Genomic DNA, 71,266 nt, shown 5'->3' on the forward strand with positions numbered 1-71,266 from the left:
TTTATTGTGGAAATTAATCAGATTAACTGTGACAGGTTGTTAATCGGATTAACTTACGCAGAACTAGACTTGCAGAAGCGAGCGAGTCACGGAAGCCGACTCTGATAGACTCCCTGGTATGGCAGATTTGATGTGACAGTTAATCGGATTAACTGTGATAGTTAATCCAATTAACCTTTACTTTAAATCAAATTAATTGTGAAGAGGATCTCGATTATCTCATCTCTATCACCTCCGACGAGGATCTGCACCGCGTGCTTGATGAGTACGATCATTCTTGACCTAATCAACTATGTCTCTTCCTCTTCTCCGCCAACGAAGGATCATCTTCTTTCTCTGTGAACTGCCTCATCGGCCTCAACTACTCTATAATGTTCGAGAACACCTCTTCCGTTGGCTCGACCTCGTCTATATTGTCACCGGCGATCCGCATTGAATCTTCTACTTCGATTGAGGATCAATTCTCTCAAAATCCAGTCGTCAGTGTTCCAAATATATGGCCTCACCTGATTCCGTCTCAAGGTAATTAAAATAAAAATCAAATAAAAATCGAGTCTCCGTCGAGTCCTTCCTCTTATCTCCGACCTCGAACGCAGTAGAACAGAACGCCGATGTGGCGGCATAGTCATCGTCAAAATATTTGTCTTCTTGAGCGGCGGAGGCGTCCCCATCGATTCGGCGATCATCCACCGAGTCGCTCAACACTCTGCACTGACTTAATTCATTAAACACACTCTGCACTCTCCACCGATTCCATCTTCTTCCTGACCTGTAATTTGTGATTTTCACACTGAGCGAACTGTGTTTTTGTTAAAACGAATCAAGGTTCAAAATCTAACATTGAAGAAGTCGTTCGTCTCACGAGTAAAAGCGAGGTTGGCTTTAATTGGTTGTCACTGGGTCGATTACAAATGCGAACTAAGCTTTATTGACATTCTTTCCTTTTTTTTTTTTTTTTTATCAAATACCAGTTTAAAAGTAGTGTGTGTTGATTTTGTTTAAAAGAGTCGTGACCTACATATTGATATGTTTTCTTAACTGTGAGTTATGTGTTGTTGAACCTTGTTGGTTCAACGTTAAGGGTTCTATTGAGTCTTAAAACTGAGAGAGAGATAGAGAGTTTGTTGACTCCGTCTGAAAGAAAAAGGTGACACCATGTCGGACTTGGTAAAATCTACATCGTTTGAGGATTGTTGTGTGGCTTCCAGTTGCAAATCCAGCCCATTTAAAAAAAGGAGGCCCAATAAAATCTTAGGCTAAAAATTTTTGGGCCAAAATTTTAAGTTTTGAAGGAGTTCAGACATCTTCCCTCTACCACATGGGTCCGCCTTTGATGGCTTCCAATTCGATTTCTTTCCATGGACGAAACAGATTGGAGTGATCAGTGGAAATGAGTTTTTAGACTCAAAATTAGAGGAAGAAGATGAAAAGAAAAAAAATTAATGTTGAGTTTATAAAAGAAAGAAAAATATTTTAAACTCTTTTCTTTTTCAAACATTATTTTATGATTTTAATTGAGTTCTTTGTTTGGAAATTACTATGTTGCCCTTCAGTACCCGGTCATTGAGACAGGCATGTTTATTTAACCGACAAAATTCTTAAAACATTGATAGGAGGATTAAAACCGTAAAAAAAAATAATAATAATAATAATTCAAGCATGAAAAAAAATTATTTTCAGAGTTCGAGGACTAAGGGGCAACAATGTCAATAATTCTTATCTTAATTGTTATCTTCGTCAATATTTTACGTGATTCGTCACTATCACAAAAGAATCAACCCATCTTTTTCATTTATAGTGTGGCAGCAAATCTCGGCATCATATCCTCATTTCTATGATCTGTCTAGAAACACATATTATTATTATCCATGTTATACATATAATTTCAAGTGGCGTACAAATTTGACGCACCACTCTAGGATTTTTCTTGACTGTCAAGCATATAGTGCAACAAAATAAACATTTTTTCACGTATTAATTAAGGATTTAATTTAAGGATGAAAAGTCCAATAGGAGACAGACGAGAAACTTTCCAAGAATGTTCAAAACTGCCATTATTTCGTTATATTTAATTCGCCCAATTTGCAGATTCAAACATGTGAGTCTTATTTAGTCAAGACTCAAAACATACAAGTTAAATATGGCATATATATATATATATATATATATATATATATATATATATATATATATATATATATATATATATATTGCAAGAAGACCAAAGCGCTACACAATTGAATTTCAGATGTCAAACAAATGAAACAGTATATATGTTATGATCATATAGCTTAAAAAGATGTGCACAGCTTCATCATACTCAATCGTCAACTCCGTTTGGAGACCTGATGAATGATGATGGAATATTGTTGCTATTTTGCTTTTTAAAAAATATTCACTTTAATATGTTGTTCATTATCTAAAATATAACAAAGATCAAAGACTTGATTTAAAAGGAAACAAGATCACCAAGATTATTCTTATAATAATTAAGAAAATGGCAATATTTAAGAAAAATATTATTCTTGTACATGCACTGAACAATATTTTTTAAAAATATTGCCACATGCACTGAAAAATATTGCCATTTTTAATCGTGGCAATATTTTTTAATTATAAAAATGGCAATATTCTTAATCGTGGAAATATTGCCACGACATTCATGATATTCATATAATAATTAAGGAATAAAAAAACACGGTGACTCGTCGTGGAAATATTTTAAAAGGGGCTAAACCAACTATGAACAAGATTTCAAACATCCGTAAAACACATCCAATGAAGAATTTATATCGATAAGAAAAATGTTGGTTTTCTCAAAGAAATGTGATTAGTGGCCAAACCAGATGAACTTCATAGAGCCAAATGAAAAAGGAAGAAGTACGAGAAAACAATGATGAACAATTGGCGTGGTGGTTAGTTTGATTTGGTGTTATCATCTTTCACGTTAATGTCATTGTATTAAATCATGTAATTTTATTAGTTAGCTGTGGTAAATTAACAAAATAGAATGGGAAAAACCATTAGCTTAAATATTTTCTCCAAAAAAGGGCCACTTTGTAATTGACCTGATATACCAAAAAAATAGTTTTTCGATAATACCCCATACACTTGTGATACACCGTTTAGTAAGACATAAAGTCCCTTATTCTCATATAATTTTGTAATATCGAAATTAAATATTATCCCAGCATGGCTCTCCAACTGTAGCCCATGGGGCCGATTATTCATGACATTATTGAGCTCTCCAAGAGGTTCGGAACGCCGGGGCTGTGCAAGTGGATCCCAAGAGGCTGCAACGGGGCTGCTAACTGTGTGGCCAAGACTCGTTTAAATTGTTGTTTCGATTTTCAGTTTGCTGAATGCCCTGCGTGGCTTTATCCTTGTATCCAAAAAGACATTCGGTTCTTACTGTGATTTTCAATGAAAGCTTCTTCCCTAAAAAAAACTGTAGCCCATGCACAAGATGTAGCTGACCAAAAAGCCGCGTAGTTTATTGGAGTGAAAAAGCAAACAAGAGATATTAAGAAACTGCCAAAAAAAAAAATGTTCTGGCGGAAAAAAAATGAAAATTCTAAATATACTAATTAAATATGGTTGTAAGAAATTATTTAACGTCCTCATTTTAATAAACTTGGTTTATGTTATTACTCCATCATAGCCGGTATAATCAGAAAATTAGCTACTCATGGAAATAAATAATATGAAACAAAAAAAACTAACTACTAGCTAGCAACCCTTGAATTAATATTTTATATGAATTTAGCGCACAACATACGCAAGATTATTCCCTATAAATAATTTACTAGATTAGATTAGATTAGACTCTGTGTAAAATATAATTAAATAAGACCTATTGAGCCACGCACATAGTAGTTGTGTGCGTTAGACACCTTTTTTTTTTGTCCCATTACCACTTATATCCTATAATATGTAGTAAAGAAGAGAACAACTCTCGTCAATAAAGCATAACACTTGAATCTCAGTGCAAAATAACATGCATTTGGAAGGACAAAATAAACAAAACAAACGTCTCCATATAAACATATATGTACAAACATCTCGATATCCACATACCCATATATATCATATACAACAGCGTGTTTCAGAGTGATAAGTACAAACTCCTAATGCATACATTCACATGGCATTACTAGCTATCCTCATACTTGAGGACTATATAACCAAAAGTTGGTCTAGCCTACTCTATGGCCTAGCCAAACAAGGGATCTCAAAAAGTAGAATAGTCTAACCCTTGCCTGTAACAATAAAGTGAAACTCCCCATGTCTAACTATTTCTCTGCCTGGACCTCAAGATCGTCCAACATCTGAGAAGGTTATTGAGAATAAATGGGTGTTCAAAGTCAAGTATCTTCCATCCGGTGCTATTCAACGCTACAAAGCTCGTTTAGTTGCTAAGAGATTTGCTCAAACCTCAGGCGTAGATTTCTCAGAGACTTACAGCCCCGTTGTCAAGCCATGTACAATTCGATTAGTTCTCACGTTGGCAGTGTTCAAAAATTGAGATGTTAAGCAGTTGGATGTCAATAACGCGTTTCTTAACGGAGTTCTAACTGATGAAGTGTATATGGCACAGCCTGATGGTTTTGTCAGCAAGCAGTTTCCTAACCACGTCTGCCGACTCCACAAGGCGCCGTACGGCCTAAAGCAAGCTCCGAGAGCGTGGTTCGATCGGCTTCGCCAAGCACTGCTCAACTGGGGTTTCATTGAGTCCAAAGCCGATATCTCGCTGTTCATGTTTGCCAATGCCGGGGTCTACATTCTACTCCTCGTGTATGTGGATGACATTCTTGTCATCGGAAACAATGACAGCGTCATTGCCCAGCTGACCAGCGACCTTCACTCTCAGTTTGCTCTCAAGCAACTCGGTTCAATTCACTACTTCCTCGGAATTAAAGCCACCCGCGATGCAAGCTGTCTCTACCTGTCTTAGTCGAAGTACATTGCTGATCTCCTTCAACGTCTCAACATGACAGGTGCAAAACCCTGCCCAAGTCCTGCTGCCCTAGGAGTCTCATTGTCAAAGCTCACCGGTGAGGCCATGGACGATCCCTTTATCTATCGGAGCACCATTGGCGCTCTTCAGTACGTGACGATGACGCGCCCGGACATAGCTCACATGGTCAATTACCTTAGTCAATTCCTTCAGGCTCCGACCTCGGCTCACTGGCTTACGTGTAAGCGTGTTCTTCGCTACCTCAAAGGCACTATTACACATGGTCTAACGTTCCGGCCTGCTCCGTCGTTACAACTCACCAGTTTTGCTGATGCGGATTGGGCTAGTAACCCTGACGATAGACGTTCCACGAGTGCCTATTGTATCTTCTTTGTCGGGTGCCTCGTCTCTTGGAGCTCACGCAAGCAAGGCGTAGTTGCTCGCTCATCCACGAAGGCAGAATATCGTGCTCTGGCGCTATTGCTGATGAGATTTCTTGGCTTCGTTCCCTCCTTAGTGAACTTCAGGTCCCAGTCTCTCAGACTCCGGTTGTCTGGTGTGATAACATCGGAGCTGCCGCGATGGCTGCCAATCCTGTATTCCATGCTCGTACGAAGCACATGGAGATTGATCTCCACTTTGTCCGTGATATGGTCCTGCGCAACGAGCTAGAGATTCGCTATGTGCCTACCATTGACCAAACAGCTGATCTGCTCACGAAGAGCCTCTCCGTTACTCGCTTCTTAAAGCTACGCGACAAACTACACGTCAAGGAGTTGCCGTATAGTTTGAGGGGGGTAATAGCCAATCACCACGAGCCACGTCAGCCGTCACAATAACAGAGCTCTCAGCCACTGAAGATGAAGAACGTGTGTGACACGCTGGCCAAGCAAAGACGGTTAGATGAGCTGGCGATGAGCTGTATAGGTGGTTCAGTGAGCTGTATAGGTGGTTAGGTTGTTAGAGAGCAGTTAGAGAAAGGCCAAGTGTATATAGTCCAATATCTGTAATAGCTGATAAATTAATGAAAATATCTTGACGAGCTGAGATTTTCTCTCTCGATCACACCAAAACCCACTCTTTATCTTTGGCACATCAATGCCCGATGTCAGAGTAAATTGAGTCCTTTCCCGTGTACGTACGTATCGCTCAACACGAGCTTGAAGTACACTAAGTGAAGGGTAATCATGTTGAAGATAAGTAGCTCGACAGTCTGGACGAAGACCTCGATAGAACATCTCTTGACGAGACACGCAAGTGATGAGCACATGACACGTACATAGAACCTCATCCACAAAACGATCACCATACTGGCTGGTAGACTCGTGAGGTCGCTCTTGACAGGTTGTGGTGCTGCTCAAACTCATCCATCATTCTGCGAACTACGTAACGCTCACTCATAAACTCCTCGAATGCGTCCCAGTGACGTGGGTTCACACCATCAACATAAAGGCTTCATCGATCTAACGTCAATCCAGTGAGGAGATTGATCGCAATGTCGGTACGATAGTCCGTCGGAACATGATCATGGGCCATTCAAGTCCTAGTAAGGTATCTTCATCGCCCCCGAGTTAGTGTACCTATAATCCCGCTAAAGGTGCATGCTGCAGTCGACATATGATATATATATAATAGACCACCGGATGCTCTGGAGGAGGTGGTGCTTCAGGAGTGGCTACAGCGGGTAGTGGCGTCCACTGCTCAAAAAAGTCTAACGGTAGATCAGGAAGTGCAGAATCCTCAGCATGCAAGAAACCATTCTCCACCGGTAGTCCTGGTGCCATGTCCGAACCTGCCACATGGATAGTTCGACGGTGAGAAAGTAATACACATGGCTCGAGTAGTACCCAAAAATACAACTAATATAAAGCAATAATCACAAAGTCAAAAACTCTAACCTACACCGGAACTAGGCCTGTACATCGGGTTGGGTCATTCGGTTTTATAGTTTTGACGGACCCAACCCGATGTATTCGGTTTGTCAATTTGAAAACCTAAACCAAACCGTTTATGGTATGTGAATCAAACCAACCCGAACCAATAAAGATCGGGTTGGTTTGGATTGGTTTGTTTGGGGCGGTTCGAGTCGGTTTGTTCGGGTTCACCGTAATTTAGCAATGTAAATAAGTTTAAAACATTAAGCAAAAATCAATAGAAATATTTAAAGCAAATCTATAAAAAAATCAAAAAGAAAAAAATCATAGAAACTAGAAAATCGCCGTAATCTAAAATAAATAAATATTTTTTTTTTCTCTTGATCATGAAAAACTCAAGTCTTATGCAAAAAATAAAATAAAAAGGAACTCAAGTCTGTTGCTCTTTGCTAAAGTTCACGACGACAAAGACCTACAAAACAAATAATTAATAATAAATTAATTCGAATTCTCGTTGTAAGATCATGAATAATAAATCATATATGTTTTATTTTTACCTTGATAAATGACAATATATTTTGTTTAAAAATAAGACCCAGAGTCAAAGCCAGAAAAAGAGCACGACCCTCATGATTCGAAATTAAGAGACTCTGCTAATATCTCTGCAATTACAAAAGTACACAAGAATATTGGAATAAAATGTTATTGATAATTTTTTTGAACATTTTTTTGGGGCTTCTAATATTGGAATGAGGTTATAAATTACCTATTTTCACGATCGATTCCGAAGATTGTAGATTTTCTACTTCTTCTTTCAGTTCTTCCACAATTAGTGATACATCATCGCCAATCAACCAATCCCTCAAACAAATCAAAGCTTCTACCATTCTTGGGTGCAAAGAACTTCGGAATTTATCAAGAACTCTACCACTTGTAGAGAATGCTGATTCAGAAGCAACAGTTGAAACTTGAGCTGCTAAGATGTCTCGAGCAATGGATGATTAAGTTGGATACTTTGAGCTATTCAACTTCCACCATAAAAGTATATCAAACTTAACAGACAAAACAAGCGGCTCGCGCGATTACATCAAGTATACATCAACTTCGTTCCTAGCATCATGACTGTAATCACAAGTTTCCATAAGTCTACTCAAGACGGCCGAAGTACAACTCTTGTTTTGAGGAATTGGCTGCGATTGAGACAATTGTTTTTCTTTGGTAGATGTATGGTTCTCATTGTAAAACTTCAACAAGTCTTGCAACTTCTCTTTAATTCGAAAGCACACCATATCAGCCTCTATCGTTTCACGTGTTGCTATTTCGATACAAACCTTCACAAGTCCCATCTTGTATCGAGGGTCTAGAACAGCGGCAATAATCAGCATGTCATTGATTTTTTCCGCATCACCCCAATACTTATCAAACTTAGCCTTCATGTTGAAAGCCATGTTTCTTAAAATACTTGTTTGTGCTGACTTTAGTATTGTTAACAACTGTCGAACTTCATAGATTTCACGGAAGAACAAATTCGCCGTCATGTAGTGTGTCCCGCTGAACTTCAATGTTACCTCGTAGAATGTCTTCAAGAAAGTAACGTACTCTTTTGCTTTCTCCCAATCGATATCAGTTGGAGGCCCTTTCCGTTGTTTCCCATCTTCATTCTCTCTAAAATAGTTCTCGTAATTTCCATCAACAACCATCATATCAAATGCCTTTTGGTATTTTATTGCTATCTCTAGCATAAGATATGTCGAGTTCCATCGGGTGGGAACATTTTAAGCACAAACCAGCCTTAAAGTCGATTTTTTCTTCAACGACGCATTCATCAAACTTCTTTGCTCTTGTTGTAGAAGACCGAACAAACTTCACTGCATTTCTGATCATCTCAACAGAATCATCGATTTCCTTCAAACCTTCAGTTATAATCAAATTCACTATATGAGCGCAGCAACGAATATGCAAAGACTTACCATCCAGAAGAACACAATCGGGGATGTCTTGGAGTCTTCTTTGCAGGTAAGTCAACGTTGTATCATTTGAGGAAGCATTATCGACTGTGACTGAAACTACTTTTGTAATTCCTCATTCGCGGCTACATGTCTCAAGCTCTCTTCCAATAGTATCTCCTTTGTGGTTCGGAACAAGGAAAAAATTGATGATCCTCTTATGCAACTTCCAGTTGTCATCTATAAAGTAAACGGTAACATACATATAGTTTAGATTTTGAATAGACCTCCATGTATCTATAGTTAGAGACACTCTATACTTTTGCAAGATTGTCTTCATATTTTTTTTTCTTCCAAATATGTTTGATACACATATCTAGCCACCGTAACTCGAGAAACAAGAGCAAGTCTAGGCTGAATGGTGAAGCAAAATTGTTTGAAAAACAATTCTCAATGTGCTTGAAAGGTAACTCGGCACCAACTATGTACTCAACGCAAGCCCTCCTACCTTTTTCCTTAGTGAAGTTAGCGATCGTCAAATTACTAACCATGTCACCACTCTCGTTTTTGTGTATCAAAACTGTTTGCTTTGGATCATCTTTCTCTTGCCTTCCCAGGAATTTTTTACACCTTCCCATATGAGAATTCAAAGTGCTCGTACCATGCTTCTTTCCATGACATGCAAAGTCTTCTTGACAATAATTACAAATAAATGGTTTGACAAAATGGTTCCATACCTCAGATCTTCTTTTAGGCTTTCTCTTCCCCAAAATTGTTTGACTACTTTGAGTGTTGTTTGTAGTTTCATCATCTTCCTCGTGATCGCTTATTGGAATTGGCTCCAGAAAAGTATCCATTGTAGTCAAAGGTCTGTATTAAGAAATTAAAAAAAAAAGCAATGATTACTCGGTTCATCGATTTCGGGTCACAACCCTAGTAATATATGTTTACAATTAGTAATTGATTTATTAGAAAAATAAAATATCAAGCTGTGTTCATTACTCTATTATTAATCAAAGATTGTTTATACCGAGCAACAACATCATATTATTAAATGGTATAGCATGTCATATATTAAAACATATTATAACGAGCAGAACATCAAAGTGCTCATCTATTTTTCATAATTTAAGCATGATCAGGCCTTAAAAGATAGCAGCACTAAAAAGTTCACTCTAATAAATTTTTGCCAAAGATACTGTAATGAATGGCAGAATATACTTCAATTTTAAATTATGGATTCAGAAACATGTCGGGGGTAAAAAAACACAGTACAAGGAGAAGCATCATTTAATGCCAAGTAATTTTTTCCTATTACTAGTAGCGGATGGCTAAGAATAAACCAAATGGCTCGTCCAATCATTTTTCTCGGTGTAAGTAGAGAAAGTAACCTGCTGTAGAAGCACAAAACTACTTTCGTCCTTGTAGTAACACGAGTGATCGCTATCTAGCTCCACCAAAACACTGTAAAGTTTCCGAACTTCTTTGGAGTGAGCTGTTCTGCAGGGTGATTGGGATAAAATAGAATCACAGGCACTCAACAGCCGTACAAGTGTAAGCTTCCCAATCTTACTGCAAAAAATAAGAGCAGACTTTTGAATCATAAACCAAAGAATTAGCTAAGAATGTGTGTATTTTTCATTATCTTGAATAATAAAAATGATAGTCAAAACAACTTACTTACCACTCTATCTCACACAGTAACTCCCTAAAAAGGGCTATCTCATTATCTATAGTCTTTGTAGCCAAAACAATTCTAAAAGGGTATTATCCCAGGAAGTCCTCTATAGTCAGCTTAGTCTTCACCTTTCAATTGGCAAGAATTTGTCTAAACAGCAAGAACGCTATTCTAGGGGGTTTGATGTTATTGATATAGGTTTAATTTCACAAAAAACCAAGGGCTAACGAGTATGAAACTGCAACATGGGTTCCATTCAAAGTGATTGATAAGACTTTGGCTAGAGCTGATAAATAAGCTGCCGTGAGAAGGTATTTGAGTTCACTAAACAATTCGAAATAATATCACCTCAAATTTTACTACCATGTGTTATAGCTAAGAACGTGTAAACAGCCCTCAAAATATAATCCATGCCTTACTTGGTAACGTGAAGGTCCCATATATTCAGAAACCCGAGCCCGAACGAAATATCAAATTTCAAATTTCAGAATTCCCGAGGCTCAGATTTTCTACCACAAGACACTAAACAACAACAACACATTTCAGAATTCCCACCCAAAAGAACCACACGGACAAAACGTAAAACACGGCCAAAAACAAGCAAACCAAGCTCACGGCCAACTTTAGCTCACGGCCAAAAACACACAAGCAAACCAAGCTCACGGCCAAGACCCAATCCAAAACAACACTCGTCCAAAACCAAGAACAAACCCATAACCAGAAGAATCATCACCGAAAGCAATTCAAATCTTCAACTAAAATCATCAAAACACGTTCACAACCAAAACCCCCAAATCAAAATCTAACCCTAATAAACATGGATTCCAATCTGAAGAAATCTCATCACCTCTCTATGTTCCTGAAATCCGGCCTCCTCCACAAGCTCTCTCTCCCTCCCGACGTTTCTCCTAGCTCGCGGCGGCGCACACTTCACGGCGGTCGAGCGCTCGAGGAGACTCGGCAGCGGCGTTCTCCCTTCTCTCGGCCGACGCGCACGCGGTGGAGGATCGGTGGCTGTGAGTCGCGCGATGGAGGAGACTCGGTGGTGGCGCGCGGGAATAGGAAAGGAAGAAGGAAGGCGAGGAAAGGTGACAGTGATGATTTTGGGTGGCCGGCCGGGAAGAGAGCTTGGATGATGTGGTCTGAAATTTTTTTTTCCTTGCTCTGTTTGCTCTCCAATGTCGCGCGGGTGAGGAGAGAAGAAGAAGAAGATAACGTGAAGAATGAAGAAGAAGGGCAAATATGTATTTGCTCACTTAAGCAACTACTAAAAGTGTCCAAAACAAAAAACTCTATATTTTGGTCCAAATCATTAAAAAGACTACTACATCTGGCCATTTCCCTTTTTGAAGTTTTGATGCAAAAATAAATCATTTGAAAAAAAATAGGAGAGAGAAAGTGACGAATTTGTTAATAAATAAGGGCAAATCAGACCTTAATCATTGACACATAAGTCATTTGACTATATCCCTAAAAATTGTCAAACGTAGACTAGATCCAAAAAAACGTGTTTAAAGTAGGGGGAAATGGCCTCAACTAGTAGTCATTTAGAAAGTTTGGACCAAAATGTTGTGGTACATGTTTTTGGACAATTATACTACCAATATGAGGAGAGATAAATCTTTGTTACCCTCTTTGCCCTTTAATTTTTAATTTTGTTCATTTTAATCCAAAACTTGCTCATAAAGCCAAAAAAGCTCTCACCTCTCAGAGCTCTCTCTCTCTCTCCTCTGTTTTTCTCTCTCGTTCATTTTGACATACAAAAAAAAAGCTTACCTTTTTATGTTGGTCGTCCTCGCTCACCACCGACGAGCTCGAGCGCATGAGCACATGAGGATGAACCTTGTTGAGATTCAGCACATGGCTTTGTTTCTAAATCACGACGGTTGTTCATGGTCGCGATCCGGTGGTGAGGCAAAAAAAATCATGGCCGGAGATCTAGTTCAGGTATGTGTCGTTCTGGGTTTGTTGGTGCCATTACCCGTCGTCTCTGTGTTGTTTGTTGCTGGGTTTGTTTGTGTGTTGTTCTTCGTGTTTTTGAACATTTGAGTTTTTTTCGCGTTCTTGAATTGTAGATATACATGTCTACAATCTCTGAAATTGTAGACTGTCCCCGTCATACGTTGTTATTGTAATTGTAGATATACATGTCTACAATTCTTGTAATTGTAGACATATAGGTCTACACCTTAAGCTGTTGTAGATTTATTAGTCTACAACTGCTGAAAGTGTAGACCTATATGTCTACAATTGAAAGAATTGTAGACATGTATATCTACAATTGGTGTAATTGTAGATATACATATATACAAATAGTCTCATTGTAGATATTATAAATCTACAGTTACTACAACTCTAGACGTCGATATCTACAATTGTTGTTAACTGTAGACTTATAAGTCTACAATTTATGACAGTTTATTACAATTATACATACCAATCTAAAGTTATTCTGATTTTTGAATTTTCTTATTCAGGTATGAGAGTGAACATATTTGTTGTATAAATGAGAGACAAGCCTCCGACATACAGATCACGTGCCGTCGGTAGACCGAAGAAGAGACGGATACATTCTCAAGGGGAATAGCCTATTCTTAGGAAGTGTTCGCAATGTGGAGAAGTTGGTCACAACCGGACTACATGCAACAGTCCAGTTCCTTTGTCCGAGAGGAATGGATGAATTATTATAGTTGTATGTGTTTTTGGAACTAATTTCAGTTATTATAGTTTAATGACTAATTATATGTCTTTTTGAAACTTGGGAGTGTATTCCAATAATGGATGAATGACTAATTATATGTTACAATTTCAGTAATTTATGTCTTTTTGACGTCTATAATTCCTAAACATAAATGACAATAGTTGTTCAAATTGTTGAAATCTCATTAGTCAATGATTCGGGAGAAGCTGACGAGCTTAAGGTTCATTATCGGGATTCACTGCGAGTCGGTTCAGGGGTTCGAGAATTTAACGAGTCTTAAATAAATTAAATGAATAATCCGAAAAATCATACAAACCGAGAATTCTGAATTAATTAACCAGAATTTAAATTCTCGAACATTCTTAAATAAATAATTAATAATCCCTGAATACAATCTCAAATCCAAAAATTAAAACTCGAGTCTAACGCTATAAAGCGATAAACGACTCACGAGTGAGATCGAGATTTAAAATCTTTTTCTGAATTCACTACTATTCGGCTTCGACGCGCTCAGTTTACGCCGATTTTTGCTCGCTTTGACTTGATCTGCGACTGAATTGTGAAATTCAGAAATGAACATTGAGTCAATTTCTAAATTACTTAACTCGTCATAAAAACCACATTTCAATCTCAGAATTAACTAACAGAAACCCGAGCCCGAACGAATATCAAATCTCAAATTTCAGAATTCCCGAGGCTCAGATTTTCTATCACAAGACACTAAACAACAACACATTTCAGAATTCCCACCCAAAAGAACCACACGGACAAAACGTAAAACACGACCAAAAACAAGCAAACCAAGCTCACGGCCAACCTTAGCTCATGGCCAAAAACACACAAGCAAACCAAGCTCACGGCCAAGACCCAATCCAAAACAACACTCGTCCAAAACCAAGAACAAACCCATAACCAGAAGAATCATCACCGGAAGCAATTCAAATCTTCAACTAAAATCATCAAAACACGTTCACAACCAAAACCCCCAAATCAAAATCTAACCCTAATCAACATGGATTCCAATATGAAGAAATCTCCTCACCTCTCTATGTTCCTGAAATCCGGCCTCCTCCACAAGCTCTCTCTCCCTCCCGACGTTTCCTAGCTCGCGGCGGCGCACACTTCACGGCGGTCGAGCGCTCGAGGAGACTCGGCAGCGGCGTTCTCCCGTCTCTCGGCTGGCGCGCACGCGGTGGAGGATCGGTGGCTGTGAGTCGCGCGATGGAGGAGACTCGGTGATGGCGCGCGGGAATAGGAAAGGAAGAAGGAAGACGAGGAAAGGTGGCAGTGATGATTTTGGGTGGCCGGCCGAGAAGAGAGCTTGGATGATGTGGTCTGGAATTTTTTTTTTCCTTGCTCTGTTTGCTCTCCAATGTCGCACGGGTGAGGAGAGAAGAAGAAGAAGATAACGTGAAGAATGAAGAAGAAGGGCAAATATGTATTTGCTCACTTAAACAACTACTAAAAGTGTCCAAAACAAAAAACTCTATATTTTGGTCCAAATCATTAAAAAGACTACTACATCTGGCCATTTCCCTTTAAAGTAGCATAATTAAATTAGTTACAAATCTCTAAAAACTTTTGGGATTACATTTCTACCTATTTATCCGTATAGAATACCAACAAGTCCACAACACCGGCCCGCCACGTCGTCCACGATGAAATTGGCTCCTCAAGTTATTCGGCCCTAAGACTGTCTGGGCTTTAAAACAAGAAGGGCTTCTTCGTTTCACTAGCATTGAACTAAAAAAAATCATCTATAAATAAAAGCCATACCCTACTAACAATTCAGAAACAGACCTAATAAGCCGCCGGGGATTGAATCGTCAGATCTCCTCTTATGTCCTTAATTTTGTATTTCTTTTATATTTGCATTGCTTGAAATATTTCGTTCTGGTTTGGTATTGATCATCGCTTTCCATAGGCGTTGCGTTCGTCTTCAGCCTTTGTGGAAATCCAGAGGAACGTGTCAAAGGAAGCGTAAAGCATTCTATATTCCGACCAATTCCGTCTTATAAATTTATAGGTATACGCTTTCGTGTATGGTTTGTCCGTGCACGATTGATCGTAGTCCGTTGGATCGGGTTCTGACATTTTTTTCTTCTCAATTTTTCGATTAGTTTTTTTTTTTTTGTGTTGCTTCATATGGTGAACTCTTTCATAAGAGTGAAGGTTGTTCAAGTTTCCGAAGCATAAATCAACGAGTTTTTCTCTTCTCAGAATTAAACAGCACTGTGCGTTGTTTTGCTTGCACTTTGTTACCTGTCTTCTGGTACAGATCTTCATTCATTTGATTCCTCTATTCTCAATTCTAGGGTTTTATAGTTTCAATTCAATTCATCAATGTCGATTCGAAATTAACATCTAGAGTTCGCACGTGCCACCCCGGGCTTCCCTGACCTAATAATTGACGGAATAAGCCCCAGTGCGTGTGCTAAAACGACGACGTTCAGTGTTACAGTTTGGCTCCGAACTATTTCCACGGCCTAATCTGTGTCAATGTAACGCCGACATTCGAATCTCAGCATTGATATTCTATTGTCGATGTAATTTTTTTTATTTTGTTAATTTTCTCTGCCTCACTACACCTTTAGCTTGTTTTTAGTTCGAATCTTTTGGAAATTGAGCGATGAAAACAAGGCTAGTCCTCGAGGCAAATATTTGTGCGGTTTCAACACGTGGGGGTTTATCTCTAATCTAATGATTTTGCCTCTAAAGTCGTCCGCTACATACATTTTTGTAGTTAATTTTATAATTTGTTGAAGATTGGCTATGATCTAAGCTTATCCGCGCTTCTGAGACTTGTCAATGAAGCATAAAAGAGAACTAATGGTTGAATTTCTTAATATGAGCCAGTCTTTGTTATATTTTGTTATTTTTAGATATTTTTTTAATCAATAGGCTATGATGATGTAACCTCAGCTTTAATGCCAGTTCTGCTTCAGAGAATTCTTGATTGAAAGAGCTGTTTTCATACTGAGCCTCATAAGTGTTGAAAACTTTAATAATTGTATTTTTTATTATTTATTTTTCTGTGCATATATATATCTTTAATTTTTCTGTAATGTAAAAGCCTATGATGATTTAAATCAGCCTTGTTTGAGGTGTAGTGGAACCGAGACCCTGGTAAAGGGAGAACCCCTTGGGGAAGCTACGTTCCATTGAAAATCGATGTATACTGAGGCTTTTTTTTTAACTGAAAAGTATTATTATTTTTAATTTATGATAGAACAGTCCTTTTCTTAAATTAGCTTTGAGTTTTAACTATACTCTGTATCCTCAAAATGAAGTGGGTAGTAGGGTCTGAAAAACTCAGAGAGTAGTTTGTGCTTCCATCAGCTTCCTCTTTTACGAATTTCCACGAGAACGAAGTTAAATGCTGGCACTAAATTAAAATCTTAGATAATCATCCTTGTTTTCTGTCCAAACGGCCGATCTTTTGCTTGCTTTGACTAAATAACCGTTGTAACATTACTTTTGTAATGCATTTTATATAAAATTTGAATTTGTAACCAGGGAACAACGAGCGACGATGACATCTGTTAAATCTTCATGCTATTGTCGAATAAGATAACTGCCGATTTGGAACCGGATTTAACAGAGATAATACCTTCCCGGATTGAGATAATTTCAGTGGCCTGAGCTGAATAAGTAGATGGGACAGATCTATAAAAAGCAGCAACAAAGTCAAAACCTTGGCCATATCGGGTCTCAGATATTCGTGGATTACTTAAAAGGTTCTCAGTAGTGTCTGTCTGTATTGATTGGATAATGACCTTGATAAGAGTTTCTTTCCCTCGTAAAGAAAAATACATGGCACCTCAATCATGAATTCGGATAGTTTTTGGGAGGACATGTTACATATCAAGACCGGTGCTTAAAGGGACTCCAAGCATGCCCTTGAGTTGTCATCTACGAAATAGTGATGGGTAATCTCGGGTATTCGACGAGCAATCTGAACCCTGTTTTGAAATTTGCCGCATCACCAGTGATCACAAATTTAAAAAGGACATGTTTTTTCCACCAAAGTCTGTCCGTTTTAGAGAAGCTTGATTGAAGATATGCACCAAGGTAAAAAAACAAATGACAGTATTTGATTCATCAAGGTGGAATATAAGGAAAATAAAATATTTTGAGGCCTACGTTTGAGGTGCTTATAAAATCCTCAGAGAGAGAAGAGAAGAACCGAAACAAACACATTTCAATAACTGATGTATAACGGAATACGAAGAACACGTCTTTGCGAGATAAAATTCGACTTTCTTAAACAAAATCTCAATTTTATATATTCCTCAACTGAGAAATTACAAATAATGTAGCCCCTTATATAGAGGTTACAAAATAATAAAGGAAACTAAGCATACAAGGCAACAAATGCCATAAATCCCATAATCAAATAAATAGCATGATATTCTAAAATAAATATTAGAAATCACGTCACTAAATGTCGGAATCTCGGTTATTTCCTTCCACGAATACCCGCATCAATAACCCAAAGCCGTGTATATATAAACATAGCTCTGGTGTATATATATATATATATATATATATATATATATATATATATGTTGAAAGGATAAAGAAAGAGAGAATCGGAGAAGATAGAGAGTGTTCCGAGACTTTGAATATTTCTTATATTTGATATGAATTTGTATCACCTATTTATACATATGGTGGATACAAGAGAGTGTAATAAATACATGTAACAATATTATCTAGGAAATAGAAAGTAATAAATGTTACACAGAAAATAAGACATAGAAAATAGATGACAAATAAATGTAATACATTTTCCCATGTGAAATGAGTTCCAAGGAGTTAGGACTTCCGAGGTACGCTTGTCAGGAGGAAGGGCGAACTGACGAAGTGACGAGCTGCCGAACTGACGAGCTGACGAGCTGCCGAAGTGACGAGTTGACGAAGTGACGAGCTAACACGGGAGGCGAACTGACGAGCTCTATTTCAACACTCCCCCTCAAGCTTGACTGTATATGTTGAGGAGGTCAAGCTTGCTACATAGCTCGGAGAAGGTTGCTCGAGGAAGGGCTTTGGTGAGAATGTCGGCGAGCTGACGACCTGATGGAATGTATTCCATATCGATTATTTTTTCTTCAATCTTTTCACTGATGAAGTATCGGTCGATCTCGATATGTTTTGTTCTGTCATGATGGACTGGATTTTTGGCTATGCTGAGAGCAGCTTGATTATCGCAAAAGAGCTTGATTGGATCTTCGATGATGATCTTGAGGTCGTCGAGAACTCTCTTCAGCCAGATGCCTTCACATACTCCGCTTGCTAAAGACCTGAGCTCGGCTTCAGCACTACTTCTTGAGACAACGAACTGCTTCTTGCTTCGCCAGGTAACAAGATTTCCCCAGACGTATGTGCACATGCCTGATGTTGATCGTCTGTCTGGAACATATCCGGCCCAGTCCGCATCTGTGAACACTTCGACACCTCGACTTCGTCTTTTCTTGAAGGAGAGACCAGTCCCTGGGGCAGCTTTGAGGTATTGGAGAATCCTCATGACTGCGTCCATGTGAGTTTCCGAGGGATTACTCATGAATCGACTTACCATACTCACTGCGAATCCAATATCTGGTCTCGTGTGAGTTAGGTAGATGAGTTTTCCTACGAGCTGCTGAAATCTTTCTTTGTCGGTGGCGGCCTCGGTGGTGCGAGCTAGAAGTTTCACATTGGAATCCATTGGAGTGTCAACTGGTTTACATCCAAGCATGCCAGTTTCTTTGAGGAGATCCAACGTGTACTTGCGCTGGGAAACAGAGATGCCCTTTTCTGATCGAGCTACCTCCATGTCGAGGAAGTATCGTAGGCTGCCGAGGTCCTTGACTTCGAACTCAGATGACAAAGTTTGCTTCAGTCTCCTGATCTCTTCTAGGTCGTCTCCGGTGATGACTATGTCGTCCACATACACACTCAGGATGGTGTGCTTGCCTTGTGTTGAGATCTTTGAGAAGAGTGTTGGATCGGCTTGACTCTGCTCGTAGTCGCAACGCTTGAGCACATTGGTGAATTTTCCGAACCATGCTCGAGGGGACTGTTTTAGACCGTATAGAGACTTCTTGAGTTTGCAGACTTTGTTGGCTCCTTGATCATTGTCAAATCCCGGTGGGAGTTGCATGTAGACTTCCTCTTCCAGTTCGCCATTTAGAAACGCATTCTTCACATCGAGCTGAATGAGAGGCCAATCTAAGTTGGCTGCTAGTGAAATGAGGATTCTGATGGTATTGAACTTCGCAACTGGAGCGAACGTCTCTTGATAATCAATGCCATATGCTTGAGTGTACCCTTTCGCGACAAGGCGGGCTTTGTATCTCTCCACTGTCCCATCTGGATTGTGTTTGATGGTAAAGAGCCATCTACATCCAACAGTTCGCTTGCTTGGTGGTAGCTCGACTATATCCCACGTATCATTCTGTTCGAGGGCTTGGATCTCGGCATGACTCGCATCTCGCCACTCAGGACTTTGAAGGGCTTCCTCGATGGATTGTGGCACTTTACCTTCATCTAACTTCGCCACATAGGCTTGGTAGCCCGTAGATGGGTTCCCATAATACACGTAATCCTCTATTCTGTATTGACCACACGACCGAGCAGGTTTTCTCAATGCAATTGGTAAGTCTGGAGATGAGATGTTACCTTGTTCAATAGTGTCGTGGTTCAGGTTCGGAGAGACATTTTGTTCGCGAGCTTGTACCGGACTCTGTGTGATGTTCAGTTCGCTTGGAGATGGTTCAGAGGCTTGCGAGCTGGGGATCAGAGTCGGACTGGGCGAGCTGGGAATTTCTTGAACAGGTGAGGTCGGACTGTGGGGCGAGCTGGGAATTTCTTGAACAGATGAGGTCGGATTTGGGAGCGAACTAGGTGGACTAAGTGGCGAGGTGAATTTTGGGTTTATGATGAGCCAATTTGGGAAGTCATCTCCATTATTCTCCCCCTGACGAGCTGAATTGGCGAAGTAAGGACTTAACTCATGAAATGATACATCCATGGAGACTATGAATTTACGGGACCGGGGTTCATAGCATTTGTAGCCTTTCTGAGTTGCTGAATAGCCAAGGAAGATGCACTTGAGAGATTTTGGATCGAGTTTACCTTGGTCATAAGAATGGGTGAAGACTGAACAGCCGAATACTTTCGCAGGTAGAGTTGAGATGAGTCGAGAGTGAGGGTATGACTCTAGAAGGACTTGGGATGAGATTTTATAGCCAAGGACACGAGACGTCATTCTGTTTATGAGGTAGGTGGCTGTGAGGACTGCTTCTCCCCAAAAATGAGATGGGACGTTTGAGGAGAACATGATGGCTCGGGCAACCTCGAGTATATGTCGATTTTTTCCTTTCGGCTACCCCATTTTGTTGCGGGGTGTAAACGCATGAGCTGGAGTGAATTATGCCATGTGTTTTGAAGAAATCGCCGAGCTCGGAATTAAAGTAATCTCGAGCGTTGTCTGTGTGGACAATTTGGATGGAGGTGTCGAACTGTGTTTGGATCATTTTGTGAAAGATTTTGAAGAGGTTGGATGTTTCGGATTTTTGTTTCATCATGTATATCCAACTGAGTCTAGTGTGGTCGTCAACAAAGAGAAGAAACCATCGCACCCCAGTGATATTGGAAACTTTTGAGGGTCCCCATATATCACTGTGAATTGTGGCAAATGGGCGAGATGGTTTGTACGAGGTGGGGTGATACGAGCTTCGAGAATGTTTGGCGAACTCACACATGTCGCACTGAATGAAATTGATATTTTTATTGATAAACAAAGAAGGAAACATTCTTTTGAGATACATGAAATTTGGATGCCCTAGTCTAAGGTGATTAAGCATGATCTCTTTGTACTGGGGTGAATGTTGGGCGAGCTGACACATGGCGGGCTGATCTGGCTTGATGATATAGAGTCCGGTACTCAGCTCGGCATTACCAATCTGTCTCCCCGTGACCTGTTCTTGAAACACACATGAACTTTCATCAAAAATAGTTCGGCACTTAGAGTCTTGGTTGAACTTATGCACAGATAAGAGATTGCATTGTAGTTGAGGCACAAAGAACACCGAGTCTAGCCTCATGGACTTTGTCAAGACCACGGTGCCAATACCAGTGACTTGAGTTTTGGCTCCGTTGGCGATGATGACTGATATGCTTCTATTACAAGCGGAGTAAGTTGTGAATAGACTTCAATTACCAGTCATGTGATCAGTGGCACCGGAGTCGACAATCCATGCTGTGGGATTCTCTGAGCTTACATTGAGGGCTCTAGAAGAGTTACCTAGAGAACCAATGCCAGAGTGTTTTCCACTGAGTTGGACTTGTTGGACAAGCTTTTGGAGAATAGCGATCTGGTCGTTGCTGAAGGGAGAGTCCGAGGTCGAGGTCGAGGTAGCGGACAAAGTGGATACTAAGTTTCCGACTGAGTTCGGATCCTTAGTGTCTCGGGTTGACTTCGAGCTCGGTGGTTTCCCATGCAGCTTCCAGCAGTTTTCTCGGAGGTGTCCAGGTCGTCTGCAATGATCGCAGTAGGGGCGAGGTTTGCGAGGTCTCTCTGTTGAGACGCGAGCTGCAAGTACTTCGTCTCCATGCGTGGTGAGGGCGGACGAGTCTGAGGATGAGCCCGGAATTGAGCTCGATTGGATAACTCCCATCATGAGTTTCCTCTTGCTTTCCTCGTGTCTGACCGCGGAGAAGGCTTCACGGAGAGATGGTAGTGGTTTTGTACTAAGTATCCGACCTCTGACCTCATCAAGGTCTTGGTTGAGACCGGATAGTAGTTTAAACACACATTTGGTCTCCACTATCCTGCGGTAGAGTTTTGAGTCTTCGGGGAAGGTCCACTGGTGCTGTTCGTAGAGGTCGATCTTCTGCCATAGATGTGTGAGCGAGCTGAAGAACTGAGTAATAGACATCTCTCCTTGACGTAGGTCGTGGAGAGTGTTCTCAGTCTCAAACAGCTCGGACACATCTTCGGAGTTGGAGAAGATTTCTCTAGCTGCTTGTCAGATTTCTGCTGCCGTTGGGTAAAGGAGGAAGGTTTCTCCGATTTCGGGATGCATAGAATTTATGAGCCAGGACATCACCATGCTGTTTTCTGCCTTCCAACTCTTAAACGTCGGATCTTCGATCACAGGAGATGTGGCCACGCCTGTGAGGTAGTCATCTTTACCTCGTCCCGATATGAACGTGAGCACGGATTGAGACCACTGTAGGAAGTTGTGGCCATTGAGTTTGTGGCTCGTGATAGGTTGGGAGAAGGATTCAGATTGAGACTGATTGGGCGTGGTCTGAAAGGTGGTCGAAGTGGTGTTCATGGTGGTTGATTTTCCCTGCTCTGATACCATGTTGAAAGGATAAAGAAAGAGAGAATCGGAGAAGATAGAGAGTGTTCCGAGACTTTGAATATTTCTTATATTTGATATGAATTTGTATCACCTATTTATACATATGGTGGATACAAGAGAGTGTAATAGATACATGTAATAATACTATTTAGGAAATAGAAAGTAATAAATGTTACACAGAAAATAAGACATAGAAAATAGATTACAAATAAATGTAATACATTTTCCCATGTGAAATGAGTTCCAAGGAGTTAGGACTTCCGAGGTACGCTTGTCAGGAGGAAGACACGCTTGTCAGGAGGAAGGGCGAACTGACGAACTGACGAGTGCCGAAGTGACGAGCTGACGAAGCTGACGAGCTGACGAGCTGCCGAAGTGACGAGTTGACGAAGTGACGAGCTAACACGGGAGGCGAACTGACGAGCTCTATTTCAACAATATATATTTATTCATTCATTCATTTGGAGACATTCACAACATTCATTAAGATAGAGAGATTACTAGGCTAGAAAAGTTGTAAGAGCTCAAGAGAGTTTTAAGAAGAACTCGACGAGGACGGAAGAATACACTACAACATTTACAACATTTACCGACGATTTTTTTCGTCGGTAATAACCCTAAAATCGTCGCTAAATGTATTTAGCGACGATATTAGCGACGATAAAAATCGTCGCTAATTCGCCGTGCCTAAATATATTTAGCGACGATTTAATCGTCGGTAAATATTTAGCGACGATATTAGCGACGATAAAATCATCCGTAAATGTTGTAACCAGAAGTTTTTTTTCATTTTGAAACAGACAATTAGCGACGAATTTGTCGTCGCTAATTACCGCGGGAAAAAATCCCGCGTCAATTAGCGACGACGAAGTCGTCGCTAAATGTTGTGACGAGAAGTTTTTTTCGTTGTGAAACAGAGTTTTAGCGACGATTTTGTCGTCGCTAATTCACGCGGGAATTTTTCCCGCGCCAATTAGCGACGACAAAGTCGTCGCTAAAACGTTGTGTGAATGATATTTAGCGACGATTTTATCGTCGCTAATTATTATTATTATTATTTTTTTTTTCGTCGTTAATTATTTATTTTTTACGGTTTTTTTGTTGTGAAATTCTAAAATGAAAAATCATATAAAAACTAAATTATATTATCCAAATCAACAACTATATAAAATCCGGTTACGTACGTTTTCGGTTATCGAGAAATATGTAAATAATAAATACATGCACAAAACAACTAATAAACCACTAGTCGCGACGTTTGCTTTGTCGTCCCGCCACTCGTTTTCCCCCTCCTCGACGAGAAACGCTCTTCTGCTGGCGCTGAAGTTCTGCAGGCTGCGGCGTCGGAGTAGACTGACTTGGTCCGCCGGGCGTCGTCTGCTGGCTGGCGTCGGGAGTCCTTTGCTGGCCGCCCGTCGGAGTGCGGACGTCGGGCGTCGGAGTGTGGACGTCGGCCGTCGGAGTCTGCTGGCTGTGGGATGACGGAGCCTGCTGCGAACTCTGCGGAAATTGGGACATGAACGAGCTAAGGTTGAGGCCGGGCACCTGACTCTGTATTGTCTCGGCGAACGCGGCGAGGGTCGATGCCAACACCTCCTGCGAGACATATCCTGGTTGCGACGTCCCAGCCTCCGAACCGTAGACTTCGGCGACTTCAGCCGCCATCCGTGCTCCCTGTGGCACCAAACGTCCGACGCCGGTCAAGTGATCAGTCCGCGAACCCATAATATCGCGGATCGCCTGCTGCTCTAGAACGGAAATATCAACGTCCGCTCCTTGGTGCTCAGCCTCCGCTCGCAACGTGTTGAACCTAGCGACCAGTCGATCCTGATATAATTAACTAGTTAGTATATATTAATCGAAAAATAAGAAAAATAAATGTAAACTTACATAACGTGCGGAGGCTTCAGGAGTCAGCCATTCAGACTTGTCGGACTGATGTTGGCGCTTGTAGTTCGCAAACAAGCTCTCGAATGCGCCTGTCTCGACGCTCTTCTGCATGTAAACAAAACTTCAAGTGTTAGATAATTTTAACGATTTGATGTATCATATAAACATAAAACTTACGTTTTTCATGCGGTGGGTCGAGAACCCAATCGTCCCCTGTCGAGTCTTCGTCTTCTTCTTCGCGCGATTCGCCTTATTCTTCGCTTGTATAGCCTGTTGTAATATAAGTAAACGTACACGTAAATAACAAATCGTTTAATAAACATTCGAGTAACGTAAATGATTCGATATTACCTTAAATTCATCGCTCGTATATCGTTGTATCAGCGTCTCCCATTCGGTGTCGAGCTTAACGGTCTTCGGTTTCAGCGACCGCGCCACCTGTACGCTGCTCTTGCAGTCGATGTCGAACCACGACCGCAATGTATGCCTCCAATCGCGAAGACGAGTCTTCGCGTCTCGAATGATTGCCGCATCGACAATCGCCTTCTTCTTCCCGGTTGCATCACCATCGACTCGAATGTCGTACTTGTCTCGAATCGCTGCTCGGATCTCGGCCTCCTTCGCCGGCCCCACGTTCGCATTCGTCCACCTTGGGACCGTAGGCGAGATCTTGTCTCGGACGACCAACCCGAGCGTGTTCGCGAACGTCGCGAGATCCGGATCCATCTCGCGCTCTGGCTGCAAGAACGACTGAAACTCCTCGTTATAAACAACGACTTCCTTCACCCCGGGGCGCCGTGCACGCTCAGATCGAAGCCCGACCGTCGGCCCACGCACGGCCGGTTCGATATCCTCGTCTTCTTCTTCGACGCCATCACGTACGGGCGCCGACTGGCAATAATTCGGGAGGCGGGCTAAGAAGTCATCCCCGCCTCCGCTGCCTCCAGCTCCTGTAGCCGCAGCCATCTGAAATTCAAAAAAAAAAATATTTGGTTATGCATTCTTAATGATTTAAATCAATTTATTTAGTAAGTAAATGAAAAACGTTATATACTATCAATCATCGTCGTCTGACAAATCATCTTCTTCCATCAAATCTTCGTCCTCAGTTTCTTCATCATCGATAAACTCTTCTTCTTCAATATTCTCCAACAAGTTCACTGCGTCGTTGCTCACGGGCTCTGGTATCGCAGACTGATGACGCGTTGACAGTGAATCTAAATCTAACGGTTCTACTGACAACTGAACGGAAGACGAAGATTGACCAAGAATGAGGTCAATATCAGGAAGATCCCACACATTTCGATGATTACACTCTTCGACGATTCGCCAATCAGGACCATTCAAGTTATCTTCCAAGTAGAAAACTTGTTTCGCTTGAGTTGCCAAAATAAATGGCTCGTCTTTGTACCATTCTTTTGCCACATACACGCTTGTCAAGTTATTGTCGTTGCGTGTCCTTTTCCTCGGATCTTGATCACCGAACCAACAACATTGAAATAAGACGACGCGACAATTGTTCTGATACGTCAAGACAATGACGTTTTCTACTTGACCGTAGAAGTCGTGACCTCCTTCACTTGGTACACATACCCCGCTATTCTGAGTTGTTCTTCTGCTATCACGTTGACGAGAGATAAATTTAACCCCGTTCACTACACAACACGGATACGTCTGTGGTGCGAAATGTGGTCCCAATGCCAATGCATATAATTCGGAGGTAACGGATAATCCGTCTTGGCTCATGCGAAATACCTACATACAACCATTAACGAGTCGGTTAGTAATTATCTCATATTTTTTGAGTTTGGTAGTGAAATACCTTTTCCCAAAACCACTTTGGGAACTCAAGTCGATGCGCTTCTTCAACATCTGGCCGACCTTCTAATTCCATGAGATCTATGTGTTCACTGAAATAAAATTCATGTTCATTTAATACATCACTTCGTATAAATATAATTCAAGTTCATTTATTTCACTCATTTACCTCATGAAATCGTCAATTTCGGGACAATTTCGTAAAATGTACCACTCAGCGAGCAATCGTATATTCTCATCTAAGCGTATCGTGGTCATCTTCCCGTAAGGCCGACAACTTGATGACTGAAACACCGATAACTCCCGTTCGACACCTTCGAAGTTAGACGCGACGTCTGTTCGTTGGGGCATGTTGAAACGATTCTCAACGCCTTCTAGATACCTTGAGCAGAATGTCAATGCTTCATCTACAACATAGGCTTCGGCAATTGAACCCTCTGGTCTAGCTCGATTACGCACAAAGTTCTTGAGCGTTCCAAGGTATCTCTCAAATGGGTACATCCACCGCATATGAACTGGACCTCCGTTAATTGCCTCCTCCGGTAGATGCATTACCAAATGAACCATGATTGTGAAGAAATCAGGCGGGAAAATTCGTTCCAACTTACACAATATAAGCTTCACATCCTCTTGCGCCTTCTCAATGTCTGAAATTACCAGCGTTCTAGAGCAAATAAGTCTGAAGAAGTTGCAGAGCTCTATTATGGCATCTCGAATTGTTCGCTCCAGAAAATGACGAATAGCAGGAGCCAATAGGCGCTGCATAATCACGTGACAATCGTGAGACTTCAAACCCGTCAACCTCCCATCCGCGGTAACATTCTTCTTCAAATTCCCCGCAAAACCATCGGGAAATCTGACAGATCTCAAGAACTCAGTAAACCGCTTCCGTTCTGAAGGTGTCAGAGTGTATGACGAAGGCGGTTTCATCCATCTATCTCCTTCTTGGTATAAATGAAGCTCGTGCCTTATGTTCCAATCCGCCAAAGTCAACCGCGCCTTATCTGTGTCTTTCGTCTTCCCCTCGATGTTCAGCAAGGTACCCAGAAGATTGTCGCATACATTCTTTTCTATATGCATTACATCGAGGTTATGCTTCAGCGTAAGACTCGACCAATACGGCAACTCGAAGAAAATACTTTTCTTTGTCCAATTCAGCTCACTCGCATCGCGCTTTCGTTTCTTCCCGCCGAAGTCAGGGTGCTTCCCCGGGGTTGCATCTCCCACTAATCGCAATTGTCGAAGTATATCGCTCGCTGATTTTCTCACTGGTGGTGGTCGTTTCTCATTTCGTACCTTGTACAGTTTGCTCTTCCTCATCGGGTGTAACAACGGCAAGAATCGACGATGATCGCAGTAAACAATCTTGTTTCGAGCCTTGAAAGATGGTGTGTCGTTGTTACACGTCGGACAAGCAAGGTACCCTTGACCACTCCATCCCGACAAACTGCTTCTCGCTGGAAAATCATTCAACGTCCATAGAAGTACGGAAAACAACCTGAATAGCTCACCGGTCGAACCATCTCTCAACACAACACCGGTTTCCCACAATTCCTTCAGCTCATCAATCAGCGGTCGTAAGAAAACATCCATGTCTTTACCCGGCACACTACGACCTGGTATAAGCAATGTTAACATCAAGTACGATGTTTTCATGCACAACCACGGCGGTAAATTGTACGCAGTCAAGACTACCGGCCACATACTGTACGATAAACTCATGTCACCAAATGGGTTGAAACCATCGGCGGCAAGTCCAAGCCGGACGTTCCTCTGTTCTGTCGCAAACATGGGATATTTTCGGTCGATCTCCTTCCACGTTGCTCCGTCAGCAGGATGTCGCAGTACACCATCCTCTTTAATGCGTTCATTCTCGTGCCACTGCATCTCTAGAGCTGTGTGCCGACTCGCGTACAGTCGCTTAAGTCGATCTTTCAGTGGAAAGTAGCGCAACACTTTATGCGCTACTTTTTTTCCACCGTCTTTCATCAGCCACCGACTCTCATTACAAACTGGACACTCGTCTAGATTGGCGTTGTCCTTCCAAAACAACGCGCAATCGTGTTTGCAAACGTGAATCGACTCGTAACCCATACCAAATCGACGCAATTTCGCCTTTGCTTCATAATGTGACTCTGGAATCGTGTTGTCGATCGGATGAGATTTTTTCAGTACTTTCAGAAGCTCATCAAACGACTTATTCGTCCACTTGTTCATCACTTTCAAATGCATCAACGTGACAACAAATGAGAGTGACGAATACTCCGTACAACCCGGCCATAATTCTGTGTTCAGGTCGCTGAAAAGGTCATCGAACTGTCCACTCTGGTATTCTGCATTCGGGTCAATACTGTCATCGTCACCGTCTACGTCGTTGTGATCTAAGATATCGTGTACAGCATCAAACATCCCTCCTCCTCTGTACTCCGTCTGATACTGCATTACGTCATCTTCTTCCTCCCCGTGAAAGTTCCACCTCGTGTAATTCCTCTTAAATCCTCTGATAAAGAGATGATTCTCTATATCAGGAATTTTTTGCATCAACACGTTGTTACACCTCTTGCATGGACACTTAACTCGTCCTTCGACATTTACGTGTTGTCGGGCCATTGCCATGAACTCTGTCATGCCAGCCGCAAACTCAACGCTTAAACGTTGGTCCTCGATTATCCAATTCCTATTTGGATAACTCATTTTACCTATAGATTGAACATTTCAAAATTTAGTAGTTTTCGGATTTTATTTTATAATTTCACGATCGATCCTACCGAAATTTCGACAGAACCTCCCCTATAAACTTAACAACCCGGCATCAAGCCTTTAACTTTAAAACCTGCATAGAAACATCCTAAAACTAACAATAAATCCAATCTCAGTGGTTCGATTATTAAAATTCATAATCCATCACATTTTTAATCATTTATAACAACAATTAAATACAATTCTATTTAATTTACATAAACTAACTAATTGTTTTTACATCATTTTACCAAATATAAAATTTATAACAAATATATAATTCATTTATAATTTATAAAATTTATAACAAATATATAATTCTAAAAATATAAATTATAACAAATTTATAAACTAAAAATATATAATTTATTTATAACTAATTTATACTTATATAACTAAATAAATTATATTAGTTATATATAACAAACATTTATAACTAAAATTATATAATTCATTTATAACTAATTTATAACAAATATATAACTAAAGTTTATAATCCTATAACTAATTAAAATAAATTTATAACTAAAGTTTATAATCCTATATATATTAATCATATATACCTAATATATAACTAATATATACATAAATTTATAACTAATATATATTAATCCTATAACTAACTAATATATATATATATATATATATATATATATATATATATATATATATATATATATATATATATAGTTTTTTAAAAAAAAAAACTTACCGATCGGACGACAAAAAGAAGAAGAGGGCGCGGGTTCGCGGGGAAGAGGGGAAGCAGACGGAGCGGCGGAGGGGCGGCGTCGGCGGCGGAGTGGCTCGGCGGAGGATCTGCACCGGGAGAGAGAGAGAGGTAAGGAGAGAGATGCATGTGAGGAGAGACAGAAGTAAGGAGAGAGAGAGACTTACCGGGTAGCGTCGACGGCGTCGGCGGCACACGGCGGAGGACGGCACGGCGACGGCGGGAGAGAGAAAAAGAGAGAGAAAATCGATTTAGGTTAAAAAAAGAGAAATGGGGAAGCTGGGTCGCGATCTGGTATTTAAAGACATTTAGCGACAATTTTCTCGTCGCTAAATGATTTCATTTCGTCGCTAAACGAACTTACGTTAACCAGGCATTTAGCGACGATTTTTTCGTCGCTAATAGTAAATTTCACATATTTAGCGACGATTTTATCGTCGCTAAATCATTTCGTTTTAATTTAATGGGGGGATTTTTCCCTCTTTAAAATTCGTCAAAATTCGAAAACATTTAGCGACGAGGAAATCGTCGCTAATTGTATAGCGACGACAAAAAACTATTTAGCGACGATTTTATCGTCGCTAAATGTTTTTGTCTTAATCAAATTGGAGGGATTTTTCCCTCTTTAAAATTCGAAATTAATTCAACATTATTAGCGACGATATCGTCGTCGCTAAATGAATTCAGAAATCATTAGCGACGAATTTATCGTCGCTAATTATTTTCCCGCGAACTTAGCGACGACAAAATAGAATTAGCGACGATACATTCGTCGCTAATTATCTTTGCCGCCAAACTTTATTATTTTTCGCACCAAAGAATTAGCGACGATAACATCGTCGCTAAAAGGGTGATTAGCGACGATTTATTAGCGACGATTAAGTCGTCGCTAATAGTTTCGTCGCTAAATGTGGTATTTCTTGTAGTGATAAAGAAGAGATCAACATCGGAGATAGCGAGATTTTTTTTGCAGAATTGTTCTTAGTTTGTAATATGAGTTGTGCACATTGATTTGAAGATAGTGAATCCATATATAAGACTCTCTCGACCCCTGATCAGGAGATAAAACCACCTGTTCTTTCTTTAGTCTTTTCAATTTCTGTTCTTTGCGCTAAAATCAGGAGATAACTTCCTGCACAAATTTCCTCTAAAGTTCGGTATTGATCCGTGTTTTCGTTTTGAATCACTTCCAAATGTGTTTTTTCCGCTTAAGATCTCTAACAATCCACAAATTAGAATCTGAAATAATAATAAAAAAAAATCCACACATGTTAATAACCAACATGAATTATTCTCATATATAGTTAGAACATCCTCAAAAAACATAAGCACATACAATAACAACAACAACAATAAGAATAATAATAAAAAAAAAAACACACACACACAATCACCAGCCTCTCACCGGCACATTATTCTTAAATCAGGAAAACTCAAACCTCATCGAAACAACAACACCAACAATTTCACTAAAAAGTCACACACAAAACATTATACATATATATATATGAATGAATATATATAGAGAGAGAGTGTATCATCATCAGTCGAGGCAGCAGCGGAACATGGTGAAGCGCTCCATGAGGCGGCCGCACTCGGAGCAGGAGACAGTCTCGGGCATGGCTCCGGTGGAGGGCAAGATGAGGCGGGTGCAGTGGTGCGGCGCGTCCACCAAGATCTTCTTTATGTACTCGTCCAGAGCCGGGAGGAACCCTATCTCGACCTCCCTCGGCCTCCACCGCACGTGCTCCGTCAGCCCCTTGAACATCACCTCCCCGGTCCCCTTCACCATCTCCCCCGGGCCCCGCCCTATGAGGGCCCACCCCGTCTCCCCCGACCCGTAGCTCAGCATCGCTATGATCCCTTGCATTATCGCGTCGTTCGGCGTGAGCCCAGCCCCAACCCCAGGCCTGTGCTCGAGCCCGTGCCCGGTCGGCCCGGCGGGCAGCGCCTTGTGAGGCACCATGGCGGCGGCGGCCACGCCAGGCGGGTGGTGGCCGGCGGCCGCGTGAGGCTCGGCCAGGTGGTGGGGCCCGGCGGCGCCGTGGTGGAGGGCGGAGGCGGCGAGGCTGCCCTTGGAGTGCCACATGCTCTCGAGCCTCATCCAGAAGTACCACATGTGGTTCCAGTCGAGGCTGTGGCTGAGATTTTCCTTTTGGATCAAGTCGATCAGGCCCTTCATCGTCCTCTCCTTCGCCTTGCTCTTCCCGACGTACATAAGCTCCAATGATATCCCCGACTCGCGCGCCACGTCCTTCGTCACCCTCGTGAACTTCCTTATCCAGTCTATGTCCTCGCCTCCGTACAGGCACACGTATCTTCCGTCTTGGAGCTTCGCAAATATTCAAAACAAAATATATTAATAATTAGGGATTTGTATGGCTCCATGGGTGGAGCCAGGGGCAGGGGCCATAATATGCCTCCTCCTGAACATTTTGAAAATTAAATTTTTTTAGCTCACTCCTGTGAAAAAACGAATTTGTTGCAACTAGTCAATGCTTCTTTTACTTTTTTTTAAGATTATAGCTAAAGTTTTATTTTATTAAGAAAATAGCCCACCAGACCGAAGTACATTAAATTAAATTTAATTTACTTTGACATGGTGGACTATTTTCTTAATAAAATGAAATTTTTGTTATTTTTTTAAAAGAAGGTGAGCTATTTGGTTACTGGTCTAATTGTTCCATATAATAATTGTAAATCTGGCTCCACAGCCGAACTAAATAATTATTATAGAAGATCAAACTAGAGAATTTTAAATTTTGTCCGATTGAGGCGGTTTTTATATTTTATATCAAGATGTAATTGGTAGAGAAATCTGTTTTGGTTCATTTTAAACTGCGATGATGGTGATGATGATTACGTACCCATAGTCCCAAGTTGGGGTCGAGGTTGTCAGCAATGAGCTCGACGGACCACGCCATCTCCTCCCACAAGAGCTTCTCGCGGTTGGCGGTGAAAGGGTAAGCCATGCTTCCCCAAATGCACATCATGTGGATGGCGTTGTTGTGGACGATCCTCCCCTGCGTGTCCATCACAACGAGCATGGGCTTCCCCGTGAAGCCCCACTTCTCCCTCACGAACCGGGCCACCACGGGGGACACCACGGACGGGTGGTGCACCGAGTGCCACTCCATCTGGTCCCTCAGGTTCTCGAAAGCGCGGTGCTTCTCCTCCGTCCGCACCTCAGAGACCGGGACCCACACCACCTCGTAGTTGCTCTCGGCCCTCGACCCGCTGTGCCTCTTCTCCAAGTACATCTGCTGGAGGATCGCGAACTCGGGCCCGCGGGCCAGCTCGGGGTCCATGTCCGTGATGAAGAACGCCACGATCTTCCTCCTTAGGTCTTCTGTAGTAACCTGCTCCAAAATAAAACCAGCACACAAGTCACTCATATATGATTATAAAAGATTTTTTTTTTTTTTTTTAGAGTAAATAGTGCTTAAATTTATTTTAATAGTAAAGTTTTCAACAAAATAGTCAAAGTTACGATTTGTGATATTGTGATTAATTTTTTTGAAATTTATATAAGAAATTTATCACTTTAAAATATTTCTTACAAGATTAAATTTTTGTATTGAAATCTGGTACTTGCACATTTAAGTTATTTCATTAATTTTTTGTAAATCCATCAATTTGAATATACTATTTAGCTAATTTACTCAACTTATATAGCTTGTTTAAGAACCAATATATAACTCAAGTAATAGCTCAAGTTTTTTTTTCTTTCTTTGAATGGAAAACATTACCGAAACAAGACCTAGGCACTATTAGTATTACTATACAAGAGAGTGAGTGATATTAAGGTGAAAAAGAGAGAGAAACGAACCCTTCTTTTGTTGAAGCAGTCATAGAGAGGGGCTTGGCCGTCCTGGTAGCTGAAAAGAGATGACATGGGCTTGTGGTTGTCGATGTGGGTGGTGGTGAAGATGCGCACAAGGGCATCGTAAATTTCATCCTCATTCTGCTTTTCTGATATATATATTACAAGGGCAATATTGTCATGTTATGTATAGCAAGACGCGAAAGAAAGTAGTGACGAGGAACAAATCATTAAGGAAAAGGACTAGTCACCGATGAACTTGTGGCAACGTGAAATGATGTCCACCAGATGTCCCTTGATGTTGCTGAGCTTGTGCGCCAAGGACGACAATTCCCATGGCTCGGTCAGATATCTAACACAAGTAAAAAAAAACAAAAAAAGTTGATTGAGTTTAGTCTTTTCATATTTGGAAAAATTATTGAGGGACAGCTTTCTCGGTTTTATAATCTTAGCATAATTATCTTATAATTTAGAACATAGCTTAAATTAAGACAAGACGAAATGCGTCATATATACTATATAAGACTTGGCAAAAATTAGGCTATAGTTTTAATATATAAATAGTTAGACTATAATTTTATCTTAATTTCCAAGCCGTATTACTTTTAAAGATCTTTACCTACTTTTATATTAAAAAGCCCATTTAAATTGAAAAAAATAAAAAAATAGTTTTTTTGTTAGATTTATAACTCATTCTAATTCATTCAACTAGCCACAATGAATTTATTATTATTTTTATATAAAATAACAAAAAAAAGGTTATATATTCTTTCTGTTTCATCTCTATTAATAGAAAAGAGATTTGTTTATAAAAAAAGAAAAACATAAAGAGACTATAACCGATAATTTTCTAAGGGTTAAACACTATAGCGCTATATATAAGTCTTTTATACTGAAAATTATCTAGTAAAAAAAAAATGAAATATGAAGTAGAAATACATACTCGATTCCCATTCCAGTGAGGGCCAAAATCTGAGTAGAGGAGACCACAATGCTCCTGATGATCCAGTAAACGGCGGTGGGGATGTGCATGACGGCGGCCATAATCTCCGGCGACTCAGCGGTGAAGTACTCGTGCCTCGGGAGATCATAGAACTCGACGATCCTCTTGGTGACGTCGAGGATCTCAGCGATGAGGTTGAAGAGCTCGTCGAGCTTGGGCTTGAGAGCCGCGGCGTGCTCGAGCACCTCGGGAAGCTGCTTCAGGATCGCCACGGCCTTGGCCAGAGAGTTGGTCGAGTACAGCTGGACCTCGAGCCTGAACTCCCCGAAGATCACGGCGAAGGAGACGAGAGCGAGGACGGCCTTGGAGTCCCAGCTGTAGTGCTTCACTAGCTGCAGGACTTCCATTACTATGGTGTGGATGTCCACGCCCGTCGAGCACTTGCAGTTTATCTGGACGTACATCGTCAACCATGCATGCATGCATAAGTTTAATTTCTATCGTACATCGTAGGGTTTAAAATTTTGCGGTTTTTTTTTTCGTCCAGCTGAAATTTCATTTTTTTTACCGCGGTATGCAAAGAAATACAAATGTTTTGTAATTTTGACGAAGCTCCGGTTAAATTTCAAAATTATGTTGGAATATAATAAATATTATTTACGTAATATTTCTAACAATATACACACGCGTATGTGTGTGCGCGCGTGCGCAAAATTTTGTTAAGAACATAGACTCGTCAAAATTCCGGCTAAATTATGGAAATTGTAGTGAAATTTGCAAATCGGTGTTTTGGTATTAAATAAAATTTCTTCGATTTTCTCACGAGAAACCGGCGCTTTTTTTTAGAAGTTTGCGAACGTGCGATATTTTAAACATTGATATAAAGGGTTAAAAAGGTTATTTCCCATCTAAACTCCATACCTCTATTTTTTGGTAAATTCTTACAAGCCTAATAACAAAGTATAACATATTTAAAAATGACATATATCGCTTAACATTGAATTTTGTTAAAAAAAGAGAGAGTGAGATAAAACATAGTTAGGATAGTCTATATATAAAAAAAACATAAATTAGAGTGGAAAATTGAATTTCTTTTTACCTCACAGCCAATTGCACTGATGACCCTGGAAGGAAGCTCCACCATATCCTGAAGGGACTCGACAGAGTGAAGCACCTTCTCTTCAGCCCCGATCAGCTCCGATTGGGTCAGCGCACCCTGTTGCAATATTCGCATCGAAATTTGTTTTTTTAGCAAGGATGTCTAAACAAAATAGAAAGTTGAAATGAAAATTCCGGGTCACTAAAATCTCATTTTGTTTAAATAACATAACGTGAAATATCAAGAAAACATAAATTCCCATGTTTGATATATATATAATAATAATAATAATAAGTAAAATTGCAAGCCTTCCCTTCTAATAATTTAGTTTAAATTTATTAATAAACAAGTTACCTACATGCATATGTGCCTGGCTCCAGAATTTCGAGGCTCAAAGCAAATTTATTTTATAGGATTTTTTTAATAAAATATTTATTTAGACAATAATATATTTGGGCCTAAAATAAATTTATTTTTGGAAAATTGACATCAATAATACCAATTGCTTGTCACTTACCAAAAATAAAAAAAATCTAAATATTGACAAATCTAGTACCAAATCGGTCACAAACTGTGTTGATTTCGTGACACATGTTCACGAAATGGTTGCAGTTCGTGACCGATTTGGTACTAGATTTGTCAATATTTAGATTTTCTTTTGATTTTGGTAAGTAACAAGCAAATAGTATTATTGCTATCAATTTTTCTTTATTTTTACGCAAGATTTACATAATTTAGGCCTTTATTTAGTGGGGACGCAAATCAATTGCATAGGTGTGCTTTATTATACCTGCATAAAGCCGGGGATGTCAGAGCCGGGGCGGTTGAAAATGACGTCGATGATGTTGAGGACAGGCCTGACAGCGATGCCTCGCTCCTCGCCGCCGTGATGTGTGGAAATGATCTTCCTCCCGAGCTCAGTGTCATCCCCGCCAGCTCGGCTCCCCCCGTGATGGGACCGCCCCTCGCCCAGCACGTGGCTCGTGTTCGCCCCTTGGTGGGTCCCGTGGTGGGCCCCGTTTCGCCCAGCCGACGACCCGCCAAAGACTCGGGCCGCCAGGCTCTGCTGCCCCGACTTCGGCAGCAAGGCACTTCCCAGCTTCTGAGCCGGTGCCACGATTCCCGACATTTTGGTATCCATTAATTTTTTTTTTTTTTTTTTTAGAGTATATTACTACTCTAGTGTGCACAAGTCCTTTTCTTTTTGGTATGTGTTTGTTTTGTGTTCTCTTGGTTTGCCGTTCTAGATTTGGTTCAAGTCCCTTATATACTGCATTTGGGAAATGGAATAAAGGGATTCTTAAAAGAAAGTAGTGACCATTGGCTACCTTGCTTCGGCTGGGGTTTTAGACCATAGAGAAGAAAAAAAAGCAGTAGGACCACTATAGAGAGAGTTTTACAAGTTAAAGTTTTGGATATGGGCTTTGCTTAAATTCTGTCTCATTTCAATTCCCTTTTTTTTCCGTCTTTACTTGAGGGTGTTGTCCATGTGTTACACACACAATATAATTTTTAAGACCTTTTTATTTTATTTTTTATTTTATTTATGAGTGTGTAACAAGAAATTAAAAAAAAAAAATTAGGAGCTAGTGTAAGGTCGATCCTGATCATGCAACACGTGATATGCTAATACTCGTTTTGTGACTTATTTATTTATTTATTTAGTCAGTAAGTGATAATATAGTTTGATGATCATCTTCGTTTGGGGATTCTATTGTTGCGATCATCTTCGTTAAATTTAGCACTTTCAAATACTTTTATCAGTATCATATATATATATATATATATATATATATATATATATATATATTTTGAAATTGAGTGGCAAAAATATATTGAAATCTGGCTGTTGCACTTTTCTGTAATTCTAAATTATTTAACTAATTTTAGCATTTTTTTAATTACTTTAATAATGTACTAATTTCAATTGATTATGTAGCTAAGAGTATGCATTGAGTCTATCTAAAGCAGAATATTCAGTTAATTTTGGTAGGTTGATCATTAACAAAAAAAGGTCATGTTAACAAAACATAACGAGTTTTTTATAGTTCAACATTTCATATTTTTAAGTAAAATAAACTCGGTTAATTGTAACCAAAAACCTCAATTGAAAATTAACCGAAGTTGAATTTTATAACCCATTAAAAACAATTAGTAAATAATTGTTTGTTATCATTAATACTTCGACGTTATCATCAATACTTCGACCAATTTGTAAAAGCCAATGTTTTCTTTCATGTGACCGTATGTTATATGTCCTTAAAATATATGTTTTATAATTTGCACTTGGTACTGTTCACCATTTTTTTTAAAGAATAGTGCATTTGGGTACAAAAAATGAGTCTACTTAAAAAAAATTCATTACTTCCTCTTGTATTCCTACGTGCCTATATGTGATAGGGTCAGATCTTTGTTAAACCTCTCAACAAGCAAAGTAAATTGTCTCATATAATATGGCATATTCTTCCTTGTAATAGAACCCATTTTGTATGTGATGATAGTTACATAACGGTACATAATAAATCTACTCCATATCCTAATAATATGCATGCATATCTTCATTCCCTTATATATTCTTTTTGAAATAATCCATTAATTTTTTTCTCCCTCTTTTCGAGCTATCCGTTTTTTGAAGCTACTTAATATAGCATACAATATAATGTCTACAAAAAAACAAAAAACTTATGTACGTCCTATATATAAAAGGAAACCTAAGCTATGTGTTATATATGTGGGTACATCTTTAATAAAACCCCAAAGGAAATTCTCTACTCTTTATTATTCTTTTGTCTTGATTTTGTCTGGTAGGTTAGAAGCATGTAATACTTTTTTTTTTATTTTGGCCATAATTAAAGAGTAATGCGAGTGTAGCAGTAGATTCCTTTTTTTTTTTTTGGTAATATCACCAAGAGTGTGAAATTGGTTACTGGTTGTGAAGAAGCGCGATAAATTATTTAAAATTTTCTACTTACTTTTTTTCTTCCGGATATGATATGATATATTTGTGTGTTGTTTAGTTAATTTCCAAGCCCAAAGATAACCAGTACATAAACTAAACAAGAAGGGGGAAAAAAAACTGAAACTGAGCTTAAACAAAAGTGACATCAAGTTTAACATAGATTATTCCTAAACTAGGACCTCCACACTAGTTTATGATCGAAATTCAATATGTCTAAATTAATCCAAAATTATGATCACACCTTTTGTGCAATTATTTTTTTTTTATCATTTTTCATTTTTCTTTACTTTTTTCTCTTATTTTTCTTCAAAAAACTGGCCCACGTTATAAGAAACCCTAAAGCAGGGGCGGACCCAGGTGGTGGCCTCAAGAGGCCTGCCCCCCCCCCCCCCCCCCCCCCCCCCCCCCCCCCAAAATTCGATCTTAAAATTTTATTTTATTTTATTTTATTTTTCAGCCTAAATTTAGTTTTGGCCCCCCTCCTTCCGAGTTTGGATCCGCCACTGCCCTAAAGATTACCTAACCCTACGTGACGAAGAAAAAGCTCATCGGGAAGATTTTTTTTTTTTTTGAAATCTGGAAAAATGGGAAAAAGAAAAATCTGCGAATTCGTTTAAAGATTTATTGACATTTTTGCCCTTTATTGACATCGATGTCAATAAATCTTCAAAGGATTTTCCTAGAATCGTTTGAAAATTTATTGACATCGATGTCAATAAAAAGACAACGAGTCGATAAATCTTCAACGATTTCCCAGATTTTTCAAAAATATGCGAATTCGTTTGAAAATTTAATTGATATTTTTGTCTTTTATTGACATCGATGTCAATAAATCTTTGAAAGATTTTTCCAGAATCGTTTGAAGATTTATTGACATCGATGCCAATAAAAGACAATGATGTCAATAAATCTTCAATGATTTCCCAGATTTTTCAGAAATTTTTACAAACTTTTTCAGAATTCTAAGAATCGTTCTTGAGCATGAAGTCACAGAAAAATGTGAAATCCTTCTTAGCTAAGCACAAGGAGAGAGAGAGAGAGAGAGAGAGAGAGAGAGAGAGAGAGAGAGAGAGAGAGAGAGAGAGAGAGAGAGAATAAATAAAAAGAAATAATGTTTTATTGAGGGTATTTTTGTACCAAAAAATACAAGGTAGTCATATTTTTGGATTAAATTAGAGATATTAGATTTTGGTCATAAACTAGTGTGAAAATCATAGTTCAACAATAGTCCCAGTTTAATACAAGGGCATGGTACCGAGGAAAAATGATGCATGAAAGCCGAGCACACAAACAAAACACTAGTAGGAAACAAGAACTTGGTCAGGATTCAAAAGAAATGGAAATCAAACCACGAAAAAGCGATACACAACTTGCGATTTATAGAAAAAAGAGCGCAAGTCTGATCAACACATAAGCATAAGAAATGTTATCGTTTAATATATATATATATATATATATATATATGTATGAGGAGGATTGGAGTTTGAAATTACTTTAACGTGAGATTAAGAAGTGATGCGGCCTAAGCCCAGGAGGAGGCCCGATCCACCGATGGCAGGCTCTGACGTTCCTAGAGCGTTTGGACAGGTGTTCGTGCAGCTCACGTATGCCCTAACTTCGATGAGCCATAACTTTTGACTCGGGAGTCAGAATTGGGCATACCATATATCAAATCGAAGCTCTCGACGATATCTACGGTAGGACGGAAATAGCCCATCTCGATTAGACCTTTAGGCCCAAAAAACACTGTTTCAGGCACTTTCGAGCCTTTTTAAGTTTTTATGTCGCTTTTCGCATTTTTGGTCGTTTTCTTTCGTTAGAGTTTTTTCGTTCGTTATTTATACTTTCTCTTTTTCGGATGTAAGACAGTCTTAGCCAAAATTATCAAACACTTTTGTTCCCAAATTCGAGTTTCGATAAAACTTCGATTTTGATGCCCAAAGCCTGGTATTCGTGAACGTCTCAACAGGTTTCGGAGGATCTTGACTGGTATTCACGAGCGAATCAACAGTCTAGGTTTTATTCTATTGCTTCCCTGCATCATTTGGTATCAGAGCCGAATCGATCATGTCGCCGCGACGTGGACAGCAACACCAACAGCGCGTGGAAGAGGTTTACGATCGTGACAACAACAACCAGTTGGAGCAGAGGATTGGTCGGATTGTAGACCAGAGGATGGAGCACATGATGGAGCAGCTGACTCAACGGATGACGACCCTTTTAGGGAACCAGAATCGGGGACGTACTCTGGTGGATACGACTGACGATGAGTCCACGACGGAGGAGGACGAGTACTACGAGGAGATTCCCCAACCTCGGCGCAGACCTCAGTGAGGCCGCGATGGCGATGACATGCAATGGGAGTTTGGGATGCGTACCGAGATTCCGGAGTTTCACGGCAGCCTGCAAGCAGAGGAATTTCTCGATTGGCTAGCTACGGTTGAGGAGATACTGGAGTTCAAGGGAGTCCCGGAGGATAGACGAGTTGCGCTGGTGGCCACGAGACTCCGAGGTCGCGCAACCGCATGGTGGGAATAGCTGAAGCTGACTCGGAATAGGGCGGGCAAGAAGAAAATCAATTCTTGGGAGAAGATGAAGAAGCACCTCCGTTCTACGTTCCTACCCTACAACTATCAGCGGCTGATGTACCAGCGACTGTAGAATCTGAAGCAGGGTCTTCGCACCGTCGACGAGTACACGATGGAATTTTATCAACGGCTGGCGAGGAACGAGGTAATGAAGACAGATGATCAGTTGGTGGCGCGCTACATCGGTGGCATGAAGCTCCATATCTAGGAGATGGTGAACATGTTCGACTCGATTTCTGTCTCGGCAGCCCATCAGAGAGCGTTGATGGTGGAGATGAGTGGCGCGCTACATCGGTGGCCTGAAGCTCCAAATCACTGTTCGCTACTGATTCCCCATTCCCCGGCTAGATGATTTGCTCGATTAGATCAGTGGTGCTATCGTTTTCTCACACTTGGACTTGAAGAGCGACTACTATCAGATTCGGATGAGGCCCGAAGATGAGTGGAAGACAACGTTCAAGACATGTGAGGGGCTGTATGAGTGGCTGGTGATGTCATTCGGCTTGTCCAACGCTCCTAGCACATTCTTGCGAGTTATGAACCAACTTCTGCGCCCTTTCATCGGCAAGTTTGTCGTTGTTTACTTCGATGACATTCTGATCTACAGCGCCGACCATGACACTCATCTCCAACACGTGAGGGAGGTCATGACCGTGCTCCGTCGTGAACAGTTCTACGCCGCCATGAAGAAGTGCATTTTCATGACCCCGAAAGTGTTACTTCTGGGTTATGTCGTCTCCGGCGAAGGCTTACAGGTGGATGAAGCCAAGGTCGAAGCGGTGCAACAGTGGCCCAGAGCGATGACCATTACCGAGGTACGAAGTTTTCACGGTCTTGCATCCTTCTACATGCGTTTCATTCCACACTTCAGTGGCATCATGGCGCCAATCACGGATTACATGAAGGGGAGTAATTTTGAGTGGACAGAGGAAGCAGACGCGGCTTTCGAACTGATCAAGGAGCGTCTCATCACCGCCCCGATTTTAGTATTGCCGGATTTTTCACAACCATTCGAGATGCACACGGATGCTTCGAAGGTAGGAATCGGAGCTGTGTTAAGTAAAAAAGGGAGACCTGTCGCGTTCTATAGCGAGAAGATCTCGGGTGCCCGGCGCAACTACAACATCTACGACGTCGAATTTTATGCGATGGTGCAAGCTGTCAAGCATTGGCGGTATTATCTCTTTCATAGAGAGTTCGTCCTGTTCACCGACCACGACTCTCTGCGCCAGCTACACCGTCAAGATAAGGTGTCATCACGATACGCGAGGTGAGTTGCTTACCTAGAGGGATTCACCTTCGTGGTGAAACACAAGGCTGGAATCACCAACCGTGTCGCTGATGCCTTGAGTCGGAGGAGCAGTCTACTGGTCACCATGAGGGTCGAGGTACCTGGCTTTGACTCTTTTCGTGATTTAATTACTACTGATCCCTACTTCTCGGTAGTACTGCAAGACGTACAGGCAGGAAAACGTACCGACTTTCTGTTGCACAACGGGTTCCTATTCCGAGGAAATCAGCTTTGTGTTCCCGATTGTAGTTTGAGGCTGCAGATTATAAAGGAACTCCACGACGAGGGGCATGTTGAGAGAGACCGAACCCTTCAGCTTGTCCAGTCCTCTTACTTCTGGCTTGGAATGCGCAGAGAGGTAGAAAAGTTCGTGCAGAGGTGTCAGATCTGCCAGCTGTCGAATGGAGTAGCAACGAATGCCGACCTTTATATGCCCCTACCAATTCCATCACGACCATGGATGGATATCAGCATGGATTTTGTCTTGGGCTTACTTCGTACTCAGGGGGGAAACGACTCCATCTTTGTTGTGGTGGATCGCTTCTCCAAGATGGCGCACTTTATCCCATGTACGAAGACAACAAATGCTGTTAATGTGGCTCAGCTATTCTTTCGGGATGTGTACCGTCTACACGACATGCCTACCTCTATTGTTTCTAATCGCGACACCAGGTTCCTCAGTCACTTCTGGCGCAACCTGTGGAAGATGGTGAACACCCAGCTCAACTTTAGTAGTGCCTATCAACCTCAAACAGATGGGCAGACCGAAGTTGTTAACCGCTCTCTTGGCAACTTGCTTCGATGTCTTGTTGGTGATCACGTCAAGAGCTAGGATCAGAAATTGAGTCAAGCCGAATTCGCCCACAACCATGCCACCAACCGAAGTACAGGTTTTTGCCCGTTCCAGGTCGTCTACTCCGCGCAACCTCGAGGACCGCTTGATCTCATGTCACTGCCGAGCACAACCAAAGTCCATGGTAAAGCCGCTGATTTTGTCACGAGCCTCCTTGATGTGCACAAAACCGTCCACGACAACCTGTCTACGGCCAATGCCCGCTACAAGCAACATGCCGATCAACACCGACGCCACGTGGAGTTCGATGTGGATGACTTCGTGTGGGCCGTGCTTACCAAGGAACGTTTTTCAACCGGCAACTACAACAAGCTAGCGGCCAAGAAGATCGGTCCTATCGAGATCATTGAAAAGATCTACTCCAACGCTTATCACCTCAAACTGCCGAGCCACCTCCGTACCGCTGACGTGTTCAACGTCAAGCACCTCATTCCCTTCCATGGCGACTCTTCCAACGATTATGTGGCAGGCAATTCGAGGACAAATTCTCTCTACCCCGAAGTGAATGATGAGGCCCAAGCCCAAGAGGAGGTCCCATCCACCGATGAGCAGACCAGACGTTCCTAGAGCGTTTGGACAGGTGTTCACGCAGCTCACGCAGACCCTAACTTCGACGGGCCTAACTTTTGACTCGGGAGTCGGAATTAGGCGTACCATATATCAAATCGAAGCTCTCGACGATATCGAATTTAAGGCCTAAAAAACACTGTTTCGGGCACTTTCGGCCCTTTTTAAGTTTTTATGTTGTTTTTCGCATTTTTGGTCGTTTTCTTTCGTTAGGGTTTTTTCGTTCGTTATTTATACTTTCTCTTTTTCGGATGTAAGGCAGTCTTAGCCGAAATTATCAAACACTTTTGTTCCCAAATTCGAGTTTCAATGAAACTTCGATTTTGATGCCCAAAGCCTGGTATTCGTGAGTGTCTCAACAGGTTTCGGAGGATCTTGACTGGTATTTGCGAGCGAATCAACAATCTAGGTTTTATTCTATTGCTTCCCTGCATCAAGAAGGTTGTTCAACAAGTGGGTCAAACAAACAAACAATCTAACAAAAATAGTAAAGGACCCGAGAGAATTGGTAATCATGTTCGGCGATAAACCACCTACTCAGGGAGACTTATACGTCCGGGTGAAAACAATCCACTATATCAAAACATCAAAAGAATATGAATATTAAGTTTTGATGACTCCCTCACAAACACCACGGTCTTTGACTTCGGATATAATCCGAGCTCCCCTCAGATTAGAAACTCCCTCTCTATGATTCACTCAATCTTCTTCTGAAGATTATCAAGCACGTCGATGCAAACACACGCGCTCACAAACTCAATTGCAATTTCAAGAGCTAATTGTCGATGAAGATCTCCAAGGTAAAGAGACTAGCTCAAGGTTTAAGATGGCGTGAATTTGCCTAACAATAGTGAGTAACCTAATTCTACTCGCAAGAAGTTTTACTAGGTCAATCCTCACAGAATCAGAAACCAAATATCCGATAAATATATACCCAATATTTTTGGAAACTAAAAAACATAAATTTGACTGCCTAATTTTTTTTTCTGAAAGTAGTTATTTGTGAAGTTTATCTCTTTAGCAAAAAACCCTAAGTTCTTTTTCACCGCCGCCCCCCTCGGGCCTCGGACGTCGGTTACTCGACTCCGATCCGGGGGGGAAGGCGAGGTCGTGATTCTTTGCGAGTCTGGTTTCTCCGGTGACGTGCTTCATCGGACTTTGCGCGACTACCAAGACGAGTTCTTGTTGTTCTTCTCCTCCGCTTCGTCGGCCGGCGCTGCTCCTGTCTCCATGCCTTGTCACAGATCCGAGATATCCTGGATCTAGGAAGGGTTCGTGGTCCTGACGGTGGTAGAGGCCCGATTCTCAGAGCCGTTCGTCGGTGACGAGATCTGGTCCGGTCCGTGCGTGGATTTTCTTGGAGTTTGCTTCAGCCGCAGACGTGGGTCGAGGTAGCTGATGGCGGTGACGTTTCTCGGCGACTTTGCAGTCAGGATGGTAGGCTCTGTTTTGTCTCCGGTTGGGGCTGCTTTGTTTTTCAGGGTTGTCCCGGTAATTGGTCGGTGGGGAGATGAGATGGGCTAGAGGTTCTTGACAAATGGTGGAAGGGTGAAGTTTGGGTGCAGACCTTTTTTTTGCTTGTTTTGATTTGGTTTAATTGTTGTTTGTTTAGTTTTAACTTTCGCAATTCAGTTTTAGTTATGTTTACTCTTTAGTCTTTAGTGCACCGTGTAGGTGTTTTTTGTGAAGTTTAAAGTTCATGCTGGGGTAAAGTTTCTTGGCTCTCTGTTAAAAAAAAAAATTGGATGTTGTAAGTTAGAGAGCCAGATTTCGGTCTTGAGTTGTGCCAGGATTGGAGGCCCTCGTGATGTTCGAGGTTATCGTAGGAGTCGAGCGTTGTTCTGTTATTGGCAGAGTCTTGCTCGTTCCGGGATTTTGCAGAAGATCTTTGTTGAAGGAGTCTAGTGGAGTTCTTCACGAGTATGTTCTTGACGAGTACGTCTATACTCGGTCGAATCCTTCATTGTCTTTCTTTGTTATGATGTGTTTGTCTTCTGCTTCTCATTTTCATTTCAGGACATTTGTTTGTTAAATGAGATTTCTGTCACTGTCCGGAATCTTTGTAAGGCTAAGGCCAGTTCTGTTTTGTTAATGAGAAATCCTTGTTCAAAAACTAAAAAACATAAATTTTGCAGTTTAATTCTGTCGGGAGAACAGTGTAGCATAAAGTAACCTGGCTCTTGAACAATTTCTTGCAACTTCACTTGAACAACTTTAACAAAATTGTTTTGCCAAACAAATCATGCCACAGAAGATCCAACAAAGTTAAAAGAAATAGATTTCCAAACTGTTGCAAATGTTTTACATAATACATAGTATGAAAATTTAGGGGTTTAACATATATAGTAGGTTTCAAAAAAAGTATAAATTTGATGAATAACCAATTAAGTTAATTTATATTTTCAACTAATATCATTTTAATATAAAACGTCTAAGATTCAATTTTTATGTTTAGAAAATTATTTATTTTTGGTCATTCTATTCAATATGAACGGCAACTAACACAATAAAGCCTTTGTTATTGTAAAAGTGGATTTTAAATCTAATTTCTACAACTCATATTAAAAACTGTAATGAAAGAAGTAATAAATGAAAATCTAACTTTGCTAACGCCCTCTTAATCCTAAATAAAGAAATAATAAATGATGAGAGCTTTGCTTATATTTGTCGGACTCTACATAAAGAGATATTTGATAAATTAATAAAAGAACATAAAATCTTATATCATTGATTGATAATGAAATTAAATTTCCGATTGGTGAGTTAGGAGCGTAGGCTTACGCTAAACCTCATCAACAATTTTATGTGTTATTGTTGCTCTTGTTGTTTTACTTTTGATTGATTGTGATCTATGTAACCGTGTGTTTGTATACAATGGCAGACCCAGATCATATAACGGTGTTTCGTGATCAAGAACTAATTCAAAAAATTGGAACTTTAGTGATCAAAGACTTCATTCTTGATGGATGGGTTCAAGATTATACTCTGACTTTGATTTTTGAGGAAGCAATAGAAACCCTCGAAGAATCGATAACGGTTCAATAAACCTCGGCTAATTCAAACAAAAGATTTCAAATGGATCTCATACGCTTATATCAGAATCTACACTGACAACTCTGGTGAGGAGCTAGAACTAGTTTGATGAATCTGCCTGTAAGTGGGTATTAGCTTTGAAAGGGGCTTATTAAGGCCCAAGCCATACCAATTTGTCTAGAAATCCAATCTCACGAGGTAAACTTGATGATCTTGGATATTTTAATGGCCGAGAAAGAGAAAAAACTGGGGAGAAAGCGGTCCATTATTACCGGTTAATAAATTGCGATAACTATTTTTCAACTATTAACAAAACGTTAGATGACTATTCTACTACATCGCCAAAATATAGTAAAAAGTGTTAATGGCTCAAAATGTGTTTGATAAAGGATTCATAGTTACGTGTGTTGTTGACTTATTTTTTTTATTGCAAGTCTGTTAGGCAAGATGTCTTGCAACATGCTCCAGGACATGTTGAGACATATTGGTCACTGTGCACAAAACTCTAATTTCGTCAAGTATCATGTTTCGCGAAAATTGTCAACAAAAGACTTTTTACATATATTTTTTTCGCGTGAGTGGGTAAGGAAACCCTATTTCGACTTCTAGAGATGTATTACCACTATAAAAGAGAGCCTCTATCCTTAGTGGTCTTTAACACATTCATTCACACAATTAGGGTTCTTAGAGGTGCAAGACCGGTAGATTGAAAAACTAATTGTTTGGTGGTTTTGGTGTAATACTCTGTATGCTATTCATCGTCTTATTACGCGTTAGAGTTTCTTTTGGGTTCTGTGATTTCGTGATTGAAGTTTTCAAGAGCGTTAAAATCGAAGAATACCAAACACTGCGAGAGTGTTTTAGAGTGGAACTGAGGGGATCTCGGATTCAGGTGAAGCCGGATCAGAATACCAAACACTGGGAGAGTGTTTGAGGGAAAGTGAATGGAGCTCAAATTCAAGGAGAACCTGAGTTGAAATTCATGGGTAGTAATAGGAAAAATGGCCTTGAAGCGAGGATCGTTTATATAAGTCCATTTTTGTATTATTGAACACTTTTCATATAGGGAATTTCGATAATCACAACTCTTTGTGTCATTTACTTTACGCATTGAATTTATATTTTCCATTTATTGCATCGGAACATATTGTCGCATACATTGACTCTACACTGTGTACAGCATCATGTCTCTGACTAAATATAATTTTAGAGTTGATAAGACTAATAAGAAAAACAAGGAAATCAAAGCAACAAATTTTGGAACATAAAAGGCATCACTGGATTGTTTGGAAAATGGTTTGTCGCCCTTTTAATTTTGGAGGGTTGAATATTCGGTTATCTTTTGGAGGGTTGAATATTCGGTTATCTAGTCATATGGTAGAGTCTATGGTGGCTAAAATGGCGTGTAAATATTTAACCGATGATAGTATTTGGACGAAGTTTACACATTCTTGATATGGTATTCGTAATCATTCTGATTCGGCGTGTGTTTTTTTACGTCACGGTCGATCGATTTTATGGAAAAAAATTCGACTAATTTTACTTGAAATTCTCCAACACTCTCAATGGAATATAGGTTGTGGTTCAATTTCTTTTTGGAAAGAGAATTGGTGCAGGATTGTTTTAGAGCCGTTTGCCTCCTTTGAATCGAATCTGAACATTACTGTTATAGAAGTATTGTGTGATGCGAGAATTTCCTAGACCTAAGATACATTGATGTGGACTCCGAGTGCCTCTGGTAATTTTTCAATCTTAGCCTAATATAAATGGAAATTTTTTCCCCATCCTTTTGATACCTCCTTTGAATGGAACTCGAAATTGTGGCGAGCAAAAATTTCATAAAAAATCTGCTTTTTTTTTTTTCGTCTAGAAATTATGGTTTCGTGCTATACCTCTTGATGAGCGAATTAGAAGAATGGGAATTCCTTTGGTCTCTCAATGCTTTTTGTTGCGATAACCCTTCTCAAGAGACATTTTCTCATATATTTTTTTACTGGAGATGTGGCCACCAAAATCTCAAATATTTACCGTGCCTTCTTTTCGCATACATCTAGAGAAATTACGATACCCCACTTATTTTCAGCATGGTTTGCTGATACTAAGAAGATTCGTACTATGAGCATTGTCTTGTGGGAATTATGGAAGGAAAGGTGTAGAAGTGTTTTTGATGATTATAGTGTATCAACTACTACACTTCGTATCAATATCGATGGCCTATCGATCAACTCACTCAAGTGCGTCAATAGGTTTGGGTCTCTAATACCCCTGATCATTCTTCATATCGCTCTTTTTGGCTAAAGTGGAAGGTCCCTACGATTGGATTTAAACTTAATGTCGATGGTTCCTTCAAGAATTGTAGATATTCTAATCGTGGTCTTGTGAGGAATGTATTTGGAGATTGTATTATGTGTTTTGCTGGCCCTGTTCATGTAAATTCTAGCTTTGAGGGTGTGTTTTAGAGTTTACTTTGGGAATTTGAGTATTTGAAAAACACGTGGCAGAAAATTACACTGGTTATAAGTGATTCCAAATTACTCGTTGACTTGATTAAAGATAAAATTCAACAGCCATGGATTATTCGTGGCAAAATGAACTTCTTGAAGCAAATAATGAAACATATGGATTTTCTTCATGTTTGAAGCAAATAACGAAGAGAATATGGCGGCTGATTTCCTAAGCAAGTTTGGTCATTCTTTGGTGAATTTAAGATCTCTTTGTTTTAATGATTTACTTGATAATGTATTCTATTTTATTGATAAGGATAGCAAAGGAGAGAGCTATCACAAACTTGTAACTTTGTGATCTCTTTTTCTTTCAGTTTTATATTTAAGTGTAATCACAGTTTTCCTCCGTAATCCGTGAGAATTTTTTAATAAAATCTCTGTGGTACCATACACGTTTTAAAAAAAGCAACAAATCCTTTTTATTCATAACAAAATATTATAAAAGTTCCGCAGCCGTACGCGGTACTCATAGTACATAGATATAGTTCTCAACAAAAAAAAAAAATAAAAATAAAACAAACGATAATACATGGAGATGAATTACATAAAATCAACAAACACTCATCATATCATATGATCTCATAGACCAACATAAAAAAAAAAATCCCTTTCAATTATTATTCCATCAAGACTCGAGATCCACGCTGTATCGATAATCTCGGCGCACACACTTCATATTATCGGAGAATTGCGATGATCACGCGTCGAGGCAGCAGCGGAACATGGTGAGCCTCTCCATGAGGCGGCCGCACTCGGCGCATGCCACGGTCTCGGGCATGGCCCCGGTGGTTGGGAGGATGAGGCTGGTGCAGTGGTGAGGCGTGTCGAGGTGGATCTTGCGGAGGTGCTCGTCCAAAGCCGGGACGAACCCGACCTCGGCCTCTCTACCCCTCCACCGCCCGTGCTCCGCCAGGGCCCGGAACACGTGCTCCCCGCTCCCCTTCACCATCTCGCTGAACCCCCGGCTGAACACCGCCCAGCCCTGGCTCCCCGACCCGTAGCTCAGCATCGCTATGATCCCCTGCATCGGCGGAGCCAGGAATTCAAGTCAGGGTGATATATTTAAAGAATCCTATAAATATGAGCTAAAAATATAAAACATCTAAATTTTTTTGGTGTAAAATTGCAATATCCTAAAATTTAGGGGAGGCCCCCTCTGCCCTAGTGGCGGAGCTAAGAATTCCAATTAGGGGTAAAATTTTAGGGTAAAGATTATAATTTTCAAAAATTGAGAGGGGCATTGGACCCCCTTGGGCCCAAGGCAGCTCCGCCTTTGTCTGGTCCATGTGGCTCCGCCCATACCTGCATTATCGGGTCGTCGCTATGCTTCTCGGCGGGGCCCGCGTGCTCCGTCCTAATTGCCAGCTGGCCCTTGGAGTGCCACATGCTCTCGAGGCGGAGCCAGAAGTACCAGATGAGGTTCCAGTCCAAGTACCGGCTCAGCTTCTCCTGCGCGATGGTTTCGATGATGTGCTTCGTTGTCTTCTCCTTCGGCTTGCTCTTCCCCGCGTAGATCAGCTCGAGGGTGATTCCGGATTCGCGGGCCACATCTTTGGCAATCCTCGTGAATTTGCGGATCCAGTCGATGTCTTCACCGCCGTACAAGCAGATGTACCTTCCTTCTTGGATCTGAGAGATACCGAAATTGCTGTTAGATTCTTCAACGAACTTTCTAGGCTATATTATAGCTCTACTCACACAAGATGTTCTCAAGAAAGTCACAATTTCTTATACTATTTTTGAGGTCTCATAGGACACTATGCATTAGTTTTGTCACACCGCAAGATAAAACTTTGACTATTTTGCTAATAAATTAGTTTCAAAATAACTATTTTGTATAATGTCTCCATAGAAAAATGTAAACACATGTCATAATTTAATTGGAGAGACGCAGATGAGGAAACCCTAGACTCAACTAAATAATAGTATATATGAAAAAGTAATATGGGGGTACCCAAGTGGCCATGTTGGGCTCGAGGTTGTCGGCGAGGAGGTCGATGGTCCAGCTCATCTCTTCCCAGAGAAGCTTCTCCCTATTTTGGGTGAAAGGGTACGAGACGCTTCCCCAAATACACATCATGTGGACGGCGTTCCCGTGGGCGATCCGGCCCTGATGGTCCATCACCGCCAGCATCGGCTTCTTCCCGAAACCCCACCTCTCCTTAATGAACCGGATCACCACCCGAGACAGCACCAAGGGATCGTACACCGAGTGCCACTCCATCTGCTCCCTCAAGCCGTTGAAGACCCTGTGCCTCTCCGGGGTCCACGTCTCGCTCACCGGGACCCACACCACCTCGTATTGGCTCTCCGGCCTCGTCGGGCTTTGTCTCCTCTCCGTGTACATCTGCTGGAGGATCGCGTACTCCGGCGAGGCCGTCAGTTCCTCGTCGATGTCCGTGATGAACAGCGCTATCACCTTCCTCCTCAGGTCATCGATCGAAACCTGTACCGAGAAATAAAAAAAGTATGAGCACAAAGTATAAAACATGGAGGATTTGATGTGTTCTATGTTTTTATGTATGTATACCCTTCTTTTTTTGTGGCAATCATAGAGTGATAGTGGCTCCTCCGTGAAGAGAACCTTCATAGGCCTTGAGTTGTCGATATGTGTCGTTGCGAAAGTGCGAACAATATGCTCATAAGCTTCATCTTCCTGCTTTCTCGCTGATTTCATAAGCAAACACTTTATAATTAGACATCTATATATAGATAGAATTACTAAAGCTATATACTTATTATATAGAAAAACTCACCAATATATTTGTTGCAGCGTTCAATAATATCCATGAGGTGCTCTTTGATGTTCTTTAGCTTGTGAGCCAAGGATGACAATTCCCATAGCTCAGTTAAGTAGCTGATCAGATAATTAATCAATCAATCAATCAATTAGTTCACTAAATAATTTCTGTTAATAATCCTAGGTCGAAAAGGAGTAATGAGTTTAATATTAAAAATAAATATAAGAGGAAAAAACAGGAGGGCCAAAATTTTAATGTAAGAGGAATTGAAAAAGAAAATTTTGAAAGCTAAGAATATTCCGTAACTAAATAAAATTTAGGAGTAGTTTTAATTTTTTTTTTCCTCAAAAAAAAAAAAAAAAAAAAAATACAAACCAAGGGTGGACTACGCCAATTAAGCTCTCTAGATATATAACCATATGAAAACACAAATTTTTCCATATAAATTTTTTTTGATAAATTTTAAGTAAATAATCACACAATTTTATTAACAAATCCAAAAAGACATTATTATTTGTAAATAATCATTTATAGTTGTAAATAAATCGTCAAGACTCCAAGGACTATTTATTTAAAATTTACAAATAGTTATCCATTTAATAAATCTCCGACTTAGTAACTTATATATTTATAACTTTAGACATAATATCAAGCATATCCGTTCCTAAGACTAATTAAGAAAAGAATTATCAAATAATGGATTACTCACTCGATTCCCATGCCGGTGAGAGCAAGAATTTGTGTAGTGGAAACCACGATGCTTCGAATGGTCCAGTAAACGGCAATCGGGATGTGAGAGACTCCGGCCAAAATCTCGGGGGAGTCGGCGGTAAAGTAGGCTCTGGGAATGTCGTAGAACATAACGATCTTCTTGTTGACGTCAACGATCTCGCGGATGACATCGTAGAGCGCTTCGAGCTTGGGCCGGAGATCGGTGGCATGGTCGAGCAAGTCGTGGAGTTGGTTGAGGAGAGAGAGCGACTTGGCGAGCGGGTTCGAGTCGTAGAGCTGAAGGCAGAGCCGGAATTCCCCGAAGGTGACCGCGAACGCCACGGTGGCCACCGCCGCCTTTGACTCCCAGCCGTAGTGCCTTATCATTTTGAGTATGTCCATCACCACCGTGTGGACGTCCACTCCGGTTGAGCACTTGCTGTATATCTGTCACACAACAATATTGTATGAATATCATTTATTAAACAAAGTTATAACTAATTGCCACATGAAACTTCTCAGTTGCATTTTAGACAACATTTAGTTATTAATTTTCAATTATTAACCAAACGTTAATTAAAATACAATTTTCAACGTATTAAATTTTGTCATATTTATCGTTAATTTTACTCAAATAACTCTGTTGATTACGTTGTGATCTTTCTGTCAAAAGCATTTTTTTTTTCTCTTCATTATTTTATTTATTTTGTAGTGCATATATGCGAATAAGGTCATGTACAAGGTAAGATATATGGTTGAATTTTAGCCACATAGTAGCGGCATTTTAAATCATACTAAATAACATCAAAGACAATAATTAGAATACGAGATTTTAATGTATGTTTGGATTAGAAAATATGAGAAAGAAAAGAAGTGAAATACGTAAACTTAACATTATATACGAATCATCGAATTTGAATATAAACTTATTATTTTCCTAACAAGATAGGTATAATTCAAAGATATTAATATTACCTCATAGGAAATTGCACTTGTGATCCTAGCTGGGATCTCAACAAAATCAGGAAGGCTATCAGGTGAATACAGGATTTTCTCATCGGTAGCACTGATATCCGATTTCTGTATTAAGATATAAATTTAATGTTAATTAATTTATGTGCACATACATTCGAGACATTTAATTATAATAAACAAAGTAAAAAAAAAAAAAAAGGCTCTAGATATACTTACCTGAAGGTGGCCAGGGAAGTCATCATTGGCGCGGTGAAAGATGGCATCAATGATCTGGAGCACGGGCTTCACCGCGAGCCCAAGCTCGTCGGACTCGTGGGTCTCAGCGATCCTCCGGCCCAGCTCGGTGTCATCCGAGGCCCCGGACTTGTGGCTCCGGGCCGACCCTGCCAGCTGGCGGGCCGTGCCGGAGGAGCCCATGAAACGAGCAGCCAGAGTCTTTTCCGACGCCAGAGGAGCGGCCACAGTAGTGTTAGTGTCCATGCTAAAAGGGGTGGCTGATTGATTTTTGGGGTTTTTTTTTTTTTTTTTTTTGGTTTGCTAATGAGAGAAAGAAATGGAAAATATTTGGTTGTGTTTTGGTTGGGGTTCTTGAGGCTCTTTATATAGTGCATGCATGCACATGGAAGGAGAGAGAGAGAGAGAGAGAGAGAGAGAGAGAGAGAGAGAGAGAGAGAGAGAGAGAGAGAGAGAGAGTGAGAGTGTATGGGAGATATTTGTTCCTTGCTTCTTTTGGTAGGTTAAAAACAATATAATATTCCAAGGGAATTCTAAGGACAAATATATTAATTTGTTACTAAAGCTTGGAATATGTATAGGGTGGGCTTATATTTTGTCCCCTTAATCGTACTGACTTGATTTTGTTGTTTCCTGGGCATTGTTCGCTTTTTCACTGTGGCCTGTTGTTTTTATAATACAAAGATTGCAAGAGGGGTTAATTTTGTGCTTTACTAGTCAAATGAAGGGGTTTATTACAAGACAATAAAATGCTTCCAATATACAAATGTATAAATGGAATATTTATTGACTTGTACTTTCTTTCTTCCCTTTAATTTAAATATCCGACTTTAATCCTGATAAATTGATACTGCCAGCCAATCAAAATGAAATTATATTAGAGGTTAACGTTTCACATGAAAACTTCTATACAAAATCTTCAAAATGACTATATAATTAAGGTTCTAGACGTCATTTATAATAATGGTATAATAAAATAGTTAATTTTTCAATATGTATTATAAGAATAACAATTATTTAGAGTGAAATTTTAACAATAATTTCAGGTGTATCATTATATTTGGCTAGTTATTAATTTTTGTTTGTTTCTCAGATCTCAGTTCATATACATCATATAAACTAAATGTGTTTGATCAACTACTATCGACACCCTTTTTTAATTGAAAAATATACGAGGCTAGACCACTTGAAATGTTAATATTGTCGTTTAGGTAACGTTTCAAATATAACCATTGAATCTGATGTGCCAAAATTAATTTATGTTATATTTTGAATATTTGTATAACGTTAATTTCTGTTAATGGCTACGATACAAAATTAACAAAACGTCGGCTATTTATCAAAATTTAAGTTTGTATGTGACTATTTTGCTAAATTTCTCTCCATCAATTCAGAACAAGGCGATCTATCTGGTTATGCTTGACTAACTCCACTTACCGACTATCCACAAATCTAGGAATACTAACCCATACATAGCTAGCATTCTGAGCAACTAATAAATAATGTAACAAAGTAACTACTCCCGTTTCAACGGCAACGTTGCGCAAAAAAAGTAATCTTGGTCAAAAGCAACAGGGTTGATGAGAAGTGAGAGGATTCGGATTTAGGGAGAGCCTAAATCAAAATTCACGGGTAGTCTTGAGTAGAAGACACTGAAGGGTGGATCATTCTACTAAGACAACTTTGTACTATTTCTACCTTTGATAGTAAAAAAAAAAAAAAAAAAATTCCACCATGTGTATCATACCATACCTCCAAACATAGGAATCATTAGCCGAACTGGGTTATCAAAATTTTGTGTCTCTTAAGCCTTAACACATTAATCTGATAAAATACTTTGTGTCATACAACTTGTCAATAACATCATAAGACACATCAAATAAAATGGAGATCTACAATGATTCGTGTATCGTTGTAGAATCTCCGAGATTCTCCAACAGTACGCATGCCATTGTAAAAACTTCTACAATGAACATTTTTACAATGGTATCGAATCGTTGTAAAATATTTTTACAATGATATTATACAGTTGTAAAATCCGTTTTTTTGTAGTAGTCTTAATTCATTTCGAAAATAAATGATTACATTATTTTCTTGTAGGCAACAAATCCTAACATGAATTTCATGACAAAGTTTTGAGGTAGAGATCTCAACACCTTTCACACTAGCTTATCTTCATTCATAGGTTCTCCTACGGCTAGAGATTCGTTAGATATATATAATATAATCTTGCATTGACATAGCGATAGCTCGATCTTCTTTCATCTTCAAATCTTCAAACTGGTGGTGATTATTTGAATTCGCGATGCTCAAATATTGTTGGTGCCTTTGTGAACAGTCTGAATTATATCAAAAATAGTATTTATAGCTTTAGAATTTCATGAAGTAGTTCTCTCCTCATCTTTTGTTCACTGATCTTCGGGTTTCTTGGTAGCTATTCCTTTATCCTCAATAACATAGGGGCAATCTACGCCGTTAGATTTGTTCTGCAAGCTCTTTCGTCAATGTTCTTCCAACATCCATAATTTGGCTCATTGTGATGGTCGCCCTAAACTCTGTTTTTCCTTCATGTTCATCTCAAACAAATATTAGTACGTAGACAAACGGATCACAATTTGTGTATTGAGTGACCCACTCTTATACCAATTAAAATTCATTAATATGTTATGAGATGGTTGTTTAACTATTCGTATAAATAACAAGTTGAACAACTAACTATGTTATTCTAGACCAATAAAGCAAGCAATGACAAAGCAGAAAAATAGTAAGGGATACAGAGAATTGATAACCCAATTCAATGACAAAGCACCTTATCTAAAGGGTAATGTTATCTCGTTGGTGGAAAGCAATTCACTATAATAATCAGAAGTACAAGGATTAAACGAAAACCCTAGAAGGATTTTGTTAAAATCAATAGCAAACTAACATACTGCGACTGGGCAACTTCTTTCAGCAGGTGAGCGTTATCGCCATCTCATCGAGAAGACTAACATCTATGACACAGAAAAGCTTTTTTGTGGCGTAAAGTCGATCCACATTCACCGATACAGACTTCTGTGTGGCTGGAATCGAGATGTGGCGTTGGCTAACAAGTCAAAGGGGTAGCTGGTCGATGAGTGGAATGCCGTGTTGGATAGGATGGACAACGATGAGTTCAAGGTAACAATTAATTTTGTTATAAATTAGAAAATTGATAGAGTATAGAGGTTTTCTCTTTCGTTTATCGAATCCTCGACGCTAGATCCGACAAATCTTTGGCAGGAAAGCTTTCCCAGTTCCTGAGCAAATACGATTGGAAACTTTAGGTCAAAATGCTTGAAAGTTATGACCTAATGGTTTCCAATCGTACCTGCTCAAGAACTGGTAAAAATTTTGTTTACCAAAGATGTGTCGGATCGCGTTAGAGGATCCGATAAATGGAAGTGCAAACCTCTTTTTGATCAATTTTTTGACTTGTAACAAAATTATTTTGTAGAAAAAGTCGATGCAAAACAAAGTCCACCAATCGAAAGAAAACAACAAAATGTCGGGAATGGACGATATCATTTGCTCAGTATCAATGACAGAATGTAAGTACTAAAATATATAACTTATTCAATTTATTTAAAAAATATATTAATTCAATTATCTACACATTTGTAGAGGCTACCTACTGGTTTGATTCTTCCAACACTTGCAGCGTGGGAGAAACTCCATCAAGACATTGAAGGGCACTGGACTACGGATGAAGCTTGACATTTGCATGTAAGTATATTTTTAATTTACTTGCCTCATGTTTTTTTTTCCGTAACAATTGTATGCATGCTCGGATCATTGAACAAATAGCTAATATACGTCAGTAAGCGGAGGCGGTATGGGAGCCCCTGAGCTAAGATGTTATGGATGAGGCTACGACGACTCAGATTCTCATAAATCGTAGTGACTGGGCTACAGAGAAAAGACCACTGATCTCGCAGTCGGATTTGCTAGATGCCCGGGCTAACGAATTCGAGGGTGGATCTTCATCACCAGCTCCCATCACGTCACCCGCGCGGCACAAAGAGATATCAGAGCTCCGAAGGAGCAGCAGTGATAGACCTCAGTCGTGCGTAAAATGCCTTGTTTAGGCATAGTACAACAGTTGACTCAGCCCTTGCATCGAGGGCGAGTCAGATTGCCAGCCGCTTAATTTGGGACGCCATCATCGAGCTCCCCGCACAATCCTGAGAATGCCCCCAATCAAGATCGTCATTCGCCTTCATCGACTGATGTTGATAGAAATCGCCATACATGCAGAAGAGACAGAAGAGGCGGAGGAAGCGGAGCAGGCGAAATCAGATCAGGAAGAAGCGTAGCAGGCGGAAGTGGCCTTTAGACTTAGCACTATTTTTATTTTGATTTATTTATTATGTTATTAAGACTTATATTAGTTTATATTCATGTTTTTAGTATTTTTTTTTAGAATTTTGATTTAATGTTTTCAAAAACTAAATGAAATGAATATTATTTTCATTTTAAAATATAAAAAAATATATATAATTGTTTCCCACGAAATGGCGGAAAGACTTTAGAAGCGATTTTACACTTCAAAAAGACAATCACTTAAATTAGACTTGCGTAAAGTATCCGCATAACCAAATCAGTCGCGATCTGCCAAACAACACATGTCTTTCCAAAATGTTAAGAACATGATGTAGGAATTCATGTAAGTAGTTTTTCCTAAATACAAAAGCAGTCAATCATAACATAAGATTTTATAATATCGACTAAAAACCTTCTTTATATGTAAGTTATAGATTAATATTGTTGTCAGGCGTTTTCAGAAATATTAAGTGACTTGGAAGAAATTCCATGTCAAAGCTCGAATGAGACCTTAAGGAGGCCCGACCCACAAGGAAGCCCGATCCAAGCACACAAAGACAAAGAGGCCAAAAGAAACGAGCCAGCGTACACGCACGCCGCGCGGTCGTCTCATGCACGCGGACCCGCCGCGCGTGCCTTGCGTCGCCCATTCCGATTTTTGTGCTCTTTTCAGCTCTCTCTTCACTATAAATAGAGCCATCACAAAAGGAAAAAGGGATACAATTATAAACACTTTCTACTCGATTTCAGAGTCTTGAAATGCTGACGAGGACCCTCCGTACTTCATTTCATTATGATCGAGCACGAATATCAAATATTCTTAAAAGAATAACAAACTTCTATCTCACTCATAGCAATCAAACTAATGTTGAGCGTCGGAGCGCGCGTCAGAAGCTCTACGCCCTTCTAGCTTATTTTCTTATTCTTCTTTTCAGACCTTCGTGATGAACGAAGAATGCTCTTGAACTAGAAGAACGACGCTCGAGACTTTTGAGTTTCACACACTCGACTCGGGGGCGACCACTTGGTCCGGCCTTGCGTCGATCCGTCCAAAGCCTTCAACATTGTTCAATTTTCTGTGACAACATTTTGGTGCTAGAAGGAGGGGACTCGAGAAAGATTCACAAGCTCCCACAACATTATTTTTCGAACTTGGGAAAATAGAAAAATTCCAGCATAACCCTTTGACCGTGATGTGTGGAACTCAGATTTCCAACACCTCCGAGAGAGGCACAAACTCCCGCGTCGAAAGCTCCCAATATAATATGCGTTGACTAGCGCACATAAATCAAAACTTGCCATTGAACGAGATCGCAAGCCCGATCCTAAAGCAAGACCCACAGGACTCTCGCGTAATTGAGCTCAAGGAGATTCGTATATCGACTGACAAACCACCTAGCGAGAGGAGGAAATGACAGAGCCACCATCGAGAACCATCTCGGCCGACAAGGCAGACCGGTAATTTCACTCGCTCGGTGGTCTCCGAGGATGAACGTAATCGTGTTCATGCGTACGAGGACGAGGGTGATCACACCTACTCTCGCACAGATCTGAATGGTGACACTCCCGATCATGACACGAGAAGTCTCAACAATGACATCCCCGACATTCGGGAAGGCATCAATAGCGCCCTATTTGGTGCGAATTCTAAACTCCCATAACTTCATCTCAAATATCTCGCTCCCGCTTAAGGACACATATGAACTCGGCTCGGACTACAGCCTGTGGATGCACTGACATCACAACTTTGCAACATCGAAATGGAAATTGGGAACTATCTCCTCGTCACAGAGGCAACTTAGGCAACACCTCGATGCCTGTCGAAAAATCTCAGAAAACCAGCTTCCCCATGTAAATGAGGCTATGTAGACAACAGCCGGACTCGCTCGAAACAACGTCGCTCCACCCCATACAATCCTCATTGACCAGGCCTCTAACGAAAGAGGGGCAATGTGCCCTACTCATCTCGGCCGATCTCCCTGCAACACATGCGGACGTGGCCATGCTCCACGATTTCAAAAACGAGGTCCGCAACCTCGTGGCCGTTCAAGCCATGACCCAAGAGGTCGGGGGAATGATAGAACAAACAGTCTCTCCGTTTACAGCTGACATCCTCGCGATGGAGTTCCCGATCGACTTCCGTCTGCCGGATCTCCCGCGTTACGAGGGATAACCAGACCCCATTCACCACATCCAATAGCATCGCATGTGGATGATCGTAAAGAGGCACACACCGACAGTCAGACATTCAGCCTCACACTAGGTGGACCCGCCTTTAAATGGTTCGAAAACATGAGGCCCAGGTCAATCAAATTGTTCGATGAGCTATAGTGATCATGTCTCACTCGCTTCAGCAGCTTCCGTGAAAGAATGATTGGAAAAGCTCACTTACGAAGCAATGAAAATGAGAATCTCTCTATGGATACTTGGTTCAATTCACAAAAGAGTCTAACAAGGTAGATCAATTCGAGGATGGAGACGCCATTGCGGCTATCCTCGAAGGCCTTCAAATATGGGACTTCTTCAGATCCCTCGTCAAGCGAGAGACGTGAACAATAGCTGAGCTCTCGACTCGAGCAAACATATACATGTCCCTAGAGGACTTCATTCAAAGTCAGAAATTCCATATGACCGTCGCATGGAGGATGAAGACTTTGATAACTGCGACTCGCGAAGAAAAAAAGTCTAATGACAGCTCTCACCCACCAGCCGGACAAAATCCCCATCCGCGACCTCATGCCCCTGAGAGCCGGCGCACATCAAGACATGACAAAATACTGTGCGTTCCATAAGGACCACGATCACTTAACATCTGACTGCATACACCTATGGAGGCAAATCTAAACCTCATCCGAGCATGAGAGCTAGATGAATTTATCATCAAAATGATTGACCAACGCTCTCGCAGGCCGACCGGCTGCCGCGGATCGCCAAGAAAATAACGAAAATCACTCACATCCCCTCCACATTGTCACCGAGACATCTCGAGGGCGTTATTTTATTCGCTTTCAATAAATTCATGGCTTGGAACAAGATCGTTGTGATCCCCCATGAAAGTTTGGTTGATATCCACACGGATAAAAAAATATTAGTTTCTTTTTTTTACAGATAAAGGTTTGACATGATCCCATGCAATAGCTTGTACGCCTTGCGCTATGCCCCGCGATAACGCTTCTTAGCCCATAGTGCCTAAGCGATCCCGTTTGGTAGCACGTATGCCTTGTGCTACTCTACACGCTGCCACCCAAAGACGCTCTACGAGACGTACCCAAAGACGTTGTTGCATAATTTCACACACGCAAACATATGTGTCGCCCAAAGTAAAGGGATGTGATTTGAAACGATTAACGAAATTAAATAAAACAAAAGCAAGAATAATCACAAGTTTTCAATAAAGGGAAAATAGGGGTCACGACTTCGCCAGAACTAATTACGTCGGGAGTTTCGGGTTGGAACAACGAAATCTACTCTTATGGATGCTAATCTCACTCTGTTAAGAATATTCACTAGTTTCTCTTGAGTGTTCTAGCAAACCTATGTAATTGACGGATTGTTATCATCTCGGCCTCTAATCATATTAAAACAATCACATGCATACGAAAAGAGTTCAAACGATTATATAAATTGCCTAAATTTTCTACTAACCTACGTCAACTATGAAGACATGAATAAAAGCACGATTCTTTACTCTCTCTCGAGTAGCTAAACAATCCTAGATAACAATTCTAATAGTGATCAAGCACTTGAAAGCGTTAAATATAATTCATATGAAGCAATCCATAATAATGAAGCAAACAATAATCATTTAACCCTAACGAACCCCCAACCATCATCAATCTCGGCTACATCGCGACCCCATAAAAATTTAGCCTCTAATGGAGTTCGTGATCATCGTCAAACACAAAACAGTAATTAAAAGAAATAAAACAAAGATTGAAAGAAAAAGATAATTCATATTAAATAAAATTGATGTTCAACAAGGATTCAAAACAACAAAATAAATAAAGGAGAAAAAGAAGAAGAACAAGAGAAGTTGAGGTCGATAGACTTGTCGGGTTGTCAATTTTGGCGAAAAACACTTTTTCTCTTCTCCAAAAACTCTAAAAAACAACTGAAAACTATATTGGAAAATGAAACGAATGAAAGATGTGTTTTGAGGTTACAAGAAGCTTTTAAATAGGTTTAGGGCAGTCTTTCAGAGCAATATGGGCCTCAAAAATGCTTTAAATCTGGTAATTAATGAAAACATCATTTTTGGGCCGCGATAAATTTGGACATTTGTGCAGAGATTTTGAATCGGCTGTAACTTGTTGCTCTGATGTACTATTTTCACAAATAAATATGTGTTGGAAAGCTAAGAAAAAGCTCTACTTAATCTTGGAACTGGATCATCCAAATTATTCAATTAAAAAATATCAAAATTGTGCCCGAGTCGTCTTGAATTACACCGAAATGTTGCGCCACAATCGAATAACACCTTTAACATCAAAATAATCCCTCCAAATTGAATATTACTAAAAAATACATTAAACACGCTAAAAATCACTGAAGAACGTGTGAAATTCAAGCCGAAAAATAGGAGTTTAACGTGTATAAAACATACATATCAGACGTCCCACGAGGCACACCCAAAGACACCCCACGAGGTGCACCAAAGACGTCCCACGAGATGCACCCAAGATTCCCCACTAGGCGCACCCAAGACGCCTTACGAGGCGCACCAAGACGCCCCACGAGGTGCACCCAAGACGCCATACACGGTGCGCCCAAAGACATCCCACGAGGCGCACTTAAGACGCCCTTCGAGGCGCACCTAAGACTCCCCACGAGGCGCACCTAAGATGCCACACGAGGTGCACCCAAAGACGCCCCCACGAGGCACACCAAAGATGCCCAACGACACGTATCTAAGATGCCGTACGAGGCGCACCTAAGACGCCCAACGAGGCACAAAGAGGCTACATGAAGAACACCTAAGACGTCATACGAGGCGCACCCAAAGACGCTCCATGAGGCGCATCCAAAGACGCTCCATGAGGCGCACCCAAAGACGCCCCACAAGGTACAGCTAAGACGCCCCACGAGACGACCCAAAGATGCCCCACGGGACGCATCTAAGACGCCCCACGAGGCGCACCTAAAGACACCCCGCAAAGCGCATCTAAGATGTCCCACGAGGCGCATCCAAAGACGCCCCATGAGGTGCCCTAAATGCGCCATACATGACGCTCCCAAAGACACCCCTCGCAACACACCAAAGCCGTTCCTCATGACGCACCGAAGCCGCCTACAAGGCGCATGAAAGACACCCACAAAGTGCAATAAAGACTGTCCTCCGAGACACAATCAAAGTACAACTGTTGAACAAGCAAACACATGGTTTCCAGAGAAAGCAAAGCGGTGCATCAAATACATCTAAGTGATGCATTAAAGACACATACAAGGCGCAACAAGATCGTTGGCCTCTATGAGATGTAATGCGACATGCTCACTAAAGAACAAAGACTCAAGAGAGCCAAATCTCTCAAACAATTCGAGTCCTTCAAGCAACGAACTTGGGGAAGCTACTGTTGTCGGTCATTTTGGAAATATTAAATTCTTTGTGACTTGCAAGGAATTTCATGTCAAAGCCTAAATGAGGCCCGCAAGAAAGTCCGATCCGGGCTCACAAAGACAAAAGAAATGAGCAAGCACACGTGCGCGAGCCTATACGCGACACGCGGACCAGCGCGCGCACTTTGCCTCCACCCATTCCGAATTTTTTGGGTCTTTTCAGCCATCTCTTCACTATAAATAGACCCCTCACCCAAGTAAAAAAAGAGACAATTTTAAACTCTCTCTACTTGATTCCAGAGTTTTGAAACGCTGCCGAAGACCCTCCACACTTGATTTCACTCTGATCGAGCCCGAATCTCTAATATTCTCAAAAGAATAACGGCCCCTCACCTCATTCACAGCAATCAGACTAATGATGAGTGTCGGAGTGAACGCCAGAGGCACCGCCTCTGCGACCTTCTAACTTATTTTCGTCTTCTTCTTATTATTCTCAAATCTTCACGACGAATGAAGAACATTCTTGACCTAGAAGAGCGACACGTACTCGAGACTTTCAAGTTCCGCACACCCGGCTCGGACTCGACTACTTGGTTCGGTCTTGGGTCGACCCGCCCGAAATCTTCAACGTTGCTCAATTTTCAACTATAACAGATAGTAATATGCACAATTAAATTTAAACGTGCGGTTAAACATGCATAGCCAGTTAAATTAAATTGTACGTCTAAAATTTAACTGTGTATCTTAATTAAATTTACCTACGAGATTAAATTTAATCGTAAATATTTAATTAGTCAGAAATGGTTAAATTTAACTGGTTAATTTATCCCACAAACCACTCATACTCATCAAAAGCAACATATCTTTATTATTCATATTAAATATCATCAAATCTGCTGTGATGGCATATAGGCCACAAGCAGTAAATACAGAATTTTTTTTATAACAAACCAAAAAGAAAGAACAAGGAAAAAGCATGAAATGCATTCAGGAAAGAAAAATGAAACACATCAAATCATAATCATATCATTTATTATATTATATAATCTCCGAGGACACGACGATTCTTGGTAGGTGTGCTGCCGGACGATGATCAGTCGAGGCAGCAGCGGAACATAGTGAACCTCTCCATGAGGCGGCCGCACTCTGCGCAGGCAACGGTCTCGGGCATGGCTCCTGTGGCCGGGAGGATGAGGTTGGTGCAGTGGTGAGGTGTGTCGAGGTGGATCTTGCGGAGGTGCTCGTCCAGAGCCGGGACGAACCCGACCTCGGCCTCTCTACCCCTCCACCGCCCGTGCTCGGTCAGACCACGGAACATGTGCTCCCCGCTCCCCTTCACCATCTCGCTGAACCCCCGGCTGAACACCGCCCACCCCTGGCTGCTCGACCCGTAGCTCAGCATCGCTATGATCCCCTGCATGATGGGGTCGTTCTTCACGTTCCCGACCCCTTCCGTCTTCGCCAGCTGGCCCTTGGAGTGCCACATGCTCTCGAGGCGGAGCCAGAAGTACCAGATGAGGTTCCAGTCCAAGTACCCGCTCAGGTTCTCCTGCGCGATGGTTTCGATGATGTTCTTCGTCGCCTTCTCCTTCGGCTTGCTCTTCCCCGCGTAGATCAGCTCGAGGGTGATTCCGGATTCGCGGGCCACGTCTTTGGAAACCCTCGTGAATTTGCGGATCCAGTCGATGTCTTCTCCTCCGTACAGGCAGATGTACCGCCCTTCTTGGATCTGAAATATAAGGGTCCGTTTGAAACCCGGAAAAATTGAGAGAGAGTAAAAATTTGAAGAAAAACACAACAGATACTCATTTTTTTTTCTTCTTCCTCACATTAGGGTCAAACAAAGCAACTACGAGCTCGGTTCAATTTTTTATCATTGTCAATTAGTAGTGAGATGGAACCCGATACTAATAACGATGCTGAATTATTATTGATATATGTACCCAAGCGGCCATGTTAGGCTCGAGGTTGTCGGCGAGGAGGTCGATGGTCCAGCTCATCTCCTCCCAGAGGAGCTTCTCTCTGGTGAGGGTGAAAGGGTACGAGACGCTTCCCCAGATGCACATCATGTGGATGGCGTTGTTGTGGACGATCCGGCCCTGGTGGTCCATCACCACGAGCACCGGCTTCTTGTTGAAACCCCACTTCTCCTTGAAGAACCTGCGAACCACAGAGGACACCACCGAGGGGTGGTGCACCGAGTGCCAGTCCATCTGGTCCCTCAGGTTCTCGAAACCGCGGTGCTTCTCCTCCGTCCACACATCAGAGACCGGGACCCACACCACCTCGTAGTTGCTCTCGGCCCTCGACCTGCTCTCCCTCTTCTCCATGAACATCTGCTGGAGGATCGCGAACTCGGGGGACCGAGTCAGCTCCGGGTCCATGTCTGTCAGGAACAGCGCTACCACCTTCCGGCGCAAGTCCTCCACCGAGACCTGTTGATTATTAGTTGCAGATCTCAGCACATTATTGATAAAAAAAAAAAAAAAATGACCTCATTGCTAGTTTACTGAGAAAGCCAAAAGCGAACCCTTTTCTTGTTGTAGCAATCGTAGAGTGCTGGTTGTTGTGGGTCTTCCTTGAACAGAACCCTCAGAGGCTTTGACGTGTCGATGTGAGTCATCGCGAAGGTGCGGACGATGATCTCGTACAGTTCGTCTTCTTTCTTTTTGTCTGAATATCAAAAACCAAATCCAATTATACTGGTCATTAATATGCTAAAATTTACGTACAAAGTTCACACATGTATGATAAACTTGGGGGGCTATATATACTCACCTATGAATCTGTAACAGCGTTCTATTATGTCCGCAAGGTGACCTTTAATGTTGTTGAGTTTGTGAGCCAAGGATGATAACTCCCATGGCTCTGTTAAGTACCTGATCAATAGAAAAATATGTCTTAAGTAAATTTCTAAACTAAAAATGCATCTGATGAGCCAAGCTTTAAAGTCGCGGTAGGATTTGGGGACAAATTTGATAAAGAAAATATAATTTAAATTTTGTAGGGAGTGCGTAAGAAAAAAAAAATATTCAGGAGGGTATATATGACAAAAATAACCGTTTAAAAAATTTAGGAGGCATATCCCCTATGGACCCCACCTAGCTCAGCCAATGATCATCAACGAAGGGGTTTTTTTAACAAAAAATTGGCTACGTAAACCACTTAAACTATAGGAATTGTAAATTAGTCAACCTTTGGTAAATACTTTGTAAATAATCAATTTGCATACGTGGCAGCCTATTAACTACCTAAAATATATGTTTTGTTGTGTTAAATAAGGCTTTTATTGATCTGTTAATAAGTTTACTTGGCTATTTACAATAAATTAACCAAATGTGGGCTATATCTCAATCCACTATATCCGTGTGGCTATATAACTTAATAACCCTTTTTTTAATGTTAAGAAATCATAACGCTTAACACAAATAGTTTCTTATTTCAACATTTGTAACTTCACTATCTAACCGTTGGAGGTGGATATCATATTGCTAGCCTAGCACAAAATTTTAAGCGGGGAACAATTAAAAGTTATACCGGGCACAACCGAAACAATTTTGAATTTTCATTTTTGTTCAATATTTTACTTAGCAATATATATATATATGAGAAAAATATTAGTATTATATCAAAATCAGTGCCTGCCCCAAGGCTGTCTAATTGTCAGTAAATAATGAAAAAAAGCACGTACTCGATGCCCATTCCGGTGAGCGAGAGAATCTGAGTAGCGGAGACGACGATGCTGCGGATGGTCCAGTATACAGCGGTGGGGATGTGGGAGACGGCGGCCTGAATCTCGGGGCTGTCGGAGCTGAAATACTCGCGAGGGAGGTCGAAGAACTCGACGATCTTCTTGGTGACCTCGACGATCTCCCTGATGAGAGTGTAGAGCGCGTCGAGCTTGGGCCTGAGCGCGGCCGCGTGCTCGAGCACCTCGGGAAGCTGTTTGAGGAGAGAGAGTGCCTTGGCCAGAGGGTTCGTCGGGTACAGCTGGAGGATCAGACGGAACTCCCCGAACGTGACCGCGAACGACACCAGAGCCAGCACCGCCTTCGATTCCCAGCTGTAGTGCTTGATCAGCCCCAGGATGTCCATCACTACCGTGTGGACGTCCACTCCGGCCGAGCACTTGCTATATATCTGCCGTGATCAGAGAGACGGAGCCAGAAATGTGATTAGTCATGTGATTTACAAGAGTGATCATATGATTTTATATGAGAGTTTGAAGAGTTGAGAGTTAATTGCCTCGCAGGAGATGGCACTGGTGATCCTAGCTGGGATTTCAACGTAGTCCTGAAGGCTACCAGCTGAATAGAAGACCTTCTCGTCCGAATTACCATCTGAGGACATTTGCTGTAATTCAACACCGTCATATAATAATTCAGTGTCACAAAGTCTTGTCATAATACAAAGCAAGAAGTAATAAGCATAGTAACTCGTGAGCTTATGAATTTTGTTAATGTCGATGTTAATATATTCCTTTGAAATTTTTTGTTAGGTTGCTCTAGGGACTGAGCCATAAATCTAGTTGAGAGGGCTAATGTGTAAGAAAAAGATGTATATAAAGATTTTTTTTATTTTAATAAAGGGGCAAAAAGTAGAACAAAGAAATCAAGGTTGCTATCTAGGGTCACTCATTTTAGATCGGAACTCATTATTTTTGGATAAGTCGTTTGATTTTTGCAGCTACAACTACCTTAAGTATTACCGAGTTTTCATCTTAAAACCTAGTCGACAACAAGAGGATAAAACTAGATGACAATAAGAGAATCTGGTGACACATATATAATCTAGGAAAAAAGACGGTTTTTTTTTTTATTATTATTTTATTTTTGTAATTACCTCAATGTAGCCAGGAAGGTCGGCATTGGCGCGGTGGAAGATGACATCAATGATATGGAGCACGGGCTTGACCGCGATCCCGCGGTCGTCGGACTCGTGCGTCTCGAGTATCCTCCTTCCGAGCTCGCTCTCGTCCGATGACCCGATCCCGCGGGCCCCACGCCCGTCTCCCGCCAGCCGGGCGGCCCCGCGCCGGTTCCCGTGGTCCGCCGGCGACCCCCCCACAAACCGGGCGGCCATGCTCTGCTCCACCTTGGGCAGCACCGCCCCCAAAGCCTTGTGCCCATATCCCGTCCCCATCCCCGTCCCCGCCGCCGGCTTGCTTGTCAGCCCGCCAAGTGGCGCGAGGGCAGACGCCCCGTAGGACGACGCCGCCGCCACCAACGGAGCGGCGATTCCGGCGGCGGTCGTCGCATATGGGACGGCCGCCTGGGATGATCCGGTGGTGGAATAGGCCGGGATCGCCGCCTGAGATCCGGTGGTGGAATAGGCCGGGATAGCCGCCTGAGATCCGGTGGTGGAATAGGCCGGGATCGCCGCCTGAGATCCGGTGGTGGAATACGGCGTGGCGGCCAAAGGGGCGGCGGTGGTGGTTCGGTACGGTGTCGCTGCCGTTGCTGCCAAAGGGGTGGCCGTGGCGGCGGTTGCAAATGGGGTCGCCGCCGGAGTCCTAGTGGTTTCCATGAGATTTTCTTTAGGGTTTTATGAGGAAAAATGAAAAGTTAAATGGGTTTTAGAAAGAATGATGAGTGTTTGTTTGTGTTGGTGAGATTTGGTTTGGTTACAACTCTCTATATATAGTAGTAGTGATAGTGCATGCAAGCAATGATAAAAAGAGTTTGGATAAATTAAGCAATAATGGCGCTACAGATAGTATGAATACCTTGCTTGCAAGGAGGTTTACTTATATATATTAAAGTTGGAAATATTAGGCCTATCAAGTTTAGGATATGGGCTTTGCTTATATTCTGTCCCCTTGTCTTATTACTTGGCCTTTACTAAAGTTGAGTTATCCCTATTCAGTAGGGTTATGTTTGATTAGCTAGGACTATTGTATAAGTTTTGATTGGGTTGTCAAGTTAGGATATTCCTCGTGATACACGCTATTTGTTGCTGCTCAGGCTGGTGATGAAAGGCAAACATATATTAATTTATTTGTTTGACTTACACATATGATTCATGATTATGGCATTTAAAATATTTTAAAAAATGAAGACCTCAAACCGAAATTCGTTAGGGACACAAAGGTAAGTGTTTAAAAATTAGGGCTAAACATCAAAGCCGTTGTGCTATTTACTATGCAAATTATAAGCATAATACTTCTCTTTGACTTTTTGTTGTCACACTTATATCTGAACTACACAGATGTTTGTGGATTCCCTGAACTTCTCAGCAAGCAAGGTGAAGTCTAGTAAATTCTGTTTTATATATATATATATATATATATATATATATATATATATTAGGGCATACGTAAAGTATTTATGTTGTCACCTTATACGGAGGCACAAACACAAATTACAGTTACAAAAACACAAATAATTGGATATAGAAAGTGGATATAGTTAGTATATCCAAATTATATTATAAACGGAAATTTTTGCGGACATATTTATGCGCTTGATATTATACGTATATCTATCAACAAAAAGGCGTCTTTAAAGTTCTTTTGTAGACCGGACACAAATATATGTTAATAAGCTTAAATCTTTTGTGTGCAATATTGAACCTGAAAGAATCAATAACTTTAAGCTTTAATGTTTAGAAGAAAAATCAGAAATTAAGGACTGTGGGGAATCCTACAAAGCTCTTGTCTTGTGTATACTTCACCAAATCTAATGACCCCACATGCATATTGCTTTTTTCTAAAAGAAGAAAGCAGAAAATAGCCTAGTTGTAAGCCAAGAATAGCCACGTAAGAATTGTCGACGTAATTATGGAAACTTGAGATTGAAAAGACAAATTAAAACTAGTATACAAGCTTGCATTCAAAATTGTAAATGACATATTGTCAAAAAGTTTTTCCCAGAATATAATTCTTAATTTGTGCTATATACGATAATATCTTCTTGTCCGCATAAAGTTCTTGACAAAATATATCGTCTCTATACTTTGAATGTCTAATAAAATAACAGTTATCATATTCGTACGTGACATAAGATTTTTAACTGTTGAAAAAGGAAAAAGAAATCAGTCACTTGTAAACAATTGTTTTCTTCTTTCTCTTTTTGTTTTGTAAGATTCATCTATTATTTCACTTCGGAAACGAGGAAGATTTATTTCCCTACACCAAAGTGGAAGATTTTCCATCCTTATAATCAGACATGTAGCTTAGAAGGACAATGGCTCACTCATATATATATATATATATATATATATATATATATATATATATATATATATATATATATATATATATATATATATATTTCATCATTAGGGTTTGATTATGAATGTCGTCATGTACTCATTTTCGTTCTTTAAACAATAAGAAGAAAAACATATTGACATAAGGTGGTAAAT

General features: G+C 40.7%; 4 protein-coding genes and 5 non-coding genes across 9 annotated transcripts; 5 read left to right on the forward strand and 4 right to left on the reverse strand.

Annotated features, from left to right (window-relative positions):
- The first annotated feature begins 15,291 nt into the window (after positions 1–15,291).
- Positions 15,292–15,436, forward strand: LOC149403183 (small nucleolar RNA snoR137). The gene has a single exon (XR_016296257.1). It is a non-coding gene; the product is annotated as a small nucleolar RNA snoR137 (small nucleolar RNA).
- Positions 15,437–15,527: 91 nt separating this feature from the next.
- On the forward strand, positions 15,528–15,672 carry LOC149403184 (small nucleolar RNA snoR134). The gene has a single exon (XR_016296256.1). It is a non-coding gene; the product is annotated as a small nucleolar RNA snoR134 (small nucleolar RNA).
- Positions 15,673–15,923: 251 nt separating this feature from the next.
- LOC149403185 (small nucleolar RNA U36a) lies at positions 15,924–16,011 on the forward strand. The gene has a single exon (XR_016296258.1). It is a non-coding gene; the product is annotated as a small nucleolar RNA U36a (small nucleolar RNA).
- Positions 16,012–16,052: 41 nt separating this feature from the next.
- LOC149403186 (small nucleolar RNA Z223) lies at positions 16,053–16,143 on the forward strand. The gene has a single exon (XR_016296240.1). It is a non-coding gene; the product is annotated as a small nucleolar RNA Z223 (small nucleolar RNA).
- A 294-nt stretch (positions 16,144–16,437) lies between these two features.
- Positions 16,438–16,549, forward strand: LOC149403187 (small nucleolar RNA snoR97). The gene has a single exon (XR_016296243.1). It is a non-coding gene; the product is annotated as a small nucleolar RNA snoR97 (small nucleolar RNA).
- Positions 16,550–23,742: 7,193 nt separating this feature from the next.
- On the reverse strand, positions 23,743–25,365 carry LOC149403188 (uncharacterized). Its single transcript, XM_089608655.1, has 4 exons — positions 24,751–25,365; positions 24,577–24,669; positions 24,400–24,504; positions 23,743–24,336 (listed from the first exon to the last, which is right to left on the reverse strand). Exons 1-4 carry the CDS (start codon positions 25,363–25,365, stop codon positions 23,755–23,757), a joined length of 1,395 nt encoding a protein of 464 aa, XP_089464781.1. The 3' UTR covers positions 23,743–23,754.
- Positions 25,366–30,961: 5,596 nt separating this feature from the next.
- On the reverse strand, positions 30,962–36,813 carry LOC149403189 (protein SIEVE ELEMENT OCCLUSION B-like). The gene is made up of 7 exons (XM_089608797.1): positions 36,342–36,813; positions 35,552–35,668; positions 34,453–34,904; positions 33,761–33,861; positions 33,516–33,658; positions 32,554–33,045; positions 30,962–32,018 (listed from the first exon to the last, which is right to left on the reverse strand). Exons 1-7 carry the CDS (start codon positions 36,690–36,692, stop codon positions 31,230–31,232), a joined length of 2,445 nt encoding a protein of 814 aa, XP_089464923.1. The 5' UTR covers positions 36,693–36,813; the 3' UTR covers positions 30,962–31,229.
- A 12,949-nt stretch (positions 36,814–49,762) lies between these two features.
- On the reverse strand, positions 49,763–54,341 carry LOC149403190 (protein SIEVE ELEMENT OCCLUSION B-like). Its single transcript, XM_089608798.1, has 8 exons — positions 53,990–54,341; positions 53,774–53,878; positions 52,797–53,245; positions 52,103–52,203; positions 51,877–52,013; positions 51,301–51,792; positions 50,649–50,975; positions 49,763–50,367 (listed from the first exon to the last, which is right to left on the reverse strand). The coding sequence occupies exons 1-8, from the start codon at positions 54,251–54,253 to the stop codon at positions 50,044–50,046; spliced, it is 2,199 nt and encodes a 732-aa protein (XP_089464924.1). The 5' UTR covers positions 54,254–54,341; the 3' UTR covers positions 49,763–50,043.
- A 10,408-nt stretch (positions 54,342–64,749) lies between these two features.
- On the reverse strand, positions 64,750–69,532 carry LOC149403191 (protein SIEVE ELEMENT OCCLUSION B-like). Its single transcript, XM_089608795.1, has 7 exons — positions 68,744–69,532; positions 68,147–68,254; positions 67,593–68,041; positions 66,680–66,780; positions 66,432–66,574; positions 65,845–66,336; positions 64,750–65,630 (listed from the first exon to the last, which is right to left on the reverse strand). The coding sequence occupies exons 1-7, from the start codon at positions 69,425–69,427 to the stop codon at positions 64,995–64,997; spliced, it is 2,613 nt and encodes an 870-aa protein (XP_089464921.1). The 5' UTR covers positions 69,428–69,532; the 3' UTR covers positions 64,750–64,994.
- Between the last annotated feature and the right edge of the window lie 1,734 nt (positions 69,533–71,266).

This window comes from Urtica dioica, chromosome 3 (assembly GCF_054948205.1).
Source record: "Urtica dioica subsp. dioica isolate 48M chromosome 3, U.dioica_male_clone48M_v1_H2, whole genome shotgun sequence".
NCBI lineage: Eukaryota > Viridiplantae > Streptophyta > Magnoliopsida > Rosales > Urticaceae > Urtica > Urtica dioica.

Excerpts from the sequence above, each read along its gene's own strand:
- LOC149403188 (XM_089608655.1), bottom strand. The coding sequence starts at position 25,365 with ATGGCTGCGGCTACAGGAGCTGGAGGCAGCGGAGGCGGGGATGACTTC. Across the intron at positions 24,670-24,750 it reads ATACGAGCGATGAATTTAAG|GCTATACAAGCGAAGAATAA; the intron begins GTAATATCGAAT and ends ATATTACAACAG. Across the intron at positions 24,505-24,576 it reads CGACCCACCGCATGAAAAAC|AAGAGCGTCGAGACAGGCGC; the intron begins GTAAGTTTTATG and ends GTTTACATGCAG.
- LOC149403189 (XM_089608797.1), bottom strand. The coding sequence starts at position 36,692 with ATGGATACCAAAATGTCGGGAATCGTGGCACCGGCTCAGAAGCTGGGA. Across the intron at positions 33,659-33,760 it reads ACGTTGCCACAAGTTCATCG|AAAAGCAGAATGAGGATGAA; the intron begins GTGACTAGTCCT and ends TATATATATCAG. Across the intron at positions 32,019-32,553 it reads ACCCCAACTTGGGACTATGG|CTCCAAGACGGAAGATACGT; the intron begins GTACGTAATCAT and ends ATATTTGCGAAG.
- LOC149403190 (XM_089608798.1), bottom strand. The coding sequence starts at position 54,253 with ATGGACACTAACACTACTGTGGCCGCTCCTCTGGCGTCGGAAAAGACT. Across the intron at positions 52,014-52,102 it reads ACGCTGCAACAAATATATTG|CGAGAAAGCAGGAAGATGAA; the intron begins GTGAGTTTTTCT and ends TTATGAAATCAG. Across the intron at positions 51,793-51,876 it reads ATTGCCACAAAAAAAGAAGG|GTTTCGATCGATGACCTGAG; the intron begins GTATACATACAT and ends TTCTCGGTACAG.
- LOC149403191 (XM_089608795.1), bottom strand. The coding sequence starts at position 69,427 with ATGGAAACCACTAGGACTCCGGCGGCGACCCCATTTGCAACCGCCGCC. Across the intron at positions 66,337-66,431 it reads ATTGCTACAACAAGAAAAGG|GTCTCGGTGGAGGACTTGCG; the intron begins GTTCGCTTTTGG and ends AATAATCAACAG. Across the intron at positions 65,631-65,844 it reads AGCCTAACATGGCCGCTTGG|ATCCAAGAAGGGCGGTACAT; the intron begins GTACATATATCA and ends CTTATATTTCAG.